Source organism: Protomyctophum parallelum, assembly GCF_964188405.1.
Source record: "Protomyctophum parallelum genome assembly, chromosome: 23".
NCBI classification, from domain to species: domain Eukaryota; kingdom Metazoa; phylum Chordata; class Actinopteri; order Myctophiformes; family Myctophidae; genus Protomyctophum; species Protomyctophum parallelum.
In genome coordinates this window covers 22883808-22955896 of record NC_139715.1, presented here as the reverse complement: position 1 = coordinate 22955896, position 72089 = coordinate 22883808, and the positions used below count along the sequence as shown (strand labels likewise).

The 72089-nt window shown below is 41.7% G+C and overlaps 2 protein-coding genes across 8 annotated transcripts in view; both read right to left on the bottom strand.

Moving 5' to 3' along the window:
* Positions 1-33777: 33777 nt before the first annotated feature.
* On the bottom strand, positions 33778-54967 carry LOC310853964 (putative ribonuclease ZC3H12C; the record flags this gene model as incomplete). The annotated part of the gene is made up of 6 exons (XM_083758440.1): positions 54883-54967; positions 39469-40511; positions 38919-39058; positions 37939-38173; positions 36209-36315; positions 33778-35405 (listed from the first exon to the last, which is right to left on the bottom strand). Exons 2-6 carry the CDS (start codon positions 40368-40370, stop codon positions 33778-33780), a joined length of 3012 nt encoding a protein of 1003 aa, XP_083614566.1. The 5' UTR covers positions 40371-40511; positions 54883-54967.
* A 5313-nt stretch (positions 54968-60280) lies between these two features.
* Positions 60281-72089, bottom strand: part of LOC310854263 (mitogen-activated protein kinase kinase kinase kinase 4-like) — a 67499-nt gene continuing 55690 nt past the window's right edge. For all 7 annotated transcript variants that reach the window (XM_083758844.1, XM_083758846.1, XM_083758845.1 and 4 more), the window contains 9 exons: positions 70595-70712; positions 68385-68555; positions 67608-67751; positions 67186-67320; positions 66755-66855; positions 66502-66651; positions 65341-65500; positions 64883-65022; positions 60281-63756 (listed from right to left, as the gene is read on the bottom strand). In XM_083758844.1, the coding sequence (XP_083614970.1) occupies positions 63673-63756; positions 64883-65022; positions 65341-65500; positions 66502-66651; positions 66755-66855; positions 67186-67320; positions 67608-67751; positions 68385-68555; positions 70595-70712 (1203 nt within the window). In that variant the 3' untranslated portion in view covers positions 60281-63672. The remainder of the gene's footprint in view (positions 63757-64882; positions 65023-65340; positions 65501-66501; positions 66652-66754; positions 66856-67185; positions 67321-67607; positions 67752-68384; positions 68556-70594; positions 70713-72089) is intronic.

Below are 72089 nucleotides of genomic sequence, written 5' to 3'. Positions count from 1 at the left end.
GTTGAAAATTATTTTACTCATAAATTGGAGTTGTTTGACATCTTCAATGGTATTGTTTCTTTTAGTTTTAATATTGAGTCATGTTTGAGTTTTGAACCTATCACTTTTGGTTTATATACCTTTGTTTTTATACTTATGCCACAAAGGCATGGAAGATGCCTCTGATAACTATACACTTAACCTTTCCCCCAATTACCCAGGTGTAAGTAGTCACTGATTAGCCCCTCCCCTATAAAGCCTACTGGCCATGCTAGCTTTCCTGTTTGGTCTTTCTTTGTTTGCACTGACTGAGCAAAGTAGGAAACTGCTTGTAATTGCTTTAGCACTTTTTGAGTTTAGGCCATTGATTCTTTTTGGACTTGGTGGTCCTAATTTATGTTTCGCAGGCCTCCCTTCTCTACACATCAGTGTTGATGACCAAATGTGCAGAAATGTTGCCTTATCTGTACCTTCATATTGTGGTTCTAACAGAGTTCTACTTATAGACTTGTCTACTCTAGCCATTGTGGTTCTAACAGAGTTCTACTTATAGGCTTGTCTACTCTTGCCATTGTGGAACACATCAACAGTGTGGTCACCTTAGCACTTTTAATGGATTCCCAAGATGGAATACCATCAAGTTGAATTTACTGAGCTGTTCTTACTCTGCCATGGTCACATGTATACAATTTCCATAGTCCTGTTCTTACCCCAAATTGTTGTTTGTTTTTGTATTTAATTGTTTGGTGTTTGTTGCAATAAATACATTAAATGGAATTTGTTGGATTCAATTTAAAAAAGGTATCCTTGAGTCACTAGCTCAAAACAGAATGCAGTTCACAAGTATGGAGCTCAGCCTATAATTGATTTGATTGACATGCTGCATGCCATGAGTGTATAAAGTGGTATTTCTTTTTAAATTAAATAAGCTATTCTAAGATGAGCTGTGGTCATAACAGCACTGTTTGAGTTGAAAACTTTAAAGACGTTTAACAGTCTAAAGTGAGAACAGCAAATGTTCTTTAACAAAAGTGTGTAAGTGTAAAAAATATATATACTAATCACAAACACTTTAGGTTTTGATAAACAGGCTATAGTGCATTTGTTCTCACTTTAAAGTAGTTTATTTTATTTTTTTTATTCAGCTTATCAAATAAGTGCTGTGGTCACAGCACTGTTTGAGAAACTAGTTGAAAACTTTATATCCAACTTAATTGTTTAAATAAAGTCTGGAGTGAGAACAGCAAAAGTAATGTATTAAACAAAACAATTATATTTCTGGTTGATTAAAAGTGCAAAAGTTTTGGTCATCTAAAACTAAGACTAAGAGTAAGAGATGACAATAACTGGTATGCAATGTAATTACATTATGGCAAACTAAACATCTTGTTTGCTCAATGAAAGCGTAAATGTGGGAAACAGAGTAAAAATGTTCCCACAGATGGTTTTAAACAATAACCTAAATCTCAGTTGAGTCGTCATGAACCCTGATCATCACCTTTAGATTCAATAATTCTGGCAAGGGGTAGAGGTGTCTGAAAAGGATTTTCATCCCTTGACCTGTCACCTCTGCCTTCAACCTTAAATACAACCTCCAAATTCTTATTAGTGTGAAATGCCTAGTGGCGCAAGAGGAAAGCATAGGTCTCCCAAGCTGAAGGTGGTGGGTTTGAATCTTGCTCAGAGCAAACCTTCATTTTCTGGCTTTTTAAGGCCAAAGTGCCGAGGCAGGCCGCCTCCCTCCTCACGCCCTCTTTTGGCTCCGGTGGGAGGGGGAGGATCTTTTTTGGGAACCCGCCTCTGGGGCGGGATTTTCTTTATGAGCCTGCCTCCTGGGGGCGGAGCTTAAGAAATGTACATATTAAGCAAAGTGATTTTTGTACTTTTCACATTAATTTGATTGAACCAGTTTATTTTTAGTTTTTATTGAGATATTTGAGTTTTTTTATGACACTTTATTTCAGCTGTTTTGTTTGATTTTCTTTTTCTTTTGGTTTTTGTTTTTGTTTGACCTTTTGGTTGAGTATTGGTTTTCTTTGAGGTTTGAACCTATGACGTTTGGTTTATGAAGCCTAGTTTTTATCTATTGAGCCACACTGGCATGTAAGGTATAATCGGGAACTTATATTTAACCAGCCTTTTAGAATTTAGATGGACAGTGAAAATGTTCTTCAGGGGATTTGAACCCAGAATGTTCTGTTTATAAACCCCAGGCTTATCACCTGCGCCACAGTGGCATGTAAGGTACAATCGGGAACTTATATTTAACCAGCCTGTCAGAATAAAGAATGGACAGTGAAAATGTCCTGTGGCAGGTTCGAACTCGCAACCTTTGGTGTACAAACACTGGATTTTACTCATGAGCCACACAGGCATAAGTGATGCAGTTGAGAATGTCTGACTTAACCCACCTTTCAGAATATAGAGGTTCTTTAGGAGTTCCATTAGGAGGTTAAAAAACAATGCACACTTTAGGAGGTTCAAACACTGAACCTTTCAGAAGGACAGTGAAAATATTATTCAAGAGGCTTGAACCTCTAATTGTTTGATTTGTTGTTTCAGTTTTTATATTGAATATTTTTTGAGTTTTTTGTTGATTGTTAGTTTTGCTTGAGTTTCTTTTAGTTTTGTTTGAGTATCTTTTAGTTTTGTTTGAGTTTTTTGTTGATTATTAGTTTTGTTTGAGTTTCTTTTTGTTTTGTTTGAGTTTTTTGTTGATTATTAGTTTTGTTTGAGTTTCTTTTAGTTTAGTTTGAGTTTTTTGTTGATTATTAGTTTTGTTTGAGTATTGAACCAGGAACCTTTGGGTTGTAAACCTCAGACTTATCTTTTGAGCCACGCTGGGCTGTAAGGTACAATCTGGGACTTATATTTAACCCACCTTTTAGAATTTAGATGGACAGTGAAAATGTTCTGTCGCAGAAATGAACTCTGGATTTTACTCTTCAGCCACATATGCATGAGAAATGCAGTTGAGAACATTACATACATTTTGAGTCAGTACGTTTTTGTTGAAAATTATTTTACTCATAAATTGGAGTTGTTTGACATCTTCAATGGTATTGTTTCTTTTAGTTTTAATATTGAGTCATGTTTGAGTTTTGAACCTATCACTTTTGGTTTATATACCTTTGTTTTTATACTTATGCCACAAAGGCATGGAAGATGCCTCTGATAACCATACACTTAACCTTTCCCCCAATTACCCAGGTGTAAGTAGTCACTGATTAGCCCCTCCCCTATAAAGCCTACTGGCCATGCTAGCTTTCCTGTTTGGTCTTTCTTTGTTTGCACTGACTGAGCAAAGTAGGAAACTGCTTGTAATTGCTTTAGCACTTTTTGAGTTTAGGCCATTGATTCTTTTTGGACTTGGTGGTCCTAATTTATGTTTCGCAGGCCTCCCTTCTCTACACATCAGTGTTGATGACCAAATGTGCAGAAATGTTGCCTTATCTGTACCTTCATATTGTGGTTCTAACAGAGTTCTACTTATAGACTTGTCTACTCTAGCCATTGTGGTTCTAACAGAGTTCTACTTATAGGCTTGTCTACTCTTGCCATTGTGGAACACATCAACAGTGTGGTCACCTTAGCACTTTTAATGGATTCCCAAGATGGAATACCATCAAGTTGAATTTACTGAGCTGTTCTTACTCTGCCATGGTCACATGTATACAATTTCCATAGTCCTGTTCTTACCCCAAATTGTTGTTTGTTTTTGTATTTAATTGTTTGGTGTTTGTTGCAATAAATACATTAAATGGAATTTGTTGGATTCAATTTAAAAAAGGTATCCTTGAGTCACTAGCTCAAAACAGAATGCAGTTCACAAGTATGGAGCTCAGCCTATAATTGATTTGATTGACATGCTGCATGCCATGAGTGTATAAAGTGGTATTTCTTTTTAAATTAAATAAGCTATTCTAAGATGAGCTGTGGTCATAACAGCACTGTTTGAGTTGAAAACTTTAAAGACGTTTAACAGTCTAAAGTGAGAACAGCAAATGTTCTTTAACAAAAGTGTGTAAGTGTAAAAAATATATATACTAATCACAAACACTTTAGGTTTTGATAAACAGGCTATAGTGCATTTGTTCTCACTTTAAAGTAGTTTATTTTATTTTTTTTATTCAGCTTATCAAATAAGTGCTGTGGTCACAGCACTGTTTGAGAAACTAGTTGAAAACTTTATATCCAACTTAATTGTTTAAATAAAGTCTGGAGTGAGAACAGCAAAAGTAATGTATTAAACAAAACAATTATATTTCTGGTTGATTAAAAGTGCAAAAGTTTTGGTCATCTAAAACTAAGACTAAGAGTAAGAGATGACAATAACTGGTATGCAATGTAATTACATTATGGCAAACTAAACATCTTGTTTGCTCAATGAAAGCGTAAATGTGGGAAACAGAGTAAAAATGTTCCCACAGATGGTTTTAAACAATAACCTAAATCTCAGTTGAGTCGTCATGAACCCTGATCATCACCTTTAGATTCAATAATTCTGGCAAGGGGTAGAGGTGTCTGAAAAGGATTTTCATCCCTTGACCTGTCACCTCTGCCTTCAACCTTAAATACAACCTCCAAATTCTTATTAGTGTGAAATGCCTAGTGGCGCAAGAGGAAAGCATAGGTCTCCCAAGCTGAAGGTGGTGGGTTTGAATCTTGCTCAGAGCAAACCTTAATTTTCTGGCTTTTTAAGGCCAAAGTGCCGAGGCAGGCCGCCTCCCTCCTCACGCCCTCTTTTGGCTCCGGTGGGAGGGGGAGGATCTTTTTTGGGAACCCGCCTCTGGGGCGGGATTTTCTTTATGAGCCTGCCTCCTGGGGGCGGAGCTTAAGAAATGTACATATTAAGCAAAGTGATTTTTGTACTTTTCACATTAATTTGATTGAACCAGTTTATTTTTAGTTTTTATTGAGATATTTGAGTTTTTTTATGACACTTTATTTCAGCTGTTTTGTTTGATTTTTTTTTTCTTTTGGTTTTTGTTTTTGTTTGACCTTTTGGTTGAGTATTGGTTTTCTTTGAGGTTTGAACCTATGACGTTTGGTTTATGAAGCCTAGTTTTTATCTATTGAGCCACACTGGCATGTAAGGTATAATCGGGAACTTATATTTAACCAGCCTTTTAGAATTTAGATGGACAGTGAAAATGTTCTTCAGGGGATTTGAACCCAGAATGTTCTGTTTATAAACCCCAGGCTTATCACCTGCGCCACAGTGGCATGTAAGGTACAATCGGGAACTTATATTTAACCAGCCTGTCAGAATAAAGAATGGACAGTGAAAATGTCCTGTGGCAGGTTCGAACTCGCAACCTTTGGTGTACAAACACTGGATTTTACTCATGAGCCACACAGGCATAAGTGATGCAGTTGAGAATGTCTGACTTAACCCACCTTTCAGAATATAGAGGTTCTTTAGGAGTTCCATTAGGAGGTTAAAAAACAATGCACACTTTAGGAGGTTCAAACACTGAACCTTTCAGAAGGACAGTGAAAATATTATTCAAGAGGCTTGAACCTCTAATTGTTTGATTTGTTGTTTCAGTTTTTATATTGAATATTTTTTGAGTTTTTTGTTGATTGTTAGTTTTGCTTGAGTTTCTTTTAGTTTTGTTTGAGTATCTTTTAGTTTTGTTTGAGTTTTTTGTTGATTATTAGTTTTGTTTGAGTTACTTTTTGTTTTGTTTGAGTTTTTTGTTGATTATTAGTTTTGTTTGAGTTTCTTTTAGTTTAGTTTGAGTTTTTTGTTGATTATTAGTTTTGTTTGAGTATTGAACCAGGAACCTTTGGGTTGTAAACCTCAGACTTATCTTTTGAGCCACGCTGGGCTGTAAGGTACAATCTGGGACTTATATTTAACCCACCTTTTAGAATTTAGATGGACAGTGAAAATGTTCTGTCGCAGAAATGAACTCTGGATTTTACTCTTCAGCCACATATGCATGAGAAATGCAGTTGAGAACATTACATACATTTTGAGTCAGTACGTTTTTGTTGAAAATTATTTTACTCATAAATTGGAGTTGTTTGACATCTTCAATGGTATTGTTTCTTTTAGTTTTAATATTGAGTCATGTTTGAGTTTTGAACCTATCACTTTTGGTTTATATACCTTTGTTTTTATACTTATGCCACAAAGGCATGGAAGATGCCTCTGATAACCATACACTTAACCTTTCCCCCAATTACCCAGGTGTAAGTAGTCACTGATTAGCCCCTCCCCTATAAAGCCTACTGGCCATGCTAGCTTTCCTGTTTGGTCTTTCTTTGTTTGCACTGACTGAGCAAAGTAGGAAACTGCTTGTAATTGCTTTAGCACTTTTTGAGTTTAGGCCATTGATTCTTTTTGGACTTGGTGGTCCTAATGTATGTTTCGCAGGCCTCCCTTCTCTACACATCAGTGTTGATGACCAAATGTGCAGAGATGTTGCCTTATCTGTACCTTCATATTGTGGTTCTAACAGAGTTCTACTTATAGACTTGTCTACTCTCGCCATTGTGGTTCTAACAGAGTTCTACTTATAGGCTTGTCTACTCTTGCCATTGTGGAACACATCAACAGTGTGGTCACCTTAGCACTTTTAATGGATTCCCAAGATGGAATACCATCAAGTTGAATTTACTGAGCTGTTCTTACTCTGCCATGGTCACATGTATACAATTTCCATAGTCCTGTTCTTACCCCAAATTGTTGTTTGTTTTTGTATTTAATTGTTTGGTGTTTGTTGCAATAAATACATTAAATGGAATTTGTTGGATTCAATTTAAAAAAGGTATCCTTGAGTCACTAGCTCAATCAGAATGCAGTTCACAAGTATGGAGCTCAGCCTATAATTGATTTGATTGACATGCTGCATGCCATGAGTGTATAAAGTGGTATTTCTTTTTAAATTAAATAAGCTATTCTAAGATGAGCTGTGGTCATAACAGCACTGTTTGAGTTGAAAACTTTAAAGACGTTTAACAGTCTAAAGTGAGAACAGCAAATGTTCTTTAACAAAAGTGTGTAAGTGTAAAAAATATATATACTAATCACAAACACTTTAGGTTTTGATAAACAGGCTGTAGTGCATTTGTTCTCACTTTAAAGTAGTTTATTTTATTTTTTGTATTCAGCTTATCAAATAAGTGCTGTGGTCACAGCACTGTTTGAGAAACTAGTTGAAAACTTTATATCCAACTTAATTGTTTAAATAAAGTCTGGAGTGAGAACAGCAAAAGTAATGTATTAAACAAAACAATTATATTTCTGGTTGATTAAAAGTGCAAAGGTTTTGGTCATCTAAAACTAAGACTAAGAGTAAGAGATGACAATAACTGGTATGCAATGTAATTACATTATGGCAAACTAAACATCTTGTTTGCTCAATGAAAGAGTAAATGTGGGAAACAGAGTAAAAATGTTCCCACAGATGGTTTTAAACAATAACCTAAATCTCAGTTGAGTCGTCATGAACCCTGATCATCACCTTTAGATTCAATAATTCTGGCAAGGGGTAGAGGTGTCTGAAAAGGATTTTCATCCCTTGACCTGTCACCTCTGCCTTCAACCTTAAATACAACCTCCAAATTCTTATTAGTGTGAAATGCCTAGTGGCGCAAGAGGAAAGCATAGGTCTCCCAAGCTGAAGGTGGTGGGTTTGAATCTTGCTCAGAGCAAACCTTCATTTTCTGGCTTTTTAAGGCCAAAGTGCCGAGGCAGGCCGCCTCCCTCCTCACGCCCTCTTTTGGCTCCGGTGGGAGGGGGAGGATCTTTTTTGGGAACCCGCCTCTGGGGCGGGATTTTCTTTATGAGCCTGCCTCCTGGGGGCGGAGCTTAAGAAATGTACATATTAAGCAAAGTGATTTTTGTACTTTTCACATTAATTTGATTGAACCAGTTTATTTTTAGTTTTTATTGAGATATTTGAGTTTTTTTATGACACTTTATTTCAGCTGTTTTGTTTGATTTTTTTTTTCTTTTGTTTTTTGTTTTTGTTTGACCTTTTGGTTGAGTATTGGTTTTCTTTGAGGTTTGAACCTATGACGTTTGGTTTATGAAGCCTAGTTTTTATCTATTGAGCCACACTGGCATGTAAGGTATAATCGGGAACTTATATTTAACCAGCCTTTTAGAATTTAGATGGACAGTGAAAATGTTCTTCAGGGGATTTGAACCCAGAATGTTCTGTTTATAAACCACAGGCTTATCACCTGCGCCACAGTGGCATGTAAGGTACAATCGGGAACTTATATTTAACCAGCCTGTCAGAATAAAGAATGGACAGTGAAAATGTCCTGTGGCAGGTTCGAACTCGCAACCTTTGGTGTACAAACACTGGATTTTACTCATGAGCCACACAGGCATAAGTGATGCAGTTGAGAATGTCTGACTTAACCCACCTTTCAGAATATAGAGGTTCTTTAGGAGTTCCATTAGGAGGTTAAAAAACAATGCACACTTTAGGAGGTTCAAACACTGAACCTTTCAGAAGGACAGTGAAAATATTATTCAAGAGGCTTGAACCTCTAATTGTTTGATTTGTTGTTTCAGTTTTTATATTGAATATTTTTTGAGTTTTTTGTTGATTGTTAGTTTTGCTTGAGTTTCTTTTAGTTTTGTTTGAGTATCTTTTAGTTTTGTTTGAGTTTTTTGTTGATTATTAGTTTTGTTTGAGTTTCTTTTTGTTTTGTTTGAGTTTTTTGTTGATTATTAGTTTTGTTTGAGTTTCTTTTAGTTTAGTTTGAGTTTTTTGTTGATTATTAGTTTTGTTTGAGTATTGAACCAGGAACCTTTGGGTTGTAAACCTCAGACTTATCTTTTGAGCCACGCTGGGCTGTAAGGTACAATCTGGGACTTATATTTAACCCACCTTTTAGAATTTAGATGGACAGTGAAAATGTTCTGTCGCAGAAATGAACTCTGGATTTTACTCTTCAGCCACATATGCATGAGAAATGCAGTTGAGAACATTACATACATTTTGAGTCAGTACGTTTTTGTTGAAAATTATTTTACTCATAAATTGGAGTTGTTTGACATCTTCAATGGTATTGTTTCTTTTAGTTTTAATATTGAGTCATGTTTGAGTTTTGAACCTATCACTTTTGGTTTATATACCTTTGTTTTTATACTTATGCCACAAAGGCATGGAAGATGCCTCTGATAACCATACACTTAACCTTTCCCCCAATTACCCAGGTGTAAGTAGTCACTGATTAGCCCCTCCCCTATAAAGCCTACTGGCCATGCTAGCTTTCCTGTTTGGTCTTTCTTTGTTTGCACTGACTGAGCAAAGTAGGAAACTGCTTGTAATTGCTTTAGCACTTTTTGAGTTTAGGCCATTGATTCTTTTTGGACTTGGTGGTCCTAATGTATGTTTCGCAGGCCTCCCTTCTCTACACATCAGTGTTGATGACCAAATGTGCAGAGATGTTGCCTTATCTGTACCTTCATATTGTGGTTCTAACAGAGTTCTACTTATAGACTTGTCTACTCTCGCCATTGTGGTTCTAACAGAGTTCTACTTATAGGCTTGTCTACTCTTGCCATTGTGGAACACATCAACAGTGTGGTCACCTTAGCACTTTTAATGGATTCCCAAGATGGAATACCATCAAGTTGAATTTACTGAGCTGTTCTTACTCTGCCATGGTCACATGTATACAATTTCCATAGTCCTGTTCTTACCCCAAATTGTTGTTTGTTTTTGTATTTAATTGTTTGGTGTTTGTTGCAATAAATACATTAAATGGAATTTGTTGGATTCAATTTAAAAAAGGTATCCTTGAGTCACTAGCTCAATCAGAATGCAGTTCACAAGTATGGAGCTCAGCCTATAATTGATTTGATTGACATGCTGCATGCCATGAGTGTATAAAGTGGTATTTCTTTTTAAATTAAATAAGCTATTCTAAGATGAGCTGTGGTCATAACAGCACTGTTTGAGTTGAAAACTTTAAAGACGTTTAACAGTCTAAAGTGAGAACAGCAAATGTTCTTTAACAAAAGTGTGTAAGTGTAAAAAATATATATACTAATCACAAACACTTTAGGTTTTGATAAACAGGCTGTAGTGCATTTGTTCTCACTTTAAAGTAGTTTATTTTATTTTTTGTATTCAGCTTATCAAATAAGTGCTGTGGTCACAGCACTGTTTGAGAAACTAGTTGAAAACTTTATATCCAACTTAATTGTTTAAATAAAGTCTGGAGTGAGAACAGCAAAAGTAATGTATTAAACAAAACAATTATATTTCTGGTTGATTAAAAGTGCAAAGGTTTTGGTCATCTAAAACTAAGACTAAGAGTAAGAGATGACAATAACTGGTATGCAATGTAATTACATTATGGCAAACTAAACATCTTGTTTGCTCAATGAAAGAGTAAATGTGGGAAACAGAGTAAAAATGTTCCCACAGATGGTTTTAAACAATAACCTAAATCTCAGTTGAGTCGTCATGAACCCTGATCATCACCTTTAGATTCAATAATTCTGGCAAGGGGTAGAGGTGTCTGAAAAGGATTTTCATCCCTTGACCTGTCACCTCTGCCTTCAACCTTAAATACAACCTCCAAATTCTTATTAGTGTGAAATGCCTAGTGGCGCAAGAGGAAAGCATAGGTCTCCCAAGCTGAAGGTGGTGGGTTTGAATCTTGCTCAGAGCAAACCTTCATTTTCTGGCTTTTTAAGGCCAAAGTGCCGAGGCAGGCCGCCTCCCTCCTCACGCCCTCTTTTGGCTCCGGTGGGAGGGGGAGGATCTTTTTTGGGAACCCGCCTCTGGGGCGGGATTTTCTTTATGAGCCTGCCTCCTGGGGGCGGAGCTTAAGAAATGTACATATTAAGCAAAGTGATTTTTGTACTTTTCACATTAATTTGATTGAACCAGTTTATTTTTAGTTTTTATTGAGATATTTGAGTTTTTTTATGACACTTTATTTCAGCTGTTTTGTTTGATTTTCTTTTTCTTTTGGTTTTTGTTTTTGTTTGACCTTTTGGTTGAGTATTGGTTTTCTTTGAGGTTTGAACCTATGACGTTTGGTTTATGAAGCCTAGTTTTTATCTATTGAGCCACACTGGCATGTAAGGTATAATCGGGAACTTATATTTAACCAGCCTTTTAGAATTTAGATGGACAGTGAAAATGTTCTTCAGGGGATTTGAACCCAGAATGTTCTGTTTATAAACCCCAGGCTTATCACCTGCGCCACAGTGGCATGTAAGGTACAATCGGGAACTTATATTTAACCAGCCTGTCAGAATAAAGAATGGACAGTGAAAATGTCCTGTGGCAGGTTCGAACTCGCAACCTTTGGTGTACAAACACTGGATTTTACTCATGAGCCACACAGGCATAAGTGATGCAGTTGAGAATGTCTGACTTAACCCACCTTTCAGAATATAGAGGTTCTTTAGGAGTTCCATTAGGAGGTTAAAAAACAATGCACACTTTAGGAGGTTCAAACACTGCACCTTTCAGAAGGACAGTGAAAATATTATTCAAGAGGCTTGAACCTCTAATTGTTTGATTTGTTGTTTCAGTTTTTATATTGAATATTTTTTGAGTTTTTTGTTGATTGTTAGTTTTGTTTGAGTTTCTTTTAGTTTTGTTTGAGTATCTTTTAGTTTTGTTTGAGTTTTTTGTTGATTATTAATTTTGTTTGAGTTTCTTTTTGTTTTGTTTGAGTTTTTTGTTGATTATTAGTTTTGTTTGAGTTTCTTTTAGTTTAGTTTGAGTTTTTTGTTGATTATTAGTTTTGTTTGAGTATTGAACCAGGAACCTTTGGGTTGTAAACCTCAGACTTATCTTTTGAGCCACGCTGGGCTGTAAGGTACAATCTGGGACTTATATTTAACCCACCTTTTAGAATTTAGATGGACAGTGAAAATGTTCTGTCGCAGAAATGAACTCTGGATTTTACTCTTCAGCCACATATGCATGAGAAATGCAGTTGAGAACATTACATACATTTTGAGTCAGTACGTTTTTGTTGAAAATTATTTTACTCATAAATTGGAGTTGTTTGACATCTTCAATGGTATTGTTTCTTTTAGTTTTAATATTGAGTCATGTTTGAGTTTTGAACCTATCACTTTTGGTTTATATACCTTTGTTTTTATACTTATGCCACAAAGGCATGGAAGATGCCTCTGATAACCATACACTTAACCTTTCCCCCAATTACCCAGGTGTAAGTAGTCACTGATTAGCCCCTCCCCTATAAAGCCTACTGGCCATGCTAGCTTTCCTGTTTGGTCTTTCTTTGTTTGCACTGACTGAGCAAAGTAGGAAACTGCTTGTAATTGCTTTAGCACTTTTTGAGTTTAGGCCATTGATTCTTTTTGGACTTGGTGGTCCTAATGTATGTTTCGCAGGCCTCCCTTCTCTACACATCAGTGTTGATGACCAAATGTGCAGAGATGTTGCCTTATCTGTACCTTCATATTGTGGTTCTAACAGAGTTCTACTTATAGACTTGTCTACTCTCGCCATTGTGGTTCTAACAGAGTTCTACTTATAGGCTTGTCTACTCTTGCCATTGTGGAACACATCAACAGTGTGGTCACCTTAGCACTTTTAATGGATTCCCAAGATGGAATACCATCAAGTTGAATTTACTGAGCTGTTCTTACTCTGCCATGGTCACATGTATACAATTTCCATAGTCCTGTTCTTACCCCAAATTGTTGTTTGTTTTTGTATTTAATTGTTTGGTGTTTGTTGCAATAAATACATTAAATGGAATTTGTTGGATTCAATTTAAAAAAGGTATCCTTGAGTCACTAGCTCAATCAGAATGCAGTTCACAAGTATGGAGCTCAGCCTATAATTGATTTGATTGACATGCTGCATGCCATGAGTGTATAAAGTGGTATTTCTTTTTAAATTAAATAAGCTATTCTAAGATGAGCTGTGGTCATAACAGCACTGTTTGAGTTGAAAACTTTAAAGACGTTTAACAGTCTAAAGTGAGAACAGCAAATGTTCTTTAACAAAAGTGTGTAAGTGTAAAAAATATATATACTAATCACAAACACTTTAGGTTTTGATAAACAGGCTATAGTGCATTTGTTCTCACTTTAAAGTAGTTTTTTTTTATTTTTTTATTCAGCTTATCAAATAAGTGCTGTGGTCACAGCACTGTTTGAGAAACTAGTTGAAAACTTTATATCCAACTTAATTGTTTAAATAAAGTCTGGAGTGAGAACAGCAAAAGTAATGTATTAAACAAAACAATTATATTTCTGGTTGATTAAAAGTGCAAAAGTTTTGGTCATCTAAAACTAAGACTAAGAGTAAGAGATGACAATAACTGGTATGCAATGTAATTACATTATGGCAAACTAAACATCTTGTTTGCTCAATGAAAGAGTAAATGTGGGAAACAGAGTAAAAATGTTCCCACAGATGGTTTTAAACAATAACCTAAATCTCAGTTGAGTCGTCATGAACCCTGATCATCACCTTTAGATTCAATAATTCTGGCAAGGGGTAGAGGTGTCTGAAAAGGATTTTCATCCCTTGACCTGTCACCTCTGCCTTCAACCTTAAATACAACCTCCAAATTCTTATTAGTGTGAAATGCCTAGTGGTGCAAGAGGAAAGCATAGGTCTCCCAAGCTGAAGGTGGTGGGTTTGAATCTTGCTCAGAGCAAACCTTCATTTTCTGGCTTTTTAAGGCCAAAGTGCCGAGGCAGGCCGCCTCCCTCCTCACGCCCTCTTTTGGCTCCGGTGGGAGGGGGAGGATCTTTTTTGGGAACCCGCCTCTGGGGCGGGATTTTCTTTATGAGCCTGCCTCCTGGGGGCGGAGCTTAAGAAATGTACATATTAAGCAAAGTGATTTTTGTACTTTTCACATTAATTTGATTGAACCAGTTTATTTTTAGTTTTTATTGAGATATTTGAGTTTTTTTATGACACTTTATTTCAGCTGTTTTGTTTGATTTTTTTTTTCTTTTGGTTTTTGTTTTTGTTTGACCTTTTGGTTGAGTATTGGTTTTCTTTGAGGTTTGAACCTATGACGTTTGGTTTATGAAGCCTAGTTTTTATCTATTGAGCCACACTGGCATGTAAGGTATAATCGGGAACTTATATTTAACCAGCCTTTTAGAATTTAGATGGACAGTGAAAATGTTCTTCAGGGGATTTGAACCCAGAATGTTCTGTTTATAAACCCCAGGCTTATCACCTGCGCCACAGTGGCATGTAAGGTACAATCGGGAACTTATATTTAACCAGCCTGTCAGAATAAAGAATGGACAGTGAAAATGTCCTGTGGCAGGTTCGAACTCGCAACCTTTGGTGTACAAACACTGGATTTTACTCATGAGCCACACAGGCATAAGTGATGCAGTTGAGAATGTCTGACTTAACCCACCTTTCAGAATATAGAGGTTCTTTAGGAGTTCCATTAGGAGGTTAAAAAACAATGCACACTTTAGGAGGTTCAAACACTGAACCTTTCAGAAGGACAGTGAAAATATTATTCAAGAGGCTTGAACCTCTAATTGTTTGATTTGTTGTTTCAGTTTTTATATTGAATATTTTTTGAGTTTTTTGTTGATTGTTAGTTTTGCTTGAGTTTCTTTTAGTTTTGTTTGAGTATCTTTTAGTTTTGTTTGAGTTTTTTGTTGATTATTAGTTTTGTTTGAGTTTCTTTTTGTTTTGTTTGAGTTTTTTGTTGATTATTAGTTTTGTTTGAGTTTCTTTTAGTTTAGTTTGAGTTTTTTGTTGATTATTAGTTTTGTTTGAGTATTGAACCAGGAACCTTTGGGTTGTAAACCTCAGACTTATCTTTTGAGCCACGCTGGGCTGTAAGGTACAATCTGGGACTTATATTTAACCCACCTTTTAGAATTTAGATGGACAGTGAAAATGTTCTGTCGCAGAAATGAACTCTGGATTTTACTCTTCAGCCACATATGCATGAGAAATGCAGTTGAGAACATTACATACATTTTGAGTCAGTACGTTTTTGTTGAAAATTATTTTACTCATAAATTGGAGTTGTTTGACATCTTCAATGGTATTGTTTCTTTTAGTTTTAATATTGAGTCATGTTTGAGTTTTGAACCTATCACTTTTGGTTTATATACCTTTGTTTTTATACTTATGCCACAAAGGCATGGAAGATGCCTCTGATAACCATACACTTAACCTTTCCCCCAATTACCCAGGTGTAAGTAGTCACTGATTAGCCCCTCCCCTATAAAGCCTACTGGCCATGCTAGCTTTCCTGTTTGGTCTTTCTTTGTTTGCACTGACTGAGCAAAGTAGGAAACTGCTTGTAATTGCTTTAGCACTTTTTGAGTTTAGGCCATTGATTCTTTTTGGACTTGGTGGTCCTAATGTATGTTTCGCAGGCCTCCCTTCTCTACACATCAGTGTTGATGACCAAATGTGCAGAGATGTTGCCTTATCTGTACCTTCATATTGTGGTTCTAACAGAGTTCTACTTATAGACTTGTCTACTCTCGCCATTGTGGTTCTAACAGAGTTCTACTTATAGGCTTGTCTACTCTTGCCATTGTGGAACACATCAACAGTGTGGTCACCTTAGCACTTTTAATGGATTCCCAAGATGGAATACCATCAAGTTGAATTTACTGAGCTGTTCTTACTCTGCCATGGTCACATGTATACAATTTCCATAGTCCTGTTCTTACCCCAAATTGTTGTTTGTTTTTGTATTTAATTGTTTGGTGTTTGTTGCAATAAATACATTAAATGGAATTTGTTGGATTCAATTTAAAAAAGGTATCCTTGAGTCACTAGCTCAATCAGAATGCAGTTCACAAGTATGGAGCTCAGCCTATAATTGATTTGATTGACATGCTGCATGCCATGAGTGTATAAAGTGGTATTTCTTTTTAAATTAAATAAGCTATTCTAAGATGAGCTGTGGTCATAACAGCACTGTTTGAGTTGAAAACTTTAAAGACGTTTAACAGTCTAAAGTGAGAACAGCAAATGTTCTTTAACAAAAGTGTGTAAGTGTAAAAAATATATATACTAATCACAAACACTTTAGGTTTTGATAAACAGGCTATAGTGCATTTGTTCTCACTTTAAAGTAGTTTTTTTTTATTTTTTTATTCAGCTTATCAAATAAGTGCTGTGGTCACAGCACTGTTTGAGAAACTAGTTGAAAACTTTATATCCAACTTAATTGTTTAAATAAAGTCTGGAGTGAGAACAGCAAAAGTAATGTATTAAACAAAACAATTATATTTCTGGTTGATTAAAAGTGCAAAAGTTTTGGTCATCTAAAACTAAGACTAAGAGTAAGAGATGACAATAACTGGTATGCAATGTAATTACATTATGGCAAACTAAACATCTTGTTTGCTCAATGAAAGAGTAAATGTGGGAAACAGAGTAAAAATGTTCCCACAGATGGTTTTAAACAATAACCTAAATCTCAGTTGAGTCGTCATGAACCCTGATCATCACCTTTAGATTCAATAATTCTGGCAAGGGGTAGAGGTGTCTGAAAAGGATTTTCATCCCTTGACCTGTCACCTCTGCCTTCAACCTTAAATACAACCTCCAAATTCTTATTAGTGTGAAATGCCTAGTGGTGCAAGAGGAAAGCATAGGTCTCCCAAGCTGAAGGTGGTGGGTTTGAATCTTGCTCAGAGCAAACCTTCATTTTCTGGCTTTTTAAGGCCAAAGTGCCGAGGCAGGCCGCCTCCCTCCTCACGCCCTCTTTTGGCTCCGGTGGGAGGGGGAGGATCTTTTTTGGGAACCCGCCTCTGGGGCGGGATTTTCTTTATGAGCCTGCCTCCTGGGGGCGGAGCTTAAGAAATGTACATATTAAGCAAAGTGATTTTTGTACTTTTCACATTAATTTGATTGAACCAGTTTATTTTTAGTTTTTATTGAGATATTTGAGTTTTTTTATGACACTTTATTTCAGCTGTTTTGTTTGATTTTTTTTTTCTTTTGGTTTTTGTTTTTGTTTGACCTTTTGGTTGAGTATTGGTTTTCTTTGAGGTTTGAACCTATGACGTTTGGTTTATGAAGCCTAGTTTTTATCTATTGAGCCACACTGGCATGTAAGGTATAATCGGGAACTTATATTTAACCAGCCTTTTAGAATTTAGATGGACAGTGAAAATGTTCTTCAGGGGATTTGAACCCAGAATGTTCTGTTTATAAACCCCAGGCTTATCACCTGCGCCACAGTGGCATGTAAGGTACAATCGGGAACTTATATTTAACCAGCCTGTCAGAATAAAGAATGGACAGTGAAAATGTCCTGTGGCAGGTTCGAACTCGCAACCTTTGGTGTACAAACACTGGATTTTACTCATGAGCCACACAGGCATAAGTGATGCAGTTGAGAATGTCTGACTTAACCCACCTTTCAGAATATAGAGGTTCTTTAGGAGTTCCATTAGGAGGTTAAAAAACAATGCACACTTTAGGAGGTTCAAACACTGAACCTTTCAGAAGGACAGTGAAAATATTATTCAAGAGGCTTGAACCTCTAATTGTTTGATTTGTTGTTTCAGTTTTTATATTGAATATTTTTTGAGTTTTTTGTTGATTGTTAGTTTTGCTTGAGTTTCTTTTAGTTTTGTTTGAGTATCTTTTAGTTTTGTTTGAGTTTTTTGTTGATTATTAGTTTTGTTTGAGTTTCTTTTTGTTTTGTTTGAGTTTTTTGTTGATTATTAGTTTTGTTTGAGTTTCTTTTAGTTTAGTTTGAGTTTTTTGTTGATTATTAGTTTTGTTTGAGTATTGAACCAGGAACCTTTGGGTTGTAAACCTCAGACTTATCTTTTGAGCCACGCTGGGCTGTAAGGTACAATCTGGGACTTATATTTAACCCACCTTTTAGAATTTAGATGGACAGTGAAAATGTTCTGTCGCAGAAATGAACTCTGGATTTTACTCTTCAGCCACATATGCATGAGAAATGCAGTTGAGAACATTACATACATTTTGAGTCAGTACGTTTTTGTTGAAAATTATTTTACTCATAAATTGGAGTTGTTTGACATCTTCAATGGTATTGTTTCTTTTAGTTTTAATATTGAGTCATGTTTGAGTTTTGAACCTATCACTTTTGGTTTATATACCTTTGTTTTTATACTTATGCCACAAAGGCATGGAAGATGCCTCTGATAACCATACACTTAACCTTTCCCCCAATTACCCAGGTGTAAGTAGTCACTGATTAGCCCCTCCCCTATAAAGCCTACTGGCCATGCTAGCTTTCCTGTTTGGTCTTTCTTTGTTTGCACTGACTGAGCAAAGTAGGAAACTGCTTGTAATTGCTTTAGCACTTTTTGAGTTTAGGCCATTGATTCTTTTTGGACTTGGTGGTCCTAATGTATGTTTCGCAGGCCTCCCTTCTCTACACATCAGTGTTGATGACCAAATGTGCAGAGATGTTGCCTTATCTGTACCTTCATATTGTGGTTCTAACAGAGTTCTACTTATAGACTTGTCTACTCTCGCCATTGTGGTTCTAACAGAGTTCTACTTATAGGCTTGTCTACTCTTGCCATTGTGGAACACATCAACAGTGTGGTCACCTTAGCACTTTTAATGGATTCCCAAGATGGAATACCATCAAGTTGAATTTACTGAGCTGTTCTTACTCTGCCATGGTCACATGTATACAATTTCCATAGTCCTGTTCTTACCCCAAATTGTTGTTTGTTTTTGTATTTAATTGTTTGGTGTTTGTTGCAATAAATACATTAAATGGAATTTGTTGGATTCAATTTAAAAAAGGTATCCTTGAGTCACTAGCTCAATCAGAATGCAGTTCACAAGTATGGAGCTCAGCCTATAATTGATTTGATTGACATGCTGCATGCCATGAGTGTATAAAGTGGTATTTCTTTTTAAATTAAATAAGCTATTCTAAGATGAGCTGTGGTCATAACAGCACTGTTTGAGTTGAAAACTTTAAAGACGTTTAACAGTCTAAAGTGAGAACAGCAAATGTTCTTTAACAAAAGTGTGTAAGTGTAAAAAATATATATACTAATCACAAACACTTTAGGTTTTGATAAACAGGCTGTAGTGCATTTGTTCTCACTTTAAAGTAGTTTATTTTATTTTTTGTATTCAGCTTATCAAATAAGTGCTGTGGTCACAGCACTGTTTGAGAAACTAGTTGAAAACTTTATATCCAACTTAATTGTTTAAATAAAGTCTGGAGTGAGAACAGCAAAAGTAATGTATTAAACAAAACAATTATATTTCTGGTTGATTAAAAGTGCAAAGGTTTTGGTCATCTAAAACTAAGACTAAGAGTAAGAGATGACAATAACTGGTATGCAATGTAATTACATTATGGCAAACTAAACATCTTGTTTGCTCAATGAAAGAGTAAATGTGGGAAACAGAGTAAAAATGTTCCCACAGATGGTTTTAAACAATAACCTAAATCTCAGTTGAGTCGTCATGAACCCTGATCATCACCTTTAGATTCAATAATTCTGGCAAGGGGTAGAGGTGTCTGAAAAGGATTTTCATCCCTTGACCTGTCACCTCTGCCTTCAACCTTAAATACAACCTCCAAATTCTTATTAGTGTGAAATGCCTAGTGGCGCAAGAGGAAAGCATAGGTCTCCCAAGCTGAAGGTGGTGGGTTTGAATCTTGCTCAGAGCAAACCTTCATTTTCTGGCTTTTTAAGGCCAAAGTGCCGAGGCAGGCCGCCTCCCTCCTCACGCCCTCTTTTGGCTCCGGTGGGAGGGGGAGGATCTTTTTTGGGAACCCGCCTCTGGGGCGGGATTTTCTTTATGAGCCTGCCTCCTGGGGGCGGAGCTTAAGAAATGTACATATTAAGCAAAGTGATTTTTGTACTTTTCACATTAATTTGATTGAACCAGTTTATTTTTAGTTTTTATTGAGATATTTGAGTTTTTTTATGACACTTTATTTCAGCTGTTTTGTTTGATTTTCTTTTTCTTTTGGTTTTTGTTTTTGTTTGACCTTTTGGTTGAGTATTGGTTTTCTTTGAGGTTTGAACCTATGACGTTTGGTTTATGAAGCCTAGTTTTTATCTATTGAGCCACACTGGCATGTAAGGTATAATCGGGAACTTATATTTAACCAGCCTTTTAGAATTTAGATGGACAGTGAAAATGTTCTTCAGGGGATTTGAACCCAGAATGTTCTGTTTATAAACCCCAGGCTTATCACCTGCGCCACAGTGGCATGTAAGGTACAATCGGGAACTTATATTTAACCAGCCTGTCAGAATAAAGAATGGACAGTGAAAATGTCCTGTGGCAGGTTCGAACTCGCAACCTTTGGTGTACAAACACTGGATTTTACTCATGAGCCACACAGGCATAAGTGATGCAGTTGAGAATGTCTGACTTAACCCACCTTTCAGAATATAGAGGTTCTTTAGGAGTTCCATTAGGAGGTTAAAAAACAATGCACACTTTAGGAGGTTCAAACACTGCACCTTTCAGAAGGACAGTGAAAATATTATTCAAGAGGCTTGAACCTCTAATTGTTTGATTTGTTGTTTCAGTTTTTATATTGAATATTTTTTGAGTTTTTTGTTGATTGTTAGTTTTGTTTGAGTTTCTTTTAGTTTTGTTTGAGTATCTTTTAGTTTTGTTTGAGTTTTTTGTTGATTATTAATTTTGTTTGAGTTTCTTTTTGTTTTGTTTGAGTTTTTTGTTGATTATTAGTTTTGTTTGAGTTTCTTTTAGTTTAGTTTGAGTTTTTTGTTGATTATTAGTTTTGTTTGAGTATTGAACCAGGAACCTTTGGGTTGTAAACCTCAGACTTATCTTTTGAGCCACGCTGGGCTGTAAGGTACAATCTGGGACTTATATTTAACCCACCTTTTAGAATTTAGATGGACAGTGAAAATGTTCTGTCGCAGAAATGAACTCTGGATTTTACTCTTCAGCCACATATGCATGAGAAATGCAGTTGAGAACATTACATACATTTTGAGTCAGTACGTTTTTGTTGAAAATTATTTTACTCATAAATTGGAGTTGTTTGACATCTTCAATGGTATTGTTTCTTTTAGTTTTAATATTGAGTCATGTTTGAGTTTTGAACCTATCACTTTTGGTTTATATACCTTTGTTTTTATACTTATGCCACAAAGGCATGGAAGATGCCTCTGATAACCATACACTTAACCTTTCCCCCAATTACCCAGGTGTAAGTAGTCACTGATTAGCCCCTCCCCTATAAAGCCTACTGGCCATGCTAGCTTTCCTGTTTGGTCTTTCTTTGTTTGCACTGACTGAGCAAAGTAGGAAACTGCTTGTAATTGCTTTAGCACTTTTTGAGTTTAGGCCATTGATTCTTTTTGGACTTGGTGGTCCTAATGTATGTTTCGCAGGCCTCCCTTCTCTACACATCAGTGTTGATGACCAAATGTGCAGAGATGTTGCCTTATCTGTACCTTCATATTGTGGTTCTAACAGAGTTCTACTTATAGACTTGTCTACTCTCGCCATTGTGGTTCTAACAGAGTTCTACTTATAGGCTTGTCTACTCTTGCCATTGTGGAACACATCAACAGTGTGGTCACCTTAGCACTTTTAATGGATTCCCAAGATGGAATACCATCAAGTTGAATTTACTGAGCTGTTCTTACTCTGCCATGGTCACATGTATACAATTTCCATAGTCCTGTTCTTACCCCAAATTGTTGTTTGTTTTTGTATTTAATTGTTTGGTGTTTGTTGCAATAAATACATTAAATGGAATTTGTTGGATTCAATTTAAAAAAGGTATCCTTGAGTCACTAGCTCAATCAGAATGCAGTTCACAAGTATGGAGCTCAGCCTATAATTGATTTGATTGACATGCTGCATGCCATGAGTGTATAAAGTGGTATTTCTTTTTAAATTAAATAAGCTATTCTAAGATGAGCTGTGGTCATAACAGCACTGTTTGAGTTGAAAACTTTAAAGACGTTTAACAGTCTAAAGTGAGAACAGCAAATGTTCTTTAACAAAAGTGTGTAAGTGTAAAAAATATATATACTAATCACAAACACTTTAGGTTTTGATAAACAGGCTATAGTGCATTTGTTCTCACTTTAAAGTAGTTTTTTTTTTTTTTTTTATTCAGCTTATCAAATAAGTGCTGTGGTCACAGCACTGTTTGAGAAACTAGTTGAAAACTTTATATCCAACTTAATTGTTTAAATAAAGTCTGGAGTGAGAACAGCAAAAGTAATGTATTAAACAAAACAATTATATTTCTGGTTGATTAAAAGTGCAAAAGTTTTGGTCATCTAAAACTAAGACTAAGAGTAAGAGATGACAATAACTGGTATGCAATGTAATTACATTATGGCAAACTAAACATCTTGTTTGCTCAATGAAAGAGTAAATGTGGGAAACAGAGTAAAAATGTTCCCACAGATGGTTTTAAACAATAACCTAAATCTCAGTTGAGTCGTCATGAACCCTGATCATCACCTTTAGATTCAATAATTCTGGCAAGGGGTAGAGGTGTCTGAAAAGGATTTTCATCCCTTGACCTGTCACCTCTGCCTTCAACCTTAAATACAACCTCCAAATTCTTATTAGTGTGAAATGCCTAGTGGTGCAAGAGGAAAGCATAGGTCTCCCAAGCTGAAGGTGGTGGGTTTGAATCTTGCTCAGAGCAAACCTTCATTTTCTGGCTTTTTAAGGCCAAAGTGCCGAGGCAGGCCGCCTCCCTCCTCACGCCCTCTTTTGGCTCCGGTGGGAGGGGGAGGATCTTTTTTGGGAACCCGCCTCTGGGGCGGGATTTTCTTTATGAGCCTGCCTCCTGGGGGCGGAGCTTAAGAAATGTACATATTAAGCAAAGTGATTTTTGTACTTTTCACATTAATTTGATTGAACCAGTTTATTTTTAGTTTTTATTGAGATATTTGAGTTTTTTTATGACACTTTATTTCAGCTGTTTTGTTTGATTTTTTTTTTCTTTTGGTTTTTGTTTTTGTTTGACCTTTTGGTTGAGTATTGGTTTTCTTTGAGGTTTGAACCTATGACGTTTGGTTTATGAAGCCTAGTTTTTATCTATTGAGCCACACTGGCATGTAAGGTATAATCGGGAACTTATATTTAACCAGCCTTTTAGAATTTAGATGGACAGTGAAAATGTTCTTCAGGGGATTTGAACCCAGAATGTTCTGTTTATAAACCCCAGGCTTATCACCTGCGCCACAGTGGCATGTAAGGTACAATCGGGAACTTATATTTAACCAGCCTGTCAGAATAAAGAATGGACAGTGAAAATGTCCTGTGGCAGGTTCGAACTCGCAACCTTTGGTGTACAAACACTGGATTTTACTCATGAGCCACACAGGCATAAGTGATGCAGTTGAGAATGTCTGACTTAACCCACCTTTCAGAATATAGAGGTTCTTTAGGAGTTCCATTAGGAGGTTAAAAAACAATGCACACTTTAGGAGGTTCAAACACTGAACCTTTCAGAAGGACAGTGAAAATATTATTCAAGAGGCTTGAACCTCTAATTGTTTGATTTGTTGTTTCAGTTTTTATATTGAATATTTTTTGAGTTTTTTGTTGATTGTTAGTTTTGCTTGAGTTTCTTTTAGTTTTGTTTGAGTATCTTTTAGTTTTGTTTGAGTTTTTTGTTGATTATTAGTTTTGTTTGAGTTTCTTTTTGTTTTGTTTGAGTTTTTTGTTGATTATTAGTTTTGTTTGAGTTTCTTTTAGTTTAGTTTGAGTTTTTTGTTGATTATTAGTTTTGTTTGAGTATTGAACCAGGAACCTTTGGGTTGTAAACCTCAGACTTATCTTTTGAGCCACGCTGGGCTGTAAGGTACAATCTGGGACTTATATTTAACCCACCTTTTAGAATTTAGATGGACAGTGAAAATGTTCTGTCGCAGAAATGAACTCTGGATTTTACTCTTCAGCCACATATGCATGAGAAATGCAGTTGAGAACATTACATACATTTTGAGTCAGTACGTTTTTGTTGAAAATTATTTTACTCATAAATTGGAGTTGTTTGACATCTTCAATGGTATTGTTTCTTTTAGTTTTAATATTGAGTCATGTTTGAGTTTTGAACCTATCACTTTTGGTTTATATACCTTTGTTTTTATACTTATGCCACAAAGGCATGGAAGATGCCTCTGATAACCATACACTTAACCTTTCCCCCAATTACCCAGGTGTAAGTAGTCACTGATTAGCCCCTCCCCTATAAAGCCTACTGGCCATGCTAGCTTTCCTGTTTGGTCTTTCTTTGTTTGCACTGACTGAGCAAAGTAGGAAACTGCTTGTAATTGCTTTAGCACTTTTTGAGTTTAGGCCATTGATTCTTTTTGGACTTGGTGGTCCTAATGTATGTTTCGCAGGCCTCCCTTCTCTACACATCAGTGTTGATGACCAAATGTGCAGAGATGTTGCCTTATCTGTACCTTCATATTGTGGTTCTAACAGAGTTCTACTTATAGACTTGTCTACTCTCGCCATTGTGGTTCTAACAGAGTTCTACTTATAGGCTTGTCTACTCTTGCCATTGTGGAACACATCAACAGTGTGGTCACCTTAGCACTTTTAATGGATTCCCAAGATGGAATACCATCAAGTTGAATTTACTGAGCTGTTCTTACTCTGCCATGGTCACATGTATACAATTTCCATAGTCCTGTTCTTACCCCAAATTGTTGTTTGTTTTTGTATTTAATTGTTTGGTGTTTGTTGCAATAAATACATTAAATGGAATTTGTTGGATTCAATTTAAAAAAGGTATCCTTGAGTCACTAGCTCAATCAGAATGCAGTTCACAAGTATGGAGCTCAGCCTATAATTGATTTGATTGACATGCTGCATGCCATGAGTGTATAAAGTGGTATTTCTTTTTAAATTAAATAAGCTATTCTAAGATGAGCTGTGGTCATAACAGCACTGTTTGAGTTGAAAACTTTAAAGACGTTTAACAGTCTAAAGTGAGAACAGCAAATGTTCTTTAACAAAAGTGTGTAAGTGTAAAAAATATATATACTAATCACAAACACTTTAGGTTTTGATAAACAGGCTGTAGTGCATTTGTTCTCACTTTAAAGTAGTTTATTTTATTTTTTGTATTCAGCTTATCAAATAAGTGCTGTGGTCACAGCACTGTTTGAGAAACTAGTTGAAAACTTTATATCCAACTTAATTGTTTAAATAAAGTCTGGAGTGAGAACAGCAAAAGTAATGTATTAAACAAAACAATTATATTTCTGGTTGATTAAAAGTGCAAAGGTTTTGGTCATCTAAAACTAAGACTAAGAGTAAGAGATGACAATAACTGGTATGCAATGTAATTACATTATGGCAAACTAAACATCTTGTTTGCTCAATGAAAGAGTAAATGTGGGAAACAGAGTAAAAATGTTCCCACAGATGGTTTTAAACAATAACCTAAATCTCAGTTGAGTCGTCATGAACCCTGATCATCACCTTTAGATTCAATAATTCTGGCAAGGGGTAGAGGTGTCTGAAAAGGATTTTCATCCCTTGACCTGTCACCTCTGCCTTCAACCTTAAATACAACCTCCAAATTCTTATTAGTGTGAAATGCCTAGTGGCGCAAGAGGAAAGCATAGGTCTCCCAAGCTGAAGGTGGTGGGTTTGAATCTTGCTCAGAGCAAACCTTCATTTTCTGGCTTTTTAAGGCCAAAGTGCCGAGGCAGGCCGCCTCCCTCCTCACGCCCTCTTTTGGCTCCGGTGGGAGGGGGAGGATCTTTTTTGGGAACCCGCCTCTGGGGCGGGATTTTCTTTATGAGCCTGCCTCCTGGGGGCGGAGCTTAAGAAATGTACATATTAAGCAAAGTGATTTTTGTACTTTTCACATTAATTTGATTGAACCAGTTTATTTTTAGTTTTTATTGAGATATTTGAGTTTTTTTATGACACTTTATTTCAGCTGTTTTGTTTGATTTTTTTTTTCTTTTGGTTTTTGTTTTTGTTTGACCTTTTGGTTGAGTATTGGTTTTCTTTGAGGTTTGAACCTATGACGTTTGGTTTATGAAGCCTAGTTTTTATCTATTGAGCCACACTGGCATGTAAGGTATAATCGGGAACTTATATTTAACCAGCCTTTTAGAATTTAGATGGACAGTGAAAATGTTCTTCAGGGGATTTGAACCCAGAATGTTCTGTTTATAAACCCCAGGCTTATCACCTGCGCCACAGTGGCATGTAAGGTACAATCGGGAACTTATATTTAACCAGCCTGTCAGAATAAAGAATGGACTGAAAATGTCCTGTGGCAGGTTCGAACTCGCAACCTTTGGTGTACAAACACTGGATTTTACTCATGAGCCACACAGGCATAAGTGATGCAGTTGAGAATGTCTGACTTAACCCACCTTTCAGAATATAGAGGTTCTTTAGGAGTTCCATTAGGAGGTTAAAAAACAATGCACACTTTAGGAGGTTCAAACACTGCACCTTTCAGAAGGACAGTGAAAATATTATTCAAGAGGCTTGAACCTCTAATTGTTTGATTTGTTGTTTCAGTTTTTATATTGAATATTTTTTGAGTTTTTTGTTGATTGTTAGTTTTGTTTGAGTTTCTTTTAGTTTTGTTTGAGTATTAGTTTTGATTGAGTTTATTTTAGTTTTGTTTGAGTTTTTTGTTGATTATTAGTTTTGTTTGAGTTTCTTTTTGTTTTGTTTGAGTTTTTTGTTGATTATTAGTTTTGTTTGAGTTTCTTTTTGTTTAGTTTGAGTTTTTTGTTGATTATTAGTTTTGTTTGAGTATTGAACCAGTAACCTTTGGGTTGTAAACCTCAGATTTATCTTTTGAGCCACGCTGGGCTGTAAGGTACAATCTGGGACTTATATTTAACCCACCTTTTAGAATTTAGATGGACAGTGAAAATGTTCTGTCGCAGAAATGAACTCTGGATTTGACTCTTCAGCCACATATGCATGAGAAATGCAGTTGAGAACATTACATACATTTTGAGTCAGTACGTTTTTGTTGAAAATTATTTTACTCATAAATTGGAGTTGTTTGACATCTTCAATGGTATTGTTTCTTTTAGTTTTAATATTGAGTCATGTTTGAGTTTTGAACCTATCACTTTTGGTTTATATACCTTTGTTTTTATACTTATGCCACAAAGGCATGGAAGATGCCTCTGATAACCATACACTTAACCTTTCCCCCAATTACCCAGGAGTAAGTAGTCACTGATTAGCCCCTCCCCTATAAAGCCTACTGGCCATGCTAGCTTTCCTGTTTGGTCTTTCTTTGTTTGCACTGACTGAGCAAAGTAGGAAACTGCTTGTACTAGATAATGACAGTGATGGAATACTTTAAATACCGTAAAGTCTCTCCCAACTTAAAAGATCTGTCACGTCTGAATCTGGCCCCAGTCACTACAGCGGTAAAGAGAGATCTGGAACGGTGGCATGACCTCCCACTTTCGTTCATGGAACGGGCGAGTTTAATAAAAATGAACATTTTACCCTGCCTTCTATACCCCTTACAAATGCTTCCCTTATGGGTATCCAAAACAGATGTCAAAGATCTGGAGAAGGCTTTTTCTAAGTTTATTAACGACGCTTCCTTTCAGGTGGTGTGGTGGGCCCCACTATTAAGACTATTTTCCTGCTGAAATTTCTCGGATCCTTCTAAAGGCCCAATGCCCCATTAATTGGACAGATCTAGGATAGGAAAAAGAAAAGAAGAAAAAACTGTATGTATACATGTGAATGTGCAATACTGTGGCTGTCTTGGTTTGGTTTTCTTTTTGCTCGTTTTTTATTTTGTTTTGCTTCCCTATGTATGGTGTTTCCGTCCTAATGTTTTTTTGTTTATATGTTTTGTCTGCCTGTCAGTATGGCAAAGTATGTCCTTTGTAAAGGTTTGTAAAGTAAGTAACTGTATGTGAAAAAATAAAATACCAATAAAAATATTAAAACACAAATACCGTAAGCAAGGAAATACTTACTTCTGGGTCAATGTATTTATTAAGTAGCCGTGTAATAAGCAGGATAATTGTGGTTGTGCCGGTCGTTGTTTAAAAATAACCCCCAACAGAATGATTAAACACTTCGGCTTCGCCTCAGTGCTTAATTACCCTGTCGGGTGTTATCTTTCAACAGCTACTGGCGCGGAGACAGTTATCCCTTGCGTACTGACTGATACATTGTGAAATCAAACAGAGAAAGTACAGAGAAAGAGTCAAATCCTGTGGACACAAAGTTCAGCCTAGAAGGAAAATACACATGACCAACTTATTACAATATTATTTAACCAACTAATTATATATAAATAACCAACTGTTACAATGTTATAATATAACCAACTATATTATATATATATATATATATATATATAACCAACTGCTACCACGATTTAAACGCCAGGAGTAACACAATGAGACAGAAAAACACACACTTTGTGTCAATTTAAAAAAGAAAATCAAGCACAAACAGGCACAAACGACACACATCAAACCATGCACATTATATAATATACCGTAACAAGTAGCTGAACATAGTTCAGAGTACTGATCATGTGTCGTTAAGCACAACGCCATGTAAGAGGCATTACTTGGGGCCCACGCTGTGGTCGCACACTGACACACAGTGTCAGCAGGCCACAGAGAAGGAACGTCTTCAATACACACCGAAAATAAGAAATGATGATGTAGGGGCCATCACCATGCTTACTTGTGGTGGAAAGTTCCATTACTGTGTGCACAGAATGAGCGGGCAATAATATAATCAGAAACACAAAGAGCTAGCACCGAATGACCAAAACGGGTCAGTAATTCTTGAGTGTACAAATGGAACCAAATGGATCCATTTGGTTCCATCTGAACACTCTCAGAGTTAAGGGTGTCCTTACAAATAAAACCAGTGAAAAATAGAACCAGTGATTAGTACTAGTTGGACTCCTAGGGCTGTATTTTGCGTGTCTTAAGTACCAGGTCTTATTCCCTAACTTGAGTAAACTAAAGACCTGGAGGCGTGGTCAATGCCATTTGGCTATTCTGAGTGTCCAAAGAGCATTGATCACGCTTCCAGGTCTTTAGTTTACTCAAGTTAGGGAATAAGACCTGGTCCTTAAAGGACAACTTTAGTTTTTTTCAACCAAGGTTCATGTTTTAGGTTGTTATTAGAGAAAGTTAAAGATGAGTGTTAATTCTTTTTCATTTGCTGCTTTCTTTTGTTTTAGGGATTTTAGCTGTTTTTGACAGGGGGGCGGGGGCATTCAAGCATAGGGCTAAATATGTATTTTTTAAAACAATTTTATGGTGATTTATTTTTTTATGGTTTACTATAGTCCTAATAAACGCCAGGAAAATACATCTGGCCACAGAAGATCACAGGATCTACTGAATGTGAAGGTAGCCTACTGAGGGAAGGCTTATACTGTAGTGTATAGGCTCAATGTCAGTTTGTCACATTCAATAGATCCTGTGATCTTCTGTGGCCAGATGTATTTTCCTGGCGTTTATTAGGACTATAGTAAACCATAAAAAAATTAATCACCATACAATTGTGTTAAAAAATACATATTTAGCCCCATGCTCGAATGCCCCCGCCCCCCTGTCAAAAACTGCTAAAATCCCTAAAACGAAAGAAAGCAGCAAATGAAAGAAATTTAACACTCACCTTTTAGTTTCTCTAATAACAACCTAAAACATGAACCTTGGTTGAAAAAAACTAAAGTTGTCCTTTAAGACACGCAAAATACAGCCCCTAGTGTGTCCTTAAATAACATATTCTGAAGAAAACCTGGAGACTGAAATTCAGTGAATGGGTCTTATGATCAAAAACTAAAACTAAATTATAATCGTGTATAAAAAAGGAAAAGCTCAAATTTACCACGGACAAGGCCAAGTCTTTGCCACGGACACATTTTGTATGTCTAGCCTACAGACATAATGATGACCCCTGCATTTTCGTCACCTCTTGTACACTCCGACTTTACGATTTCCTGTACAATCTGGCACGTTCATTTGATTTCAGAGGGAAAACTAAGGGCTGTGCTGTACAACGCTGGCTTGGCTTTGTGGTAAAAAAAAGCTGTAGGCTACAGTGAACATCCAAAACTCATATGTGATGCACCCAGTACGGCTGGCCTACTGTATATATGCGAACTATGCAACCCTCTAGGGCCTCGGTAGACCCCCCCCCCCCCCCCCCAACACAGAGAAAAGTCCTCAAAGTCATGTATCGAACAAACATTGAATTGAGCTGATTGGACCTTCCGTTCCAGCGATAATGGCCAAAACGTCTTGAAAATGACAATTTTCGCAGATTTTCAATCGACAAATTTAACAAGGGCTAGAAAGGTCAGACGGCGACGGACTAGATACCTGAGTAAAGTTCACTTTGAGCTGCATCCAACACATCCACTTCCATTTCCGTCTGCCTTACTGTTGGACCTGAATGCACCCTAAACCAGATGTAAACCTAATCTAATGTCACATAATATAAGAAAGAGGTAAACATTCTGAATATAGTTGATCTACAAGCTCAAAACGCTTGCAAGCTTTTCTATTTTCACACCATTTATCTGTGGAACCGAGTCAAACTAAATGCAATGGCTCAACTCCTACAATTCCAAGTGCTTATCAGGGTTTGAGGTGGGTCCCCAGTTCAAAAATGATTATTTTTGGGGGTCACGGAGCTGAAAAGTTTGAGAACCGCTAACCTATAGTTGACCACTGCTCTGCTACGACGGACACACTGATGTACAGCATATTACCAGCAAACTACATTTATCACACATCACTTACTTTGAGCACATGAGTTTAAGCTTAAACCCCAACCCTTAAACACAAGCTACAGTACCTAAACATAGTAGGTAGATAAGACTCCTTTTTACTCTTAAGGAATTGATGAAAAACTATTGTCTTTTAGCCATTTCCGCAAGATAAAGTAAAACGTTTAGAATATCTTGATCGGAATACAACCGTTTTTTCTTGTTTTCTCCTCAATGCATACAATACATCAACAGTGATTGATAAATACAAATCAACAGGTCCATGTACTGTATATAACACCAGCCATTTAGTTAGTTTAATGATACAATTTGTATCAAACAAGGTTTTTCTCCGTCTAGCGAGGATTCATCTGGGATCTGCTACAGACTACATTGGACCTTGATAGCCAAAAAGCATGGGAGGGGGGGCATATTTACATTGATTTACTATACATTACATACACAGGTTCTGATTACTTAGGGTTCTGTTCTGTAGCAGAAGTGCCCAAATGAAAGGGCCAGAGAGAGATTGAGATTTAGACTATAGAAATGAATCGAGAGAGAGAGAGAGAGAGAGAGAGAGAGAGAGAGAGGGAGAGGGAGAGAGAGTCCCTTACTAAAACTAAGGTACACATGACAGGGTCACCCATCTCTATAAGACACATATTGTACTGTATCATCTCTATAGCTACGACATTGACCAAAATGCTGACGTCGCCTCAAATGAGACGACTGTCAGACACTGTTACACTGTATCGTCGTCGACGACAACACCACAAGAGGAAAAAGGTTGATGCAGTGAGCAGACCGTTTGGTCAAATAGTATTAGGAAAATATATAGTAAGTCTTTGCGTTTCGTTTTTATTTGCTCTGCGTCCCAGGTGGGCACCGTTCACAGCCTGCGACAGTATGATGACTGAGGGACACCACGTACAGCCAATCCCAGGAAAGGGATTCAGTGTAGCCTATATATTTGTGATTTCTTGGAGGGACTTTATTTAAAAATAAAAATAATTCCGCTGCACCCCAGGAAGGCCACTTGTTGGTCCAAACGTTTGAACTATTTGCACATTCAACTCTTTTTTTTTTGCCCAATCTCACCCAAACACGGTGAATTAGCACGGATTGGCAATTCCATACATACACGCCTAGAAACCCAAAAATCCGTACACATTATACTACTACCGTTTTGACCGTGACAGAGGCGTGGCTTTAACACGTATAGTATGTACGGAATTGCCAATCCGTGCTATTTCACCGTGATTGGCTGAGATCGGGTTTGACGTTATTTACGATTCTGTGCTATTGGGTTACAACTCGGAGGGGGCTCAGTCGCAGCGCTCGACACGGCAACTCGGTGGCGTCTCTCGTGGCTCAAGTTCGGTAGAGACGGCGCGTCGCAGATGCGACCGTTGTGAGCTAGAGGTCTGTTATTCTTGGCCGTTCTCTGCGTGTGACACCTTCGCGGGACGGCGCATAAATTAGGCTGGGGGGGGGGGGGGGGGGGGGGGCTACAGCGGCGCGAGCATGAACAGGCTCTGCTGCCGTGATCAAGAGCGCTCCCTACGGTCTGATGACAGCGACTGTATGTGTGGTTTGGAGGTTTCAACTGCTTTGAATTGCTATTATTGTTTTCTACACAACAGAAACCAAGGATTATAATAGGCCTATTTCAAGAAATCACAATAAAAATCCTATGCATTCTTCTTCCATACCGGGAGGAAAATAGCATCCGAAGTTTGATGGTGTAATTTTTAGCGACTGCTTTTCCATTGCATCTTATGAGCGTTGAGGTTCAAGTAATTAAACAAATAAACTATCTCAAATCTAAAATCTAAGTGCTGCTGGCCTGCACGCGCATACTGGTGGTTATCAGTGTGACGTCGTCTGTTAAAGGACCACTTCACCACTTTTCAACCTATCTTCATATAATAGGTCCTCACTAATAATCATGAAAAAATTGTGCACTTTTTTCCTACTCGGTCTGTGTCTCATAGGAGGGCTGTGGGCAGTTCAGAAACCATCTTCCAGTGACATCATCGATGGGGAATACAAGCTAATAGAAACTGCAGGCTTTCTAGTCCTGAAAAGTTGCAATGCAAATCGTTCTCACGATAATGAAAAATATGTTTGTAAAAAAATCTGCCTAATGATGTTGTCACTGGAAGACGGTTTCGAAACTGCCCACAGCCGTCCTATGAGACACAGACTGAGTAGAAAACAATGGTGCCATTTTTTCATGATTATTAGTGAGGACCTATTATATGAAGAAGTTGAAAAGTGGTGAAGTGGTCCTTTAAGGCGTCTATGCCTCTCGGTTCTGGCGGATTGGCGCAGACTTCTTTTTATTTTGACATCTTTGTCCCCTTTGAATGAACTCACGACCTCTGAACTGTTAATTATTAACAGTACTATTTGACCTAAGAGTCATAAGCACAATGTAGCCAAAAAACCACAGGTTTGTCAAAAAATAAAAGCTTTGTAAATAATTACAAAACAAAAAGGAAACATGCTCCTCACACTTGATTGACAATGATTTTGCTCAGTAATAATTTAAAATAAAATAAAAGCAACAACAAAAAGTGCCACACGAATGTCCTAAACATGAAGGAACAAAAAATCCTAAATAAATAAATACGAAAAGGTCTGCACTTTATCATGAATTATTTAACTATTCCAAGCGTGAAAGAACCGACGACCGGGTCGGACATGGATTCAGTTCTCTTGATCCAGAGATCATTCATGGATTATCCGCTTTTTCCAAAACGTCCATTAACGAAATAACAGCACTGCTCCCCTTCCCGGGGAGCAGTGCTTTGCCTGGGCTGTGTTCAGCCATACCGTCCCCCGGTCACTTCCAATGGGAGGATACTGTGGTTTGACTGTCTGTAGTTGAGCCGTGAAGCAATGCAAAGCTACTGCAATGAGGCCTTTTTTTTAAATGCACTTACTGTATGTCACTCGTGTCTGCAACATTCGCCCACCAGAGCGTGCTGGAAACACCAAAACATAGGTGGCCGGAACACTTGTCTCTCCTCTACACACACACACCTGTAGGACTGTGGAGTGCGTTTGGTCCAGTATTCTGAGTGTAGACTAGTTTCGACAGACGTCAGCCGGACCTCAGTAGCCTGCTTGGGCCTTTTCTGCCAATATGGCAGCCGCCAGTCGTTGGGGGTCGGCAACATGGGGGCTCCTGGCCATGACGCGGCCCACCAGCTCCGGTGGGAAGATGTTACACAGGTCGACGTATGTCTTCTCTCGTGTGTCGCCATAGCGAGTGTGCACCGCGGGGGATTCCGAGCGATGATGATGATGATGATGGGCCACGAAGGAGGGAGGGGCACGGGAGGGCACCGAGAGACGCGTGCCGCCGGGAGGCGGGTACGGGGGCAGCGAACGGGACGCGCCGGCCAGGTGACTCAGGTAGGGCGCCGCCGGGTGGGCAGAGCGGTGCTCGTGGGCCCAGGGGCCCGCGGGCCACGCAGACCGGCACGCGTCCGGCAGGCTGTGGTAGGCAGACGGCTCGTAGCGCGCCGGGGGACCCAACCCGTAGTACGAGTCCCAGCCGGAGAAGGCCTCGTGCCTCTGGTGGTGGAGGTGCTCGTACAGACGCGAGTCAGACGCGCTCTCGGCTCGGGCGGGCGCCAGGCAGCGGCCGAGGGGCGAGCCGGGCGGGTGGGGGTCTGTCTGGGGGAGGGAGCGGTAGTCCCCCAGGCCAGGCGGGTGGGGCTCCTGCGGGGGGAGGGAGCGGTAGTCCCCCGGGCAGCTGGAGCGGGTGGCCAGTGGCTGGTGCTGGAGGTGAGGGGGCAGGGGATAGAGGGGGCGCTTCGGGGGGGCATCAGGGGGCGGGTCACGGGCAAGACTTTGACCCTGGGTGTGGTAGCCGTGTGGCGCTGTGGAGCGGCCATGCTGGACATCGGTGTAGTCGTGATGGAGGCCGTGGGGTTGATGGTGGACGTCGGTGTAGTCATGATGGAGGCCGTGGGGTTGGTGGTGAGCGTACGGGCGGCTGTGGGGGTTGGGGTAATGCAAAACGTCTTCCAATAAGGGCTCGGGGGGGATGCACCCGGGACACGGCCTCTCTCCGTAGGAGTCGCAGCTGCTGCCGCTGCAGCTGGCGTTGCTTTCGCTGCCACACTCGGAGCCGGTGGAGCGCGCCGAGCCCAGGAGGCGAGGGTCACTTGCCTCGGCGGGGAAGCGGCAGTCGTGGCTCAGTCGGGAGGACAGGCTCAGGGCGGGGTACGGCCGCGTCACAGAGTAGTAGCTCAGGTCCGGCGACTCGCAGTGGCGGTAGAGGTCGTGGCCGGAGGTCGGGAGGAGACCGTGAGGAGTGGTCACTCTGGACGGTTGGTCTTGGGGGACACCGAGGCCGGACGGGGGGCCTCCCGGGGCGGGGGACATGGTTAGACTTAAACTGCAAGTGCTACTACTGCTGCTACCGGCGCTGCTGCTGCAGACGCTAGCCTTGTGGCTTTCCCCTCTGCCTTTGGCTATCAGCCTGTCCTCTGCGTCGCTGTACGACAGGGCTCGGATGCTGGGGTCCGATTGCCTTTTCGGGACGCCCGTCTTCGCCTCGATGGCACCGACGGGCACACTGTGGCTCTTCACCAGCCCCGCGTCGCCCTGATTCTTCGCGGCGCTGCAGGTCTTGGCGCTCGCGCGCAGCTCATCGGCCACGGCGCGCTGCGGCTGGCCACCTCTCTCCGGGTGGTAGTACTTACACTTGTGGCCGTAAGTGCACTTCTTTCCTGCAGGAAAGGGGAAGGAATTCTCAATTGCATTAATTGCCTGTGTATTATTAGAACCTCGTTTCAGATTAGATTACATTTTATGTTTATTTATTTGTGGCGTCACAATATCAGATCTCCTCTCATAATGGACTGGATCATTCTGAAATGATTTTAAATCTCATTTCTGTCAAGGGGCCGTCTATTTCAGTCTCTGTTCTCTCTCTCTCTCTCTCTTTAGCCAGATTCCAATACTGAAACGTCGTGTCCTCGACTCGAGTCGTTTCCATGCGAGTGAGCCCGGCTCTCAGTGAGGTCAGTGAGGAGGCAGGAGGGTTCGCTTAATGGAACGGGAGCGCTCCTCAATCAATCAGCGTCATGTTGACGTTACTCATGACGTGTCACACAGCTGGAGCCCGGAGGGTTGTCATGTGGAGGATGAGTATTTATGTCACAGGAAAAGAAAAAAAGAACATGCAAACGTCACAGATTCAGTGATGTCAAACTACATCTCCAAAGTGAGTGACAGCCACAGCCATTTATATAGTGCTTTTATCCAAAGTGCTTTAATAGATTGTGCAATACATTCACCCATGCATACATGATGGCAGAGGAAACCATGCAAGGCACCAACCTGCACACCGAGAGCAATTTGGGGTTCAGAGTGTCTTGCTCAAGGACACTTCGACACCAACTCTGGGGGAGACCGGGATCAAACTGTGAACCTCACAGTTCCCATCCGACTGCTCGACCGGCCACTCTACCACTGAGCCACTGCCGCCCCATAAGAGAGAGAGAGAGAGAGTGTGTGTGTGTTTCCTCACCATATGGACAAGGCTGTTTCTTGTGTTCCGGCATGACAGGTCTCTTCCTCAGGAAGTTGTCTAGGCTGGGTCCATGACGACCCAGAGGGTCATCTGGAGGCATGAACCTGAGAGACAGAGAGAGAGAGCTGTGATTTGCTCCATGACAATACAATACATATTACAACTGAATCCCAGTAATGTCTAATGTGAAAACAATACAAGAACATGGCCTCATTTGGTGTTGCATGCTATGCCAAGAATAATGCTACTTTCAAAACGCCCACTACACCTTTCAACAGAACAGAACATGATTAATGACTATGCATAAGCATCGCAACAAAACATACATTAATGAATGAATAAGTGATTATGTAAGCACCGCAAATAAAACATTAATTGGGGTCAAAACCGGGACAATTTGGTGGTGAATTTTGAAAAGCAGGACAGTATTGTGTTTTACAGATATTGTACATTTGGGGACAATCCTGGTGAAAGCGGGATACTTACTCATGATATTATTCACCGCCAGTAACATCATGTCTTTCTAGTGTGTAAGCAATCTGAGAACCCATCGTCAAAAAATAAAGGAAAAACAGTGCCCTCGACGTGAGTCAACAGTCTGTCTTGAGAGACTAGTGTGTAAGTGATCAAGTAATATAATGCACAGTATCATTTGTCTGAATCTCCACTAGGTGGCACTGTGGCTGCATTAGCAAGGGAACAAAGTCAGACAATAAGGGGGAGGGCTACAGACAGACAGATTTTCTGTCAAACTTTGTGGTTGGACACAAACACACATTTTTGGTCAGGTGACAAGCTAGAAAGCAAGTCTTCTAGCTTCCCAAAATAAATTACCCCCAATATTGTGTCTGCAAATATATTTTTTCTGCTCCTAGTATTAATGATCTCTTGCAAAGTATTGTTGGCGTTATGTTTCTGATTGAATACACAAAACCACAATGGAAATTTTGTGGGTTTTCTTTTAGCAACTTAACATAACTGACTGTACCTCTGTACCCTTTGCAAACTGTTAATAAAGTATTCAATCAATTAATCAATCTATAAAAAAATCAGTCTGGCAAAGCCAGGCTATTAGTCAGGGGCATCTGACCTATACATATCCGACACACATAGATTTTAAGTGCTCATGTGGCCATCGAATAATTTATATTGTTAGAGTTAGTGCCGAAGTGTCCTTGAGCAAAACGCTGAACTCCCAATTGCTCCCAGCCTCCCAGGTTGGTGCTTTGCATCGATTCCTCTGCCACCAGTGTGTGAAGGGGTGAATATAATGCACAATGTAAAGTGCCTTGGCTAAAGGCACTGTATAAATGCACCATTTACCATTTTGGGGGCGTGTTTTCATAGACCTGGTTGCTTACTTATCTCGCAAACTCTGGCAACACTGGTTGAGTTGAGGGGACATGCACTTGTATTTGTCATTATGCTACAGGGTAGATGTAGACGAATTCACAGAGGGGTGCCCAGGGCGCGGCCATTACTGAGGTGTAATCCATGGAGCAGGTGCTCTGTAGGCCATGTGTAGCTAATCAGTGCTGCTGCGCTTAATGGTACACCTCAGTAATGGCTGCACCCAGGCATGCATGCCTCTGTGAATTTGTCTATAGTAGAAAGCCGCGCACGCGCACACACACACACACACACACACACACACACACACACACACACACACACACACACACACACACACACACACACACACACACACACACAGTCCCATTACTTACTTGTCGTTGACGAAGGAGTACATGAGCAGCCTGTCGTCGACGAACTTCTTCCACTCCGGCTTCTCATTGGCCAGGTCTCGGTAGTTGTCGTTGGAGACGATGACGCCGTCCGACTCGTGGGCCAGCTTGACGATGAAGCGGTCGTCGTAGCAGACCACCCGGCGGCCCTGGACTCGGCGCGACGGCGTGAACACCAGGAGCTTGTCCTTCTCTAGAGCACGCAGGATCTCCTGGTCTGTGAGTGGAGCGTAGCAGTGGCGGGGAGAGGTACTCACATCACATGTTTTACTTGAACCCATTCTGACCTGAGATCAGATTCTAAAAGTGTCTTTGATTTTTCAAAAATAGCAGACCTACAAGCTCGTAGAGCGCCACTCGGTAGCGCGCTATGAGCTTGTAGATCTGCTATTTTTCAATAGCTAAAGCATAGCATAATGCTAACACCAAAATGGGTTCCCGCCTAAAATGGGTTAAAGGCATGCATTTCATAACTGTTTTTCATATTAAATATCATATTATCGTTTATGTCCCTCAGACGTATTTCGAATGGTTTGAGCCTAAATCACCACTCTGATATAACCATGGCATTTCCGCATGGCTTCTGATGCAGTTTTGGCTACGGTACCACAATGTCACAAGTCGCACCAAATCAGTTGGCCTTTTGTGAGACCATGCACTGTACATAAAAACCCAAATATGATGAGAAATCCTGATTGTTCAGAATTGGGTATTTTTGGGATTAGAAGACATGTAGGCTCCCCTACATCCCACAAAAGAACACACAAAAAAGGGAAAAGTTGAATTTCATGTTGTAGGACCTTTGTCCTCTATTGACCTTTAACCCATTTAGAAGTGAAGCCGATTCAACAAATGCCTTTGCAAGACACACACCTGTGTGTGTGAGTGAGTGAGTGAGTGAGTGAGTGAGTGAGTGAGTGTGTGTACGCGTGCGTGCGTGCGTTCATGGCTGACTGACTGACCTGTTATGGGGGCATCCGGACGCGACTGCTCTTTCCTCCAAGCAGGTACAAACACTGTGATGTCATGATGACCTCGCTCCAGGAACCAATCAACAGCCAGCTGTATGCCGTGGCAGGAGAACACTTCCTTGTTGCCGTGGCTAAGGCAATCGAGAGAGAGCCGTTAAAACAAACAGTTGCGTGCGTGCGTGCGTGCATGCATGCGTGTGTGCGTGCGACCGATAATAATACCAAAAAGTTAAAGAATTTTGATTTAATAAATGGTATAATTCCAATTAAAATCATTTAAAATAATGAGCTTTAAACGTGCAATAGAATAAGTACTAATAAAAGAATCAATAGGTGTTGAATCTATTGATTCACGGTCACTGCATGGGAAAACAGATCTCAAAAACCACACGTTTACTACTTTACTGTCTCTCTCTACCATGACCAGGTAGCTAATCCAGAGTTCAACATCACAGACATTTCTATCAATTCTGTCTTATTGATGATTGTAACATTACGGTCACCATCCACAATGTATTGATGGACTGCTCAGTGCTCTCACCTCATTGCAACATTGCTGCCGTCCACCACGACGGGCCGCAGGTTGTCCTGGTCGCCCAGGGCGTCCGTCAGGCAGGGTGAGTCCGACCTCTGGCCCTCCAGGGAGTCGGAACATCCGCAGGAAGAAGCGGACGAGGAGGCGGACAGGTGGGCGCCGGGCGTACAAGACCCCGCCGGCGGCTGCTCGCCGTCGGCCGGCTTGGCGCCCAGTTTGACCAGCTCTCCCAGTGGCTTGGTGCCCAGTTTGACCAGCTCTCCTAGGATGTCGTTGATGAGGGTGTCCGGGCCCAGCTTGGAGAGGACCTGGTGCACCGTCTCCTCCGAGTAGCCCAGCTTCAGGCAAAAGTCCAGCTTGGCCTGGTAATCCTTCCCGCCCGGCGCACTGGCCTCCCCGCAACCTAGGGCGGGGATGGAGTCGGACGGGGACCGGCGGCGGGGGGAGGGAGGAGGGTCAGACGGGCTCCTTTCGTGTGGGGAAGGGGGTCGGGACTGGGGGGGCCTGGCGGTGCGTTCGGCGTCGGGATCAGGCCCAGGCTCAGGCTCAAGCGGAGGGTCCGGAGGCCCGTCGGTGCCCAGGTCCACACACTGGGCACGGCAGAGCGGCTGGTGGGCGCTCTTAACAGGAGCAGCAGACCCGCCCTCGCCTCTGGCCGCGTGCCCGCGCGTCACGGCGGCGCGGCGGTCGGCCTCGACCTCGGACCCCGACCCGAGCTCCGCGTCCGACGCCACCTTCTCCTCCTCCGCCTCCCCGGGGGAAGGGGAGCCCGGGGAGGCCGTATCGGGGGGTCCCGTGGCGGAGCCAGCCTGCCGGTCGGCCCCCTCTATGTGGAGGTACTCCAAATCCAGCCCCAGGTGGAGGATGTGGCCTGATGATCCGTGCTCCGCATGGTCCTTCAGGCCCATGGGTGTGTCACGCACATCCAGCACGCTCTGGGCTGAACGCTGCCCAGAGCGCCCGTCATGGATGCTGACCACTTCTCTCTCACACAGCGCCCGGCATGGATGCTGACCACTTCTCTCTCACACAGCGCCCGTCATGGATGCCTGCGCAGAGAGAAAACAGCAAAAAAAAGCAAGTCAGAGACGTAAAATAAGATCCGAGCGATAGAGAACACCAATGGGTTTTTTTTGTGATAAAGTTTTTATTTTATTTCTTTGTTAAAAGAAAAGGGTGTTTCCCCCCCTTGTTGAACAGCGAAACAGATAAAAAATTACAATACATCAAAAACAATCATAATAATAATAATAATAAATAAAGCAAGACAGGTACTTTACCATTGGAGAACGCCAATGTTGACAATTTGTTTGAAAATGAGGGATATACTTACTGATCCTACTCAACAAGACTAATTGTACAACTAAATAATACATTTTGAAATCTATCAGTCTTTTTTTCTCTTGGTACTTCTGGTACCCCTGAATAAACTGCACAGGCAACGAAGAGATTTCGCAAAGGATGAAAAGAAATCGATCCATCATTGGGCAACGATGATTACACTGTACTTCCACCCGCTTGATAACAAAAATAAATAAATAAGGCACAAAACAGTGTGTGCGTGCGCGACTGCGCGTGCCTGTCTCCCAGCATTTGCAGCACATCATATCAAATATCAAACTTTGAAGTTAGTATATATTTTTGAGGGGTGCTAGCCCCTCCTAAGTCCAGCTTTAAGGATTTGTGTAAACTAGTGATAAACTAGCAATCGGCAAACACATCGGTATCGGCCGATATTGGTCTTAAACATATATCGTATTTAGCAGATATTACATTTTTATTACAATTATGTTGAAAAAAATATTTTTAAAAAGCCTGAAAAAGCCTTTTGTGATTTCTGTGGAAGCTTTCAAACAAAACAAAATAATACATTCATTCATGTTGGGATATGGGCCAACATTTCAATAACGGTGCATCCCTAGTTTTGGAATGAAGAGGCATTGCTTTTTTCAAATTCAGACTTTTTTCAGAATGGCCAAAATTAATTATATATTTTTTAATATAGAATTTTTAATACAGAACCACATCTAGCGTGTGTTGTAACTGACTGTATTGTGGACACGATAAGAAGAAGAAATACAGGATGAGATCATATCGACATCAGTTATATCGGTTAACGGCCATAATAGCAATTAATTATATCGGATATCGATATCGCGCAAGTTTTCTCATCGGTACATCTCTGGTGTAAACACAAACATTGAATGCCATTGGCAATGAAGTGTGAGTGTTTGTGTAAATACAAACGTTGTGCAAACACAATCATTGAAGAAGAATGTGAGGACGCAAATTGTGATTGGCCGGAATGAGATGATGTAATATGGTGATAAATAATGGATGGATAGTGGATACTGGTTTAATTACAGTTGTATAACCAGTTCCGATGAGATCCTGTACATCCTCCGTCGTCATAGTTACTTTATCGGGTGTAAATAAATCGTGTGGTGTGGTGGTCCGGGGCACACTTTGAAAAGTAAAAACTTCATATATTGTGCATTTAATAAACAGTTATAATTCTAATGTTATTGCGCCAACATTAGGAGCTATTAAGAGGCAATACCCAGCAACAAAAAAATTGAACTTTGGTATTAGTAAGTGGCCATCATAAAAGACAGTTTTTTTTTTTTAATTGGCTATTTTGTCCCTAGTGCCCACCTATCCTGTTATACCGTTAAAACAGACACAACCGTTAGGACTGAATACTAAAACAACTCCACCCCACCCCACCCCACCCCCCCAGCACGCGTGTACACACACACACACACACACACCCCAAGGACTCTGAACATCAGGCTGCAGAGAGGATGGAAGAGGGGGAGGGGGGGGGGATCGCATTTTATGAAAGGGGGTTGCCTGGCAACACTGCTGGGCCACTGTTGCTAAGCTACAGCTGTTGGAAAGCCTTTTCCTATAGCCCCGAATGCCAAGACAGACCCCTCACGCACACGCTTACACAAAAGTCTAATACAGAATGGAATAGTGGGTGGAAAGGGGGCGGGGTTTAAAGTGTGCCTGACTGGAGGCCCCCCGACAATGGAGATTGATCAGGGTCGTGACCTCCGCACCAGCCACACACACACACACACACACACACACACACACACACACACACACACACACACACACACACACACACACACACACACACACACACACACACACACACACACACACACACACACACACACACACACACACACACACACACAGAGAGAGAACAGGATCCCAGAGACCGCGACTGGCTACCCCCAGGCTAGCCTGGCTAATGAGCCAGACCGAATCAGCCGTTGGCCCGGTTCCGTAGAGCCCTCCGGCATCCCGGGGCGACCCACGCCGGTCCCGGAGCTATTGCCGTTTTTGTTCCGAAAAGCGGAGATCTATACAAGAGCAACAAAAAGACAAATCTCCCTTTCCGGCACCCGGGGGTCCATGGTTGGGGGTCCGCTCGGACTCCACAGTCGCCTCCGGGGTATACTTTCTGGGGCTCCCTGGGTGGGAAGAGGCGCTCCGCGGGCCGCCCCGAGGCTCCAAGGCGGCCGAGCCCGGCCAACGGACCACAGTATTCAGTGCCGTTTGTGCACTGTTGTTTTAAATGCTTAATTCTGTTTAGAAGCACACCAACGGAACCATCTGGAATCTTAATTTTTTGTTTTATAATAACTATTTCTACGTTTTATTTAACCACTTCTAAATAGTATTTAGAATTTCCGAAATTAATTTATCAAATATAAAATCTGAATTCAAATGGCCCGAAAAATACACGGACCGACACAGCTCTGGTTACTCATGTCTTCAAAAGATTTTGAATTTAACCAGTTTTTACAGTTTTCATTTGTTGACACTTGTGTTGGCAATGTACAAGTGTTTTCTTGTGCCAATAAAGCTCCTTTGAATTGAATTTAACTGAGCGAGATAGCAAGTGTGACGGTGCATGTGCGTGTAGTGCACGTGGAGGAGAGTGTTGCTGCCAGCAGGCAACAGATGTCTGCTTGGCGGCAACAAACACACACACACACACACACACACACGACACGAGCAGACAGATTGTAACTGACACAATCACATGCATGCACGCACAGTCGCACACACAGACAAACAGACAGAGGTGTGACACGCACACACACACACACACACACACACACACACACACACACACACACACACACACACACACACACACACACACACACACACACACACACACACACACACACACACACACACACACACACACACACACACACACACACACACAAAGCATGTTTGTCTACCACTGACAAATGGTATTCAGCAGTGTGAAGACTCGTAACAGTTAACACATTCTACAAATGCCTTTTATATTTCTCAAACGGTTTCGTACCCCCTCACGATGACATGTATTTGGCCCCATCCCCAAGGTTACGACATTTTTCAAACACTTTCAACGTTTTTCCAAAACATTCCAAAAACATCACACCCGTGTGAAGTGAGTGGTGCAACTCCGTGTGGGGGTCCCTGGGGGGGGGGGGGGGGGGGGGTTCCAGACCCACAGGAAAGCACCCAGGGTGCCGGCCCGATTCCGGCGAGCTGCCCCGCGTCCGAAACGGTTGAGAAATGAGTTACCGTGTGGGGGTCCCTCTACTGTACCCTCTACTACTGTACTGTACTGTCACTGTACTGTACTGGCACACCCGAAATCACTATATACAGTTAATATGTGCGTGTGTGTTTGTGTTAAGTTGCGCACGGGTGGTGAAAAACAACCATGCTGTTTTTGTGCTCAGACGCCCCCAGCCACCCACCCTGTGACAGCTGTTGGCTGTTTTGATTATGTTTGATTAATGATAATAAATATATATAGAGCTGAGGCTATCATATCTATATATATATTTATTAGTAGGTTTTTAGCAGGTACTAGGTTATAGGAGGAGCGCCTATTATGTTGCCTGGTACTGGTTGTTGCTTCTGTCCCCTGCAGGTGCTGAGCATTGTTGTCCCTAATGTGTTGCCGTCCTGAGGAGGGCCTGGCTTGGAGCCTGATCAGCCCTCTGATTGGTCCTGTGGCAGCTCAGGCCTTGCTTCCTGGACTATAAAGCTCACTCTCTGTCTGGACTTTGGGGTGGGAACACTGCTGCGTGTGGTGTGGGAGCACTCCAGCGTGTGGCCTTCCCTCCAGCCGACTGCTTATGTGTTTCATGTCAGGTTTAGTTGTAGTTCCATTTGTCTGTGTGTTAGGTTGTGTCGTTTGTTCATCAGTCATGTAAGTCATTCCATAATTCTGGGCTCACAGAGCCATTCTGTCCATCATTTTGTCATGCACTAAGCCACTTTGTAACTTATTCTGAATTGAGTATTAAACCAAATACTCTTTTATGAGCCGTGTTGTTCTTTCATACATGTTACGGGCAGTAAAACCCCTAGACTTGAACCGTTTCGTAACATAAACATATATCCAAGGATCTCTTGCTCGATTACATGATCACTAAATTTGATTGGATCCACAATCACTTAACTTGTATGCCTATAGTCCCATTCAGGACCCCTAAATGAGCAAGCCATTGAATTTGGAGGTCTGCCACAATTACAACACCCACACCAGGGCAGCGTTTAACAACCCTTAATACAACTGCTCCCTAATACTCTGTAGAGTGGAGCTAAGACGCTTTCTCCACAATACATACTGAACAAGAGTTCAACCTGTTCAAGGCACTAGCCGACACAAAACACAAGCCTTTACTCCAAAAGTGTGACAAGTGCTATCGAAAAACCGTGGCAATAAAACACATGCCTGAATTCCACTTTAGTACGTCAGGGTAATGGCTCACCAAACCCCTTCACATTTATGAATCCACGAAAAGTGTACAAACCACCGGTATGCAAAAACGAATTTGGTTTCTGCTCGCAAAAATCCGACTATTTCTAAAAACAGCGTCGCGGACGCGCATAGAAAAATGCTACAAATATAATTTAAAGAAGCCTCTGAAGCCTCTACAACATCATGGCAAAATAGACGCAAAAACGCGGCCTGTCCATAGCAAAATAGCAGTGACAAGAAACGAGTATCCTATAGTACCTGAACAGTTTAAAACATCATATATCAAAACCACATTTTGTTGTGTGGTAAATGCCTTGCCAACTAACAAAACGAATACGAACATAGCTTCGTAAGGGAGTGGTTGCACCACTCAAAAAATATAGCAACGCCGCGAGATCGCAGCGTAGAGCACCACAATCCATACCCTTTATGTCCTACCTGGGATTCGAACCAGAGTCTCCCACATGAGACCACTTTTCTAGCGCTCAGCCAAGAGGCGATGCCCTGCTTAGCCAGGGGGGAGATATTGCACTTTGAGCTTCAGGCAGAACTGCTTGTCATTCAGTAGGTGCCCTAACACCAGACACCACGGTGCAAGAAGTGTCTCAATGTCACTTTGTTATGCATGCACCTCATGGTAGCACAGCACCACAAAGGCCTTAATCCCAAAACAAACTGGTCAGGCTACTGCTTGGCCTTCCATCTAGAACCCAATTAACCCCTGCTCATTTTGTTAAGGTAGGATGGCTCCGGGTAGAAGACAGTAGAGCAACCTATGTACCTGTGCAACTACTTTAATGGGCCTGGCCTGGTCTATAAGATACACCACTATACTCTAATCATTACTAATCATTTTTCGACCGCGGTCGAGATCATGGATTTCACAATGCCACGCCAGACTTTCCGGTCCGTCATTTCCATCCCCAGTTCCTGCTTACTGATGCATGTGTCCCTATAGCGATGACATCAGGGAACGACAGTTTTCTACCTCTGGTCTGCTTTGAGGCAGGATTCCAGAGAAGAAGCCAGGGAAAATATAACCTCATTGTCTTGTCAGCTCTGTAGGAGTGGCCGGCAAACTGTGTTCTTCTGGATCGGACTACTAAGTAAAGAAACACGGGGAAGGTTGCCGTATATTAGATTAGTCCATGCATGGCTCTTCCAAGAGACATTTTGCGCTCTCATTAGAAGGCGAGTGTAAGTGCCATCCAACCGCTTCCCTATTTACTTATTTACTTTATTTGAAAGTGTCCATGTCTCTGAGCCATATTAGATTAGAATCGTCTCGTCGTCCTAAATATTTTTACTTTGAACATCTACTACTACTACACTACTACTACTAACTACTACACCGGATTGACACCCAAGTACCTGTCAAACTACTTCAAAAATGTCAAGAGAGAGAGAGAGAGATTGATGGATCAATAGATATACAATATCTACATACTATAAGCTCACAACGTGGCACATTGTGATCCATGTTAATAACAATTGGACCCAATGGAGCCATAATAAGACCTTTCAGGTCAGAACTCACAGTTAATGAGGATGATGGTGTTGAAAAGCAGGAGGCAGACACATTCTGTACCGTTAGAGGGGGGGGGGGGGTGTACAACAGGAAACAACTAATTAAGGCACTTCAAAAGGTTTTTCTGCATCGTTTTATGGTGTATAAGACACGCCACGATGAACGCTTAAGTTAGTCTTAGTGTCAAAAAAGGTTTGGAAATTTTAAATTATCCTGAAGCAGAATCACTCCGCATCCTGATCTGTGCTAATTTCAGTTACGTCTGACATAGTCCAATATGTATGTTTTTACATATGCTTGATCATTCTCAATTGAAATCGTAAAAGAGTGCTGGTTAAATGCATTAACCCATTAAAACCGGGGTAATCATAGCTGTGTCATTTAAGGTTTTAGCTATATATCGTCTCTGTCGGGTGGAAACGTCCGAAAAGTCTGTTACTTTTCAGGATTTTCACAAAAGTACAGTAGCAGATCTACAAGCTCAAAGTGGATATGCTACTTTTTATCAAGTAAGGCATTGATTTATGAATCAGAACCTAACTAAACAAGAACAAACTGATGATAAAATCCAGACTACACTGAGATGCAGAAGAGCTGATGATGGGCCTGTCAGGCTGTCTGTCACAATAATTACATAATCGCCTAATCGCAATTACTTGAGAAGATAATCACAATTATTTTTTGCATAATCGTCAATCGTTTCCATGTTGAAAAATATACCATTTAACTTGACAGAGTTTGAGAGGATCTGCAGAGAAGAATGGGAAAAATACCCCAAATTAAAGTGTGCAAAGCTTGTAGCATCATTCCCAAAAAGGCTTAAGGCTGTAATTGCTGCCAAATGTGCCTCAACAAAGTACTAAATCAAGAGTGTGAATGTCCAGAATGACCAGTTTCTTATTTTTAATAAATTAACAAAAATAATCAAAACAACTTTTTTCACTTCATCATTATGGGGTATTGTGTGTAGATTGATGAGGAAAAATAACTAATTGAATCCCTTTTGAAATGAGGCTGTAACAAAATAAATGTGGTAAAAGTGAAGGAGTCTGAATACTTCCGGATGCACTGTACATTACAAATATATTTAAAAAACAATAGCCGAAATTGCAGATCTACAAGGTTACAACACGTCACCTCGTGACATGTTGAAAAACATATTAACAATGATTAAATGTGTCAGTGATTTCTTTGTTATTTATCATATCTGCCCTGTGCAGATATGACCCTCAGAAATACAAATTGTAATGTCCCAATGTTCAATGCAAGAAAAACACGATCAAATCGTTAATTGCAATTATTTGTGTGACAATTAATCGTCAACTAAATCTTAAGACAGTCGTATCTGATGATGCTAATACAATACAACTTACCCCTCTACACACACACACATACGGTACGTCCCGACAGTCACAACAACAGCATGTTAAAAAAAACCTCCAAAAAACACTTCACTTCAGTTCAAAGTAGACAGAAAAGTCTTGTGGGAAGCACTTCTTGTCTCATCCCTGCATGTTGGGAATCCCCATGGGCCTCAAATAACTGTAGAAGTTTTGCACCAGATCCAATTTAAACCATAATAGTTCTCCTCATGCCTCGGCGGCAGAAGCAGCAGCGATGGTATTCAAACCTCACTCACAGTACGCGCTTCCTAGAGAGCCACACACGCACACACACATGCACGCACACGCACGCACACACAGTGTATCTTTTCCTATTTTTTTCCCCTTCTTCTAGAGCAGCAGAACAGATGGAGCAACAATGTCTGCTTCCCCCCTCTTGTTATGAGTGGCTGCCCGAAGACCAATCGCAGCCCACCGATCTCACAATGCGACGCTCAAACATGCACCCAGAGGGTGGTCAGGGGGGGGTGGGGAGGGGAGGGGTGGGATGGGTGTTTTGGGGTATCCCTCCCCAGACACACGTACTTAACCCATTAAGACCCGAGGCCGATTATACAAATGCCTTCTAAATCAGTTTGTTCAACGTTTTTCATGCCACAAGGACCCCCCCAAAATGATAATTGGGCGTGAATCCCCCCCCCCCCCACACACACACACACACACCGAATCCCCCCCCCCCCCCCCCCAGAAGAGAAGATCTGCGTTCAAAATCTTTCACCTTCAAGATTTTAGTTGTTTTCCCCCCTCAAAAAAGCAGGTGTAACTTAGCTCGTTCTTAAATATGTTATTTTTGAGGACCACTGTTCTAAACCACTATTGCAATGATTAACGATTTAATTGGACTAGACGAGGTGCAGGCACACAAACGCGTGTCACAATTATTCCATAATTGCCAGATCGCAATCCGTTAAGGCCAATCGCAATTGTTTTGCATATTATAATCATTATAATCATGTCCATTTATCTGTATAAGGACAACTGGCTGAAATTAACAGAAAGAGAAAATGTCGTATTTTCCAGGTCACTCTTTAACCCACTTTTTATCCTGGCACAATCTGGCATTTAGTCGAAAGAAACAAACTCACAACGCATATGACATAAAAATGTGCGCGCACACGCACGCATGCACGCACACGCATACACACACACACACACACACACACACACACACACACACACACACACACACACACACAAAATCAACCAGATAGAAACCGTTATAGTGAATCACTTTCCCACACAAATTCACGGGCACACACACACACACACGCAGACCAGCCCCCCCCCCCCCCCCAACCCCCACCCCGCATCAAGTTAAAGAGCTTCCCCTGTGTGGCCGATGACTCAAGGAGGGGTGCCAGGGTGGGTTGGTTAAACAATGGTAGTGTCACAATGGGCCACTGGGGAGGGCAGCTGCAGTGTGTGGAGCCTTCCATTAGGCTTGGGCTGGTGGTGAGGGGGGGGGGGGGATGCAACGAACAACACCTGGCTACACAGGCCTGCAGCCACTCTCCTCCCTTTGTCTAGCATTGGGAGGGTTTGGCGGGGCAAGCCTCAATCCCACCCCCGCCCCTCTTCATGCTCTTTAAGAGAGAGCGCGGCAGGAAAGGGAAAAGTGTGGTTATAGGGCTGAAAGGGAATAAAGGGCACGAGGCGGGAGGTGGGGTGGGAGGTGACTGGACATCAAACCGTTTTCAGAGCCACAGTGAGGGCAGGATGGGACGCTTGTTGTGGGCGGCACGCTTAGGGCGGATGACACAAAAAGCAGACAGAAGGACAAGCGCACGCGTCCCACTCCCCATTGCAGACTCCGGTGCATCGGTTTTTTTTCTCGCATGTTCTACTTAAGTAAAAGTACCAATAAACCAATTATTTGTATACAAACATTGAGATTGGTCGCAGGGGTGACTGTTTCATGTCGGAAATTAAAATAGGGTGGAAATTAAAACGACCTCTGCATCCACGGGATGCACTACTGTACTACTGTACTGTTTTTTGTCCCTGGGACTCATCTAAAAGACCATCGCTGCATCTCAGGACTCATTACATTGAAAACCTATTTACATCACTGCATGTAATCAATTCCCAACAGATCTCCAAACCTGTTGTTTTTTGGAGCTCTGGTTTCAGTTCATTCAACCTGTGTTGGCTAGTGAGGTGCACCCTAGGAGACAGTTATACTTCATTGCACAACAGTATTGCGCAAAGAGAACAGCTGATATGTACAAGATCACATCACATCGCGGATGCGACTGCTGTGAGTGTAGAGGTCTGCGTGCGTGACACCATTGCGGGATGAAGCATAAATTATACTTGATGGGCTGCATGTGCGTGTGCAGCCATGCACAAACAGGCTCTGCTGCCGTCACCATGAGCGCACCTCCTGTTCTTATGACAGCGAATCTAGGTGTGGTTTTGAGGACAACTGCTTTGAATTGCTATTATTGTTCACACACAGCAGGAACTAATGGACTATATATTTCAAGAGTGAGAGATCACAATAAAAACCCTAATCATTCTTCCTCCACATTGGGAGAAAAACCGCATCTGAAAGTTTGATGGGGGCATTTTTACGCGTGAGTGCATGCAGTTAGAACTTTTCCATTGCATCTTATGAGAGGTGGGGTTCTTGTACTGGCGGCCTGCTTGCTCGCGCACACGCGCTGGTGCTTATCAGTGTGACGTCGTCTGATAAGTGATAAGGCTATCTATACTGCAGGGATCTCCATGCCGGATGTTGTCGCGTGATGTCACGCCTGGGGTGACCAACCAACTGACGGGAGTTTTGCACGTTTTCATCTGCTATTTTTGGAAAAGTTGTGAAAAATGCTGAAAGGGCACAAAACATTTTCAGATGGGGGTCCTATGCGGCCAAATACATGAAGGAGTTTGAGAACTTCCGAGAAGGATGGGTATACTGTAGTAGTAGTGTGAATGGTGGATGTCTTGGTAAGCTAGTGGCTGATATGAAGGATGGGTACACCGGTACAGTAGGACTAGGAGACTATAGGAGTGAATGGTGGAAGTCTTGGTAAGATAGTGGCTGGGGGGGGCAGTTGACCAACTGCACATCATGTAACTTAAGACACACACACACACACACACACACACACACACACACACACACAGGCTCCTCTGGGCTCTGATTGACAAAGAGCCATCTGTTAAAACATAACACCAGGTGCTTGGCTTGCTGGAGATGTCTGATAAAGCATCTCCAGTTCACGTTCATAACATTCCCTCTGCCCGCACAGTCACACTCAGTACAAAACACTGATGTCGGCCTACAGTTACTAGAGAAGCACAATACAGCACGCACACTAACTAACTAAACGCCAGGTGCCGGGGCAGAGGTAAATAATAGAAAAAAGATAAAGTATTCACACTGAAACCAGCTTCCAAGCTTAAAGGTTTCATGACACACATTTATTTTTTGTTTTTCTTTTAGGTTTCATGACATCAATTAAACGCACACAACCTGAACTTTGAACATTCAATGGATTTTCTGTGGTCTGAGGTTTTCTCTTTGTGTTCTGAAGCCTTTTGAGCTACAATGAAAACAGGCAAACGGGCCTCATAGTGACATCTGCTGGCAAATTCCTATGTCATATATGGGATTTGTGGACTCTTACCTCACAGTCCATACGCAAATCAGAGCACTTGTTTGAGCCAGAAAACCCAAGACCACAGAACATCTACTGAATGTTAAAAGGTCAGGTTCTTTGGTTGCAATTGAATTGAGTGCCACAATTTTTGTATTTGTCCAGTTTTTCATGTGTCTATGAGGTGACAGTACTTCATTAGACACCCTGGAGTTGTTTTATGTGCAATGGTGTATTAACTTTGTATTTAGGGTTTCTTCCTGGAGGCTGAACCCTTGACAGTCAAACGGGCCAATGAAGTAAACAGTAATATAGTGACACCACACTATCAGCCCCTCCCCTAACCCCTCCCCCTTTATCATACAACTACAGCTGTGGGTGCGGCTTCAGTTCAGGTGGATCACCACCCATCACCACCCACCAGGCAAACCAGGCATACTTAATGAACTGGTGGGCGTGTCCACATAAAAGCATGATTTTAACAAATACTGTACACTTTTTGGAAAAAGTTCTTCCCCATTATATTGCAACTAATAATACCTGATGATCATCTTTAAGTTCCTTGTAAGGAACCTTAACACATCTTTAAGCTTGGGAGCGTACAAAACTCAAAACCAGCCAACGCTCCACACATCCCAGACTCTTCTCCCTTCAGGCTCCCAAACTATGGAATGAAAGAGTGAAGACTCACCTCTTCAGACTCCCCCTTAGCCTGTAGCACTTGCCCTAGCCTCGACAACCTTACAGGCATATGTAGGTTAATTGGTGCCTGTGGCACCAACCGGCACTGACTGACACATACTGACTGTTACAATATGCAAAGACAGATGCCAGGTCATTACTGACCTGGCAATCTGATACACCAGTCAAAACTGAAATTTCAGTTAAACTTAATTGAAATCGACGCGTTTTGAGCTTGTAGATCGGCTATTTTTGCTATATTTGTATTCAAATCGGATATTTTTTTCAAATCGGCTATTTTTGCTACGACAGTAATATATGACCCTAGCGGGAGTGAGTCTGGAAATATAGCGGCCCTCTCCATCGTCAAAGTTGCCCACACCTGTTCTACAGTGATGTAGACACAAAACTAGCTAATAGCGTTTAGGCACGGTAAGGATATATTTAAAAAGTGGTGAAGTGGTCCTTTAAGAGTCAATCATATACAATGCATGTTTGTTTACTTTAAGCCTGTTTTTTTCTATTCTTCTGGCCCAACTGGCTTGAGTGGTTTCTCCACTCAAATTCACAAGCTGTCAAACAATTTGGATGGTGTGTGTGTGTGTGTGTGTGTGTGTGTGTGTGTGTGTGTGTGTGTGTGTGTGTGTTTGTGTTTTGGGGAGCTTATATTTAATCCAAAATGAAGTTGCAGTTTTTGGCTGGTTGCAGAATCACACAATAAAGAGACCTGTTGAATAGAATGGGCCATTTACACTTTACACAGAGTAAGTAACAAATTGGTGATGCATGTTTGTTGTGAATGGGAGTTAGTCATGCAACATGCATGGACCATGCAGCACGTTGAGTTTGACACGCACAGACGCACACATTTTTGGTTCAACATACAACCATCCTACATACATGATCACCGAGTTCAACAACATCATGCATGCATCGGTTTGACATTCCTAGAATGTCTCTGTTGTTACATACATTCATTTGCAAGTATTTCACATACAAGGGCCATAGAACATTAAAAAAGTCTGTGTTTGCGAGGCTACACTTCCATAGACTTACGGTTGTGGTGGTAGAACGGCGGCATAAATGTGGTCGGCACTTCCGAAGACTTGGGAGTCATATGTGGTCCTCAACTTTCATATCCGTGAGAAAGTTCGGGCAGAAAAGTCAAATATCAAACAGCTTTCTCTCCGGTCAAAGGGGCCCGGAATGGCAGCGGGACTGAATTTATCAAAACTTCCTCTGATCATCACAGGCGTCATCAGGGAAACACAACAGTTTGGGGCACACAATGCAGGTGGTGTGATTAATTACCCAGCACCTATCGCAACGCACCTGCCAATTGTGTGCCCCAAACATGTGTGTGTCCCATGTCAATTGGATTGTGCTTCCCATTCCCAAAGGAAGTTTTGTTAAATTCGGTCATTCCGGGCCTCAAGCCCGGAGATTCTTTTGTCTGTGTGCAGCTCGTTAAAAAGTGGAGATATTTGACTAAACAAACGTTTTCTGCCAGAACTTTTACATGGATGTGAAACTAGAGGACACTATCTCACTCCACGTCTTTGGAATTATTGTATTGGGCGAGTACAAACGAAATGCCAATCACATTTATTCCACGCATTGCAGGAGCGGGTGCAATCGATCTATGGCTGTGTATACAGAATTTACGATAGTATATGAATGATCACAGACATTCTAGGCCTAGATGCATGCATGCATGTTTTTGTGATCGAGTTGCAACATGAATTCAACATGCAAAATAAATAACGCATGTAAAATAAATAACGCATAATGTTTTGCATTCAACATGCACATTTTTGCTCAATGTGCACGTGCATAATCAGACCATTTTAAAGTATGCATTCAACATTCATCTTTTATTCATTTTTTTAAACATGCATTCATCATCATTTAGAAGGGACCCTAATGCATACATACACTGCATGCTAAATTCCAAAAGCCACACGACATGATGCATGTTGTTGGAGTGGTTCATGCATGCATTCATCATTTGGAGTTCAGATTTTGGCCCTTTTCTCCAACAACTCCGTTATGATGATGGTGGTGGTGGTGCGCGCACGCACGCACGCACACACTCAGGCAGGGGCGTGCACTGCACAGCCACTCAGCCAGTCCACGAGCCAGTCATAAATATATATATATATGTCTATGGTCCCAGTCCCCCACCCTCCCCTCCCCTCCTCCTCCATCAGCCAGCCAATCAGCCATCCCTGCAGTCAGAGGAGCTCCCCAGCCGTCACGACCTGTGTATCTATCTATCTATCTATTATATGGTGGGTGCGCACATGCACAGTGCCAACACCGCCCTCACTCACGCACATGCATGCTGCGGGAACCCCACACACACACACACACACACACACACACACACACACACGCATCCAAGGTACTCACATTAGCAGCAGGCCATCCCCTGGGGCTCCACAGCAGCAACAACAATGTGTTTTTAAACAAACACACACAACAGAACGATCCTCATTCCTCCCATCAACACAACATCCGGCGGCTGGAGTGGAGTGCAGCGTGACGTCACACACACCAAAAGCTGCCGCGTCAAGTCAACACACAGCTGGTGGAACCACGTCCGGTTTTCCACTTCAAAATAAAATGTACCAGAGCTTCTCTCGAGGGAGGTCACTGTTTTCCAAACAGTGTGTCTGTCTGTCGGGACCTTTAGGGACCCATTTGTGGGTCACGGACCAATTTTAATGGGTCACGACGATTCGATTAAAAATCCCATTTCCTATTCCTACATTTAATTATAAATTACACAAAGGTCCAATTATTATTAGGCCTACCATTTAGCATTCCTAGATTCCTTGTGAATTTCAATAGAAATAAAGCACATGTGTTATTATTATTCATTTAATACCCACGTTTTGTGGGGTTTTATTTTGAAAGACTGGAATTCAGTTAAATGTATTTTCTCTGAATCCGTTTGTCTCCAGACCAGAGCATGGCTAGCAGAGAATGTGCTATGATTGGCTACATTATAGGCCTACCTTTTGAGTACACACGACACAAGACACAAATGTTATTATTTTTAATTATTGAAAAAGGACTATGTCTTGCAACCTCCTCCTCGCAGCGGCGGTTTCCTTAAAAACGCCATCTCGTGGTAAAACGCAGCATGACAACCTGTATCTTACAAGATGGCAACTTGCATTGTATGCATTGTTAGACCTCTCTCTCTATTAGTAATTGAGTAGGCTTGTACTGTGTAGGCTATATGAATCATCGTTAGACCACTCTCTATTAATTATATTAATCATTGTTATGCATCTATTAGTACTGTGATTATATGAAACATTGTTAGGCATCTAATCTATAATTTCGTTTTATATAGGCCCTATCAACAAAATATGCAAAAACTAAATTCAATATTTACTTAAGGCCTGTTTCATATAGCCTATAGTCATAGGCCTACAGCTGTCACGCGAAAACAGTGAAGATAGCAGATCTACAAGCTCAACGCACCGTGATGAGGCACGTTGTGAAATGGGCTCTATGCACACACGCCATTTTGGAAAGAACTTGGGGCCCCTTCCCTACTTCCTTCACAGCCAGGTGTTACCACTGATACTAATGAGGCTCTGTTGCATTCTGGTCAAATAGTAAGGGTGCTGCTATTGTGCATACTGGCTCACTGGAAACACTGCTACACCAGTGGGTCTCAAAGTGTGGACCCTCTCTCAGAGTTATGGGGGTCCATGAAATTAAAAGGTTTGAGAACGACTCGGTCACTAAATGGAAGTAGTTTCAAACCCAACACGTTGAGTCCGGTTGAACCCTAACCCTAACCCTAATCCGTTCACAACAACCCTAGTGACGCATATTATACTCTCAAAAGTGGTAGAATTAAGCCACACAGTTCATTACTTAAGGGTTTTATTCAATGGGAGGAGAAAAAACAAAACAAAAAAAGACCTTGAGGAAACTACAATTCCCATAGTACAGTACACACAGAGGACATAAATTAAGAAGAGACATGGCAGAGACACTTTGAGGAAATAACATACGTGGCCTGCTGGTAAAAAACAACTTTATTCAACATCGCTGCAAAACCGTGCGCTACCGAGGGCCGAGGCCATGCAGGGTTCTCCCGTAACTCAGGCCCCTTCATTTTCCACCAAAATAACTTTGGTTCTAGAACTGGTTCCGTTCTAGATTCTTGGAACCGTGGCGCTTTCACGGAACCGGCGGCCATTTTTTGGTTCTAGTTCAGAACCAACTTTTAGGGTTCTGAGCCAATTAATTTTCAGTGGAAACACTCTGAACTGGTTCAATATTAGGCAGGAAAAAAGAACCGAACCAGAGTTACAGACCTGTAAGGGTCCATTTGGAAGCCCCTTCAAGGAACCATGCTGACAGGGGGTCGCCCTGGACCCATACGTTGAGTTCCCACACACTGACCCTGGGCGTTATTATCGTTAGAATTCATGAACTCGCCACACTCTGTGGGAGTCGTATATTTTGAAAACGTGGGAAAAAAGACAAAAAAATAAGAAAAAAGCTTGATTGGTTATTCCTGTACACATGAAACCTGGAAAACGATAATACAAAAAAAGAATAATACAAATTACAAACACAAAAAGTGAAAACATCTCCCTCCCCCGCCCCCCAAAAAGAAACCATAAATATTCATATCGATGCTTAACAAAACAACTGCTTCTGTAAACATTTTCATCATAAGGTGTGTGCATTACAATTCCAACGAAAAAACAAATAAACCGCTGCAGTTGCGTACTCTTCGGAAAGGGATATTATATAATGATTCCAATTCCTGTAACACAAGAATAAAAATGTAAAAAATAAAAGAAATAAAAGAAAAAGTCAACCTGTTAAAAACAAAAAAATATTCACCTGGTTTGAGGGGTCTGATAACACTGGTATTATCTGCCTTTAGCACACGCTCCCTGTCAAGATCACATAAAACGTGGTTGTTCCCTGGCTCTCTGGAAGACGTGGTCTGGTCCCATCATGAAATGGAATGGCTGCACTTTAACCCATTAAGACAGTGAAAGCATCTGTGTCATTTTTTATAAGAATAGGCAAACATTGATTAAAATTATTCATCTACATTCTCTAATTGTGTAGACTTCTTGTAAAATAAGTAATGCAGATGTTTAACAGTAATTTAACTCTCGAGAGCATGAAATTAAAGTTTCAAGAGGTCTTAAGAGTTAGAGATCTATAAGGATCCATTTGGTTACCAACTCTCCATCATTTAGCTTGGGACCACCCGAAACCCCCTCAAGGACCACTCGTGGTCCTCGGACCACTGGTTGAGAACCACTGGTATAGGCTTTCAACTTCTAAATGGTTTAAGTCACCCTGATTGCTCTTTTCAACAAAGCAAACTGTTGAGTGTTCTGAGAAATGCATTTGGATCTGAATTTGTTTCCATACGCTGCAGCTCTGATGAACTCATTTACTGCCAAGGACGACTTTTTTTCGATCATGCTAGACGTGCTGAGTTGGGTCTTCACGGTTCGGATCGAATTCCGCGGTGGCGCTGTCCTTACTTTCTCGCATCCCTTTTGGGACGGACAGAGCCCCCCTTGGAGGGGCATGATGAGGGGACCGTATTTCTTCTGCCCCTGCCGTCTCTGTCTGCGATTATCGCAATTTGACTTTTAAATATACCATTTACTCACTTATTTGTATATATACACGTTGAAATAAAACTTTCGTCTGCAAGGCCGTGGCAGAAGCTAAATGCAGCGAGAATCAATTCTGGCAGTAAATGTTAAGATACATTTGGACCGAGAAAAGGTGGTGGAACTAACCCACACAATTCAGAATGTATACTTTCAAATCTGCCATTGTTCTTGTGATAACTTAAACGCAAAGTCGTCGCAGAAGTTTCTGAAAGGTTTCAGGTTCCGATGGCAGGTCATTGTGGTCCAACAGAGCCATCAGAGACAGTAGAGTGGAGGCCGTGTAATATCGAGAGGCGTGCGCCAAGGATAATATCCACAGAGAAAAGAAAAAACTAATATTGACAAAACAAGTGCAGTCCCTTCATTCGTGTTTCAGAGAAGTGGGCGAGGGGGAAAAAAACAAATACAGTTGTGGGAAGTAGGTAACTGTCCAGTTTTAGTGGTATATTCATCTCCTTAAAACAAAAACATACCACTGCAAAATGTACAATTTATCTGCCTGTCTGAAGCCCAAAATGGCAAAAAATAAAATAAACATGAAGAGGTCCAATATTCAATCACATGGTTCAAACTAATATGGTCGTACAGCACAACAGAGCCATGCGTCTTCGCGTGTGACTTGCCAAACCCTACAGTGGGTTATGTAAAATGCACCTGGGTTCTGGTGGTCTTGAACCCACCTTTAATTAAGGGTTAGGGTTAATGTAAATACATTTAATTAAGGGTTAGGGTTAATGTAAATACATGTGGGTTCTGGTGGTCTTCAACCCATCTCTAACCCTACAGTGGGTTCTGTACTGTAAATACATGTGGGTTCTGGTGGTCTTGAACCCATCTCTAAGGGTTAGGTTCTGGTCGTCTTGAACACATCTCTAAGGCAACCGTTTAGTTGAAACATGAAACAAGAGCCTTGTTGAACACAGACAGATGTCAGATGTTTGACTTGAACCCTGGCCTTAAACGAGTAGTTCAAAATAAAGAAAACGACTTATTTTCTATCAATTACACACCCGCCTTGAATTCAGTTTTTTGTCGCATTACTGAGCCAATAACTCAGTAGGAAACTCCGCCGGTGATCAAATTGATAGATTTGGGTGAACTACTCCTTTAAAACGCTATAACCAGAGCAGGACATTTATACTCTGACGGTAGGAAAATGTCACATGCCCAAAAATACCAGATCTGCAAGCTCGTTGATTTGGTAAGTGGCAACAGTATGTGGCAAATCTTAACATTTACCTCTTTTAACAACACACTATGTTGTTTAGAACAGGGGTTCTCAAACCGTTCCGGCCGCGACCCGCCAAAAATAATCATATTTTAACTGGGGACCCCCCAAAAAGAATCATATTTGAACTGGGGGCCCCCAAAAAGAATCATATTTGAACTGGGGACCCCCCAAAAAGAATCATATTTGAACTGGGGACGCCCCAAAAATAATCATATTTGAACGGGGGACCCCCCCCCCCCACCCTGACGAGGAGTTGAGGCATTATTCTTTTTACTTGACTCTTGTTCCACAAATAGTTAGGTGAAATTAGCTTAAGTTGTGGCAAATCTGGGGAAAGAAATGCTTACCAATAGCTTTCTTCACAGATGTGTTCATAAAGGTGTCTACTATCACAGAAAAATGTGTTCCAAGCCAACTCAACTGGGAAACTTTGTGGGATGCAATCAAAGTTGGGGTACCCAGAGGGCCTAGGCTAACAGCAGGACATTTTAAATTTGGCTAATATGAGCTTGTGAGGTGTGTAAATAGGGGTTTTTTGGGGTGCTGAATCCGTTCCAACCATTCATTTTCAGTAGAAATGACTTCAGGCCATAAAATTGGCCATGCCTGTTTGTGTATATGTCCAAGACATACTAATCCATTTTATGCATATCTCAATGGATTTTATGCATATCTCAATGGATGACTATGGTGTTTTCTTGTTTTCTTTTCCGTTTGTGTGTTGGTGTGGGGGGCATATTAAAATACAAAAAGTATTTTATTAATATATCACAAATGCATCTTAATTTAAACTAACTGTTGAAACAGAAGTAGATGGACAATCTTTAATGGATTTAACTGATTTATTCTTTTCAGAATCAGAAAGACTTTATTGTCACACCTTAAAAAATAATTAACGGTAAAACAAGGGGGAAATGAATTTCAGTTATAAAATGTAAGTATGCTTTTGTAAACAATAAATACAAATATGAATAAGCATACAACTACTCTTCCAACTCCCTTTCATCTCCATCACTGCTCGTCATCTAGCTTGTTGTTCTTGCAAAATTTGCCACGGAAGTTACCACAAGCAAAAATGCACTGTGCACTAAAATGCAGTGTGTACACTCCCCCTCATAGTTGCAACTGACTAACTTCAGAAGATAGTCTGGTGTGATGGGGTCTGTTCATTGACGGTACAGACTCATAGCCTTTGTCACCAAGATTCCATCCAAACTCCAGTACATGAGATTATGGATGGAAGCTTGGTGGTGGTACACTGGATGTACTGTACATCCAGTGGTGGACTTTGCAGCAGCAGCCAATCTCTGGTCTGGATATAAGCTCGGGGAGAGGGCTGTGCTGCGGCTCCTGTTGTTGGGGGAAGTTTTTCTAGTTTGATACTCCCAGTAGCGGTAGTAATTCTGCAAGACTGAAGTGGAGTTTTGGACACCCAAGCCAACAAGGAGGACATCATCACAGCCAGCTGTGAACTATTCAAGTTCATGTTTAATGGGAAATCACACGAAAGTTTTGGGGACTGGAGATTTGACATCTTCAGCAAGCAGGCCGCTACTGGGAGTATCAGACCAGAAAAACTGCCCCCGACAACAGGAGCCACAGCACTCTCTACGAGCTTATATCCAGACCAGAGATTGGCAGCTTCCATTCATACTCCAGTGCAGACTGGAGAATGGATGGAAGTTTGGTGAGAAAGGATATGAGTCTGTACCGTCAATAGACCCCATCACACCAGACTATCTTCTGAAGTCAGTCAGTTGCAACTGTGAGGGGGATTGTATTGTACATATTCAGGTGCTGCTGTAAAAAGCAAGGAGTGAAGTGCATAGCTGCTTGTGGTAACTGCCATGGCAAATTTTGCAAGAACAAGAAGCCAGATGACAAGCCAGATAGGAACTGGAATGGATTCAGCACCCCAAAAAAAACCTATTTACACACCTCACAAGCTAGTAGCCAATTTTAAAATGTCCTGCTGTTAGCCTAGGCCCTCTGGGTACCCCAACTTTGATTGGCTCCCACAAAGTTTCCCAAGGGAGTTGGCTTGGAAAACAAATTCTGTGATAGTAGACCCCTTTATGAACACATCTGTGAAGAAAGCTAGTGGTAATATTTTTTCCCCCAGATTTGCCACAACTTAAGCAAATTTTACCTGACTAAAATGAATATTGTGAAAATAAAGGTTTCTTCGAAAATATTTACCAATTTGGCCAATGTTTGACAATTCTTTACAGTAGTTTGTCGATTACTTGGTCTTATCACTTTATATACCTATAGTTGTATGTTAGTTTGTTTACTGTTGAGTGAGAAAACAATGTTGCACATTAAGCATCTTTTTTCCCCCCCAGATATAGTATGTCACGGAGGAAAAGTTGAGAGAATGTCCGTTTCCATTAAAACAGACTGAAAATAACTTCATACTTGAAGTTTAACCACTTGAACCCCAGCATCCCTATTCTTGGGGAACGTTCACCTAAAATAGCCGATCTACAAGCTCACAAAGCATTGTAGATCGGCTATTTATTTTTGGTGATGAAAGTTTGGTGTAGATTGAAAAAATAACTCATCAAGTACAATGCAACTCAGGTCCGTTTTACTATGCATAGAGGGTCTAAGTGGTTAAACTGAAGTGATATCCATACATTTAAAACATTATCAAAGTATTCTGAGGCATCCCCTTTGAGAAACCCTGCTCTATGGAGAGTAATGTACAAGACTCTGTCTAGTTAAAGACACAAGCACCACTTATTGAGGTCCAGGGACGCCCTCCCCACCAGATGTGTCTGTCCATTCAGTCTCCTGCTCATCGTGCTACCTACGCAGCCAACCCGGCAACTCTGCGTGTCTAATTCACAGTTTATCCTAGCCCCATTCATGACCAATGTTCAAAAAACTGAACGCCTTCGTTGCGTTGTTCTTTTTTTAAGGTGTACCAAGTCGCATACAAAAATTGTACAGTGTATTAAAGATTTTGCTATAGGCGTACAAATGTCGGACAGTCAGTCATGAATGGGGCTACACCTCACCAACACCACCTGGGCAAGGCAATGTGGTACGAGAGGAAAAAAAGAAAGTGTCTGGCAAATTGTGTGGAAGTCTATGTTATTAGTGGCCCACAAGGTTACTATAGTTGACTATGTACAAACGTAACATACAAGTTGATATCCAATACCCTGTATTTGATGGATATTTCAAGGAGTTTTCAGAAAAAAAAATCTATCGGCCTCCAGTTCACGGAGAAGAAGGCAGAAAAGTGAAAGAGAAACCAAAGTGTCAGATCTGCATGTCAAGCAAAGGGTTCACGATGTGGAAACACGATGTTGGCATCGCCGGCGTCAAGGGAAATGCTTGACGTGCGAATCTACCCTGGAGGCGAGACCAGATGTGTTGGTTTATACCTGAACATGACCTGTACTAAAAAAAACAATAAAAAAAAACACAAGTTAACAAACAGCTAGGATCCGTTGAAGGTCTGGCTCATATCCTCCCCCTCCTCTTCCCCAAACCCATCCACTTCCGCTTGGTTTCCATCCGGTTACATACTGTATCGTTGGTTTCCATCAGGTTACATATCTCTTGGTTTCCATCCGTTTACACATCGCTTGGTTTCCATCTGGTTACATATCGCTCATCATCATCAGCTCCTCCTGGTCAGTCCTCAGCTCTCTCACGGTCACACACTAGCAAGTTTTTCTATGACACATTTAGGGTTTTATTTTTAATCACCGTCGGGCACCCTAACCCGTGCTCCGCCGTGGACGAGGAGGGGGTTCAAAGTTGGACAAGGGGCAGTGGGGGAAGGTTCGGCTCGGAGATGGGAACGTCGAGGTCAAGGGGTGAAGATCACGACAATTACTACTAGACTTCTGCCCCTCGCGGTGTAGCGCGACAACGCCCCGGGGCCAAGCGGGAAACACACCCGCGCCAATCTCCCCAACCGACAAACCCTCCCCTCCCGATTCATGATTCCAGTCCGATCAATAAAATAAAAAAAACACACACAAAAAAAACCCAGCAACATTGTTCTCTCGCGAGAAGCGAGCTCCTCAGTGCGAGAAGGGAGACGTGGGCTCCTTCGGGTGGGCTCGGTCTCTCCTCAGTGCGAGAAGGGAGACGTGGGCTCCTTCGGGTGGGCTCGGTCTCTCCAGTTTTAGTTTTGCATGTCGTCGTTGTCGTTATCGTGTCGGGGCAGTCATCTCGATCGTCATTGGTCGCTCCTCGGCGCGTGCGTGGTCATCGTGGCGGTGTGCGGCGCGTCCTGATTGGACGAGGGCGTTCGTGCGCGCGTGGCCGCTACCAGCTCATAAGGGAGGTGCGTCCCAGTGTCATGAAGTATACCTGGCTGGCGCCTCCGGAGCGAACCGAGGCAAAGAACACCTGAAGAGAGGAGACAAACACCACGGTCACGTGAAGGAAGGGCCGCAGGCGTCCAGTTCATCACCGGTTCTGAACCGCAGAGTAACGGTTCAAATGAATGAAAGTCTGCTCAGCGGCATTGCTCCTAAGAGTTTACTTTAACCCATTTAGACCCGAGGCCGATTCTAAAAATTCCTTCTAAATCTCTTCTAAAAAGCTTTCTGAAAAACCTTGTTGCTAAATACCGTACATAGCAACAACAACCCAAAAATGGGTTCCCGTCTTGAAAGGTAAATACCCCAAAAGGGGTTCCCATCTTGAAAGGTACTAAAAAGCTCAAAAGGGGTTTCCTTAATAGTCATACTGCGTAAACCGCGTTCCCCGCCATTTAATCCATGTGTCGGTGCTGCGTAATACGCTTTTCGCCGGATTCTCGTCGATCAAAGCTGCAAATACTTTGGCGTATGCTCCAAAGGTAATAGATCAATCCTGGCAGCCTAGATAGGATGGATAGATTAATCTAAGGCCCCGAAAGTGTTAACTGAAAAATGGTACAGGTGATGGTACAGTACGTTACAGGCAGCCACACTGGACATGAAAACGTCTGACCACCACTGAATAACCATATTAACCATTGAATATACTGAGTACTGGACATACTAGCGTCATGTCCAGGGGTTGTACTTGTACATCAAGCTGCCTCACGCTACAGAAACAGGAGATAGGCTCCTGCCCTATGGGCCTCATGGCTCGGCAAGGCTACTTACTATGTACTGAGTAGACCTCTAGACCTACTGCACCTTATAAACAGCTGCTACCTTTAAACACATTAAAAAAAAAAAAATTGTATCGTTTTTTAATCGTTTTGAGAATACATGCTGCCATCTGTCCCAAATTGACTGCAAAAGACTGCTGCCATTTGTTTCAGAAAGCTTTAGACCCTGTAACGACGCAATGTGACACAGCTCTGTTTACACAATGCTCCAACTGTATATGCTTTCCCCATTTTCAGCTGTTATTATATTTCGACAGTTGCTTTGGCAATGTAGACGTTTGTTTTCCCATGCCAAGAAAGCTCCCTTGAATTGAATTGATATAGCAACGCGAGTTCTGTTCAGAAAACCTTTAGTGTTTAGTGTGGTCTCACCTTGTCGTTTCGTTCACAGAGGAACTTGAGTCTCTGGGCTCTCTTGTGCATGAAGACTCCGTCAAGATGGCCGGTCTCCACAGAACGGATCTCTATAGCCTTCTCTCCCCAGCCCATGATCTGGTTAGACCTAATGTAGGCTATACATACATCACATATGCATATGGTCTGTTAGATCTAATGTAGGTTATACACATATACATGTGATCTGTTAGATCTAATGTAGGCTATATACTATTACTGTACATACTGTATGATCTCTTATACATAATTACATTATGTTATATAGACATGATCTGGTTGGACCTATTGAATGTGTGTGTGTGTGTGTGTGTGTGTGTGTGTGTGTGTGTGTGTGTGTGTGTGTGTGTGTGTGTGTGTGTGTGTGTGTGTGTGTGTGTGTGTGTGTGTGTGTGTGCGTGTGTGTGCGTGTGTGTGTGTGTGTGCATCCAACCCACCCACTGAGGTGGGCATCTCTCCCCACTGCAGCACCACATCCTTGGTGATGCGTCCGTAGGTGTTGACGTACACTCCCTCATCCTCGTAGCACACCAGCAGCTCAATGCCGTCCGTGTTGGGCAGGATGATGATGGCGTGGGACTGGATGTTGGTCTGGATCTGAGAGGAGAGGGAGGGGGAGAGAGGTGGCGGGGAGGGGGAAGGGGGCAGAGAGAGAGAGGGAGAGTAGATGTGATTTATATAGTATGAAATTAGGTCAAAGACTGAAGAAAACTCAAATTTGTAATACACACAAGAGTCCAACTAGTCCGACTGTTGCCTGGCGATAGAGACTGGAACCTCCTGAATGCTATATAGGGCTGTATTTTTCCAGGTCATATTCCCTAACTTGAGTAAACTAAAGACCTGGAGGCATGATCAATGCTCTTTGGCCACTCAGAATAGCCAAATGGCTATTCTAATATTATTATTATTAAATCAATTATTATTATTGATTTCAGCTAATTACTAGTATTAAAGGTATATTCAGTGATTTCACTTAATTCAAATATCACTTATTCTTTTGTTTTGTTGTGATAATCCTCCCTACTATAGTGTGCTGGCCATATAAGGAGTTCCTCCCTGTCCCCAGTTAACCCCTGGGGGTCAAAAAACCTTAGGTTTCGTTTTTGACTCTCTATCCTGATTGGACGAAAGGCTGGGTCCCACAGCCAAAAACGAAACCTAAGGTTTTTTGAGTGAAATCACTGAATATACCTTTAAAATGTTTGTTATTGTCTTTTTCATGCCCAATGTATTTGTATTTAGTTAATAAAGTTAAGATATCTATAACTAAATGCATTTGAAAATAAATACAAATGTTACTTTTCAGGATTCCAATTAAAAAACAAGTTCAAAACGCGTCGCGATGCGGCGCGTTTTGAACTTGTAGATCGGCTATATTTCTGCTACGACATGCATGCAATGTGGCCCTCTGGAGTGGGTATGGAACTATAATGGCCCTCTCTATGGTCAAAGTTGCCCACCCCTGCTCCAGACTATTATGACCGAAGCGTTTGAACATTGAGGGAGGAAAACGGCCTGGCTCGTGAAACTAGTGTCCAACAGACGGTGTGTGTGTGTGCGTGCGTCCGTGAGAGCGCGTGTGCGTGCGCGCTTACGTGTGTGGGCAGGTAGATGTCGTACACGGCTCCAGAGTCCACGTCCACGGCGTGGAAGCCCAGGCACGAGCCATAGATGACCTTTAACCTCTGACCCTCCTCAACCGTCAGGTCAACCAGCAGAGGTTTGTGCACGAGGTCACCAAAAGACTGGAAAATGGCGCAGAAGCACAATTCAAATCGTTCCGTCACTTGATAATGTTTTGAGTGACAATTAATCGTCAAGTGAAGGGTCAAGTGACCGCAGTAGTACCTTGAAGGCCATGAACTTGTGGTAGGGTTTGGGCGCCCAGGCGTACACCTCCACAGAGTTCTTCAAGGCCAGCACCAAGAACTTGATCCGCTCGTACTTCACTGGAACCACGCACACACACGCGCGCACACACACACACACACACACACACACACACACACACACACACACACACACACACACACACACACACACACACACACACATCCAATATTACATAAGAAAGTGTTGTGAAAATAGCCAATCTACAAGCTCACAATGCCTCGCAGTGCGAGTTTGTAATTCGGCTATTTTTACAACATGCATCTGTGGAACTGAGTCAAACTAACTGCAACACCTCAACTCCTATAATTCCAAGTGCTTGTCAGGGTGGGAGGACGGCGATGTCGACATATGGACACAGTAAACCGGACGGGTGGGGGGGAACGTACCGACTTTGTAGTGGACGCAGCCCTCCAGGTCGCCCACGGTGACCCAGCCCTGCTTCTTCTCCACCTCGGGGTCGTTGTGGAGGATCTTGTTCCTCAGCCACGACAGGTAGTACACCCTGAGCTTGTTCTTCTTACCTGCGTGGTCGGTGAGAGAGCAGGTGAGACAGGTAGTACACAGAGGGTGAGACAGGTAGTACACAGAGGGTGAGAGGATGTGATGGTGAGAAAAGAGAGGGGGAAGCCGAGAGAGAGAGAGAGAGAGAGAGAGAGAGAGAGAGGGGTAGGGATCGGGTATGTCATCATATCCCCCAAACGGGTATAGACTATTCAATCTAGAAGAACATTGAAGACTGGTTGTGTGGATATGGTGACCATACATCTAAACAACATGAATGCCGGTGTGGTTGTATATATATATATACCAGATATGGTGACCAGGACGTTGAGGCCCTCCAGGACGTCCATCTGCTGAATGCGACGTCTGCTGATCAGAGGGTAAACCTTCCCCTGACCGCTGCGATCCAACAGCATCAGGCCACTCTCTGTTCCTACGAGCAGGTTCACACCTGGAGTGTACACACAGACATACAAACACACACACACACACACACACACACACACACACACACGCACAAACACCACAGTTAAAGTTGCAATCCAGAAATTAATGACATGAATACAATTTTATTTCAAAGGTGCTTTTATATGGGCCCTGGGCCAGTTTAGTGGTCCAGGCACCTTGGCTGGTAATCCAGCATGACAGCGTGTTGCGGGTTTGAGTCCCGTTCCCGACGGATTTTGCTGTGTGTCTCCCCCCCCCCTCCCCCCATCTCTCTCCCCGTCTACTTACTGTACATCTATCAAGAAAGGCAAAAAGCCCCAAAAATATATTTTAAAAAAAGAGTAAAGATTGCTTTCAGAATAGTTTTTACATAGTTTAACCCATTTTGGGCAGGAACCCCTTTTGGTGTTAGCATTATGTTATATTTTAGCTATTGAAAAATAGCAGATCTACAAGCTCATAGCGCGCCACAGAGTGGCGCGCTACAAGCTTGTAGTTCTGCTATTTTTGAAAAATGACCGACGACTGACATAGAAACATAGCTTTTTCAGAAAACTGTCAGGATTTAGAAGATTTTTGTTAGAATCTGATCTCAGGTCAGAATGGGTCTAACATGTCATGCGCCCAATGATCTCACCCCAGAGCGCGGCGCACAGGATCTCGGAGTTGAACCTCTTCTTGTACTTGCGGATCTCGGGCGTGTCGCTCTGCGGCCGCGTGTTCACTGGGTTCACGTTGACCACGGAGCCCTTGCGGGACGGGTCGGCTCGCAGCGCGTCCGCCAAGCGCCCTTCCGCCCCGAAGGCAGCTGGAAGAGGGGAGGGGTTAAGAGAGGGTAAAGAGGTCAATTTAACGCTCTTAATCCGGGGACATTTACAGTAAGCGAGAACAACACAGTAGTCTTGCCGAGCCATGAGGCCCATAGGGCAGGAGCCTATCTCACTTCACTTGCCGTTGTTCTGTCCCCTGTACCATGTTGATCTGTTCCTGTATTGTACTGTATTGTATTGTGTTTTTGTATAGACGTAGTGTTGGGTGCTTGCACATATGCACACACGGCATCAACGCATGGTGTTGTGTGCAGGCACACTACACTTTGTCCTTCTTTTTATCATTCTTTTTTTTTCTTAAAATATATTTCTTATCCCACGATTTTGTAACCCATTTTTCACCCCTGTGTCAATCCTCTAATGTGATCCTGGGCTCTACACACCCTCCGCCAACCTGGGGAGAGCAACGGACTTAACTCATGCTTCCTTCATGCTTGAGTGTCCAAGTTGCTCCTTTACACCTGACAGGGGGGAGTTTCCCTGGTTGGACGTAGCGCGTGGAAGGAACACGTTATTCCAACCAGTTCCTTTCCCCTCCATCAGGCGCCCCGGCTGGCCAGGGGGAGGCAGTTTAGAGACCAGGATTACTGCATGTTTTTGTGAGGGTATCTACCCTAGGGGACACGGGGAGAACATGCAAACTCCACACAGAAAGGCCCTTTCGCCAACCCCGCCTTCGGGTATGGGCACTGATGACGCGGAGGAGGAAACACGCCGCCAGCACCCACAGCGCCCCGAGCGGGAATCGAACCCAGGACCTTCTAGCTGTGAGGCGACAGCACTACCAACTGTGACACCGTGCCCCCTATCATTCATTTTTTAAGAGCCTGCCCAGGGACTACAGGTGAAATTTAGCTTCGGCTAACTCTTGCCCATTTACATTGATGTGAAAACTAACATGTTGATTAATGAGCTTTGTCCCTGTCAAATAAATAAATAAATAATAATCTCCTGTTTCTGTAGCGTGAGGCAGCTTGATGTACAAGTACACCCCCTGGACATGACGCTAGTATGTCGCAGGGACTGACCCCCCAATCCAACCCTTGATGCCGAGTGTCAAGCAGGGAGGCACTGGGTCCCATTTTTAGAGTCTTTGGTATGACCCGGCCGGGGGGGGCCCAAAAAGTTTGGGGACCGCTTGTCTAAACTGTATAATACAAAGAAATATCAATAATGTGTACATTGAAATATTACACAGCCAGGTCTACAAATGAACCTGGCATCTAACATGCTATCTAAGTAACATTTTAGCCTTTGCATAAGCCTGCAGGTTTGTCGAGAGGGTAGGTCAAGCGCTATATGGGCTTATAAGGTGCAGTCATAGACTGTAAAAAAAATATGGACAAAGGGTTCTCCGGGTCTAACATGAACGTAAAATGAGGCCTGTCAGTCCTTGTATTGTAAGTCGCCATCTTTCTAGATCCGTTTTAGCCCAGCTGGCCATTGGCTGGCCCAGACAACGAGGCGGGACTTCCCCCCTTCTTCTCCGTTGGTTTTTATTTTGACTAGAGTGGGAGGGGAATCCCGATCATAGACTGTAATGGTAGCCACGCCCCTCAGAACATGCGCGACTTTATGGTAATTTCTTTAATAAATGGGACCATAATTTTCCAAAAAGAATATTATGACATTAGAAATTAGACTTTAAACTAGTGACTGGAAGCAGAAAGTATTCATGACCATGTTTATTAAGGTAATACAGTCTAGGTGACTTCTATGGGGATATGGGTTTTTCTGGGTCCAATGACAGCGCCACAACAGGCCATTATATGAACTTTCAGGAAATCCCGATTTCCTCAGTGGCTTCACAAAATATCTGTCTGACTGCCCCCCTGGGTGCAATCTGAAGAGGTGAGTCTTCAGATTACGCCAGAAGATTGGGAGTGAGTCTGCAGGTCTTACTATAATGGGGAGTGTGGAGCGTTAATTGTACTGTAAGGTTAGGCTCACACATCATGTTTAGCCAGCCAGCCAGCCAGCCAGCCAGACAGACAGACAGACAGACAGAAAGACCTACCCATGTTGTTGAGGGAACTTCCACTAGAGGGCGATATCTGCAGCAGTCGTGGGTCGATGAATGGCGTGAAGGAAGAGGAGGACTTGTGTTTGGTCAGTGTGTTGTTGGCTGACTGGGTCTGCGTGCACGCACATGCACATACACACAAACACACACACAAACACACGCACACACAGTGAAAAAAAAAACCCACAAATACACACATGCAAGACAGTGGTCTTTAACCGTCCCAACAACAGCCTGTGTTGATGGAATGCAACGTGAGCCTTCAGGGCAGATACTCTGGTTCATGTCGGTTCAGTAAAATCAGTAGTTCTCAAACCTTTCCTAATTTATTGCCAGGACTCCCAGTTTGATATCAATTCAGGCACATTTGATCAGACTCTTTCCAATCTACACTCACGATAATGGACCTTAAGACAGGAGCTACACAAAACATACGCAATTAGACAAGCAATGAAAATGCAACACAAGCACATGTTAATGACCGTTCTCCAGGTAGCTAAAGAACAAGATGAAAACAGGGAGGCATGTGGGGACTAAAAGGAAGAGGTGTTAGCAGGAAATGATGCAAGAGGCATTTACAGAAGATGACGTGGAAAACGGAGACTGGTGAGTGAGATAAGGAAAGCCCACACAGTGATGTGGAACACTCTTGGTCATAATTATCCTGTATTCCACAATGCTCTTTCACAACATGGGGGGGGGGGGGGTTAATGGCCACCAGGGTGAAATGTCTTCCTCTATGACACTGTGGTTGAAATGGGAGGCAGAAAGTGCAGTACTAGGGGTGTCACGATATGATATCGTCAATTGGTCCCACGATATAAGTAGGTCGGGAGTGGCCTATTGTCGGTATCAGCCGGCAACACGCAGGAGTCTGTCAACGTTGCAATGCGCTAGACTACTGGGAGATGGATGACTGCGGTGGAGCGCCACACCTACCATCAGCTAGACTACTGGGAGATGGATGACTGCGGTGGAGCGCCACACCTACCATCAGCTCCCACTACTTACTCACCGCATGACTTGCTGCACCCAAGCCGTGCTACTCATTGGCTGAGTTGGCGGTGCCCGGGATCGAACCCATTAGGGCTGCAACTAACGATTCATTCATCGGATTATTACACTTATTTAGCTATCACCTTAGAAATATATTTTTAGGTTATTTTAGACATGTTCTAACAAAAAATATTCATTCAAAAATGCATTTGATTAGCTGCTGATTAGGCTGCTGTTCAAATAAAAGACAAACTAAATTAAAATGAATTAAAGCAACTCATGGTGTCTTTAGACTTATTCTGACTGCATACTGTACATTTAAAGAATAGCTACACATGTGTCAGTCTAAAAGGAACAGTACTCTTCTGAACTCAAATAGGTCATTTAAAATATTCAAGCCATGTTTTGTTCTTGATATTATAATCGTTATGTGTCATATTTTGCTTTGCAGTCGCTACTGTGCAACTATCATCAGATTGTAAGGGAAGAGAGA